This window comes from Oenanthe melanoleuca, chromosome 10, assembly GCF_029582105.1.
Source record: "Oenanthe melanoleuca isolate GR-GAL-2019-014 chromosome 10, OMel1.0, whole genome shotgun sequence".
Classification (NCBI taxonomy): Eukaryota; Metazoa; Chordata; class Aves; order Passeriformes; family Muscicapidae; genus Oenanthe; species Oenanthe melanoleuca.
Window position 1 is genome coordinate 10,222,049 of NC_079344.1, and position 68,861 is coordinate 10,290,909.

The 68,861-nt window shown below is 51.2% G+C and overlaps 3 protein-coding genes across 9 annotated transcripts; 2 read left to right on the forward strand and 1 right to left on the reverse strand.

Annotated features, from left to right (window-relative positions):
* Window positions 1–10,116: 10,116 nt before the first annotated feature.
* On the forward strand, window positions 10,117–21,251 carry MFGE8 (milk fat globule EGF and factor V/VIII domain containing). 4 transcript variants are annotated; one of them, XM_056500266.1, is made up of 10 exons: window positions 10,117–10,399; window positions 13,842–13,967; window positions 14,229–14,354; window positions 14,880–14,993; window positions 15,400–15,581; window positions 15,985–16,140; window positions 17,032–17,176; window positions 18,027–18,211; window positions 19,499–19,654; window positions 19,873–21,251. In XM_056500266.1, exons 1-10 carry the CDS (start codon window positions 10,330–10,332, stop codon window positions 20,014–20,016), a joined length of 1,404 nt encoding a protein of 467 aa, XP_056356241.1. In that variant the 5' UTR covers window positions 10,117–10,329; the 3' UTR covers window positions 20,017–21,251. The 4 variants fall into 4 exon arrangements, with proteins under 4 accessions (XP_056356241.1, XP_056356240.1, XP_056356244.1 ...); XM_056500265.1 differs by having other exon boundaries at window positions 10,123–10,399; window positions 18,009–18,211; XM_056500269.1 differs by lacking the exon at window positions 13,842–13,967 and having other exon boundaries at window positions 10,145–10,399.
* A 373-nt stretch (window positions 21,252–21,624) lies between these two features.
* On the forward strand, window positions 21,625–29,707 carry HAPLN3 (hyaluronan and proteoglycan link protein 3). Of its 4 annotated transcripts, none has more exons than XM_056500272.1 (5): window positions 21,625–23,091; window positions 26,420–26,578; window positions 26,821–27,193; window positions 28,310–28,612; window positions 28,772–29,707. In XM_056500272.1, exons 2-5 carry the CDS (start codon window positions 26,453–26,455, stop codon window positions 29,050–29,052), a joined length of 1,083 nt encoding a protein of 360 aa, XP_056356247.1. In that variant the 5' UTR covers window positions 21,625–23,091; window positions 26,420–26,452; the 3' UTR covers window positions 29,053–29,707. The 4 variants fall into 4 exon arrangements, with proteins under 4 accessions (XP_056356247.1, XP_056356245.1, XP_056356248.1 ...); XM_056500270.1 differs by lacking the exon at window positions 21,625–23,091 and adding an exon at window positions 24,764–24,909; XM_056500273.1 differs by lacking the exon at window positions 21,625–23,091 and adding an exon at window positions 24,766–24,909 and having other exon boundaries at window positions 26,420–26,579; window positions 26,825–27,193.
* Window positions 29,708–29,777: 70 nt separating this feature from the next.
* ACAN (aggrecan) lies at window positions 29,778–56,080 on the reverse strand. The gene is made up of 19 exons (XM_056500264.1): window positions 56,011–56,080; window positions 55,131–55,502; window positions 54,307–54,481; window positions 53,651–53,778; window positions 52,434–52,727; window positions 49,977–50,315; window positions 49,749–49,922; window positions 49,071–49,245; window positions 48,517–48,644; window positions 48,103–48,396; window positions 47,766–47,957; window positions 45,858–47,666; window positions 44,505–45,797; window positions 36,526–36,639; window positions 33,940–34,098; window positions 33,536–33,618; window positions 33,067–33,211; window positions 32,351–32,533; window positions 29,778–31,029 (listed from the first exon to the last, which is right to left on the reverse strand). Exons 1-19 carry the CDS (start codon window positions 56,078–56,080, stop codon window positions 30,941–30,943), a joined length of 6,216 nt encoding a protein of 2,071 aa, XP_056356239.1. The 3' UTR covers window positions 29,778–30,940.
* Window positions 56,081–68,861: the final 12,781 nt, after the last annotated feature.

Genomic DNA, 68,861 nt, shown 5'->3' on the forward strand with positions numbered 1-68,861 from the left:
GGCACTTTGCAGAGCTCTAAATAGACCAGCCTATGTCCTGAGGGGCTGGCAAAGTACAGAGGCAAGTGCCAGGGATGGGAGAATGGCTGCATCATACAAACCAGTTGGGGAGGTGGCACGTGGCCCACCTGATCAGTATTTTTCCATCACATTCAGCTGCTCCTTGCCAGCTCTGTCATGCTCCTCAAAAGCTTCTACTCTGGGTTTATTTAGCATGCTATTTATTTCCTAATTATAGAACTGAAGTGACTGACCTCAGCCCTTCTGGGTACTGCTGTCCACCTTTTTGTCCCCTCTATACCACAGGCTCTGGTCTCTAATGGCTGAAAGCTGTTGCTAGAGACTTTCTGACTCACTTTTTTTGTTTTACTCCCAAACCCGAGAGGGTTCAGACTGATTATACAGACAGCTTCACTGATCATTTCAGAGCAGATTGGCTATTGCATTCCCGAATTCTTTAGGCCAAAAGAGGAATGCCACTGAGCTGAGCACTTTACCAGGCTGTGTTCTGCTGCTTCCGTCCACAGTTTCCCAGCAGCCAGCTCACTGCTTTTATCCCACATCCAGCCACAGCTGCTGGCCAGAGGAAGAGGTTATGAAAACCATTCCCTGGCATCAGCAGTGTTGCTGGTCCTGCTTTTGGTTGCTCCATAGCACTTGAACCCTGCCTGGCTCCACAAACAGACTCAGTGGTCTGGGAGGAGGATGCATTTGTGTCTCTCTGAAAGGAATCTGTGCCACAGCACTACTGGATTTTCCAGGGAGTCTGGTGAGATGAAATTCCTACCTTCAGGATACCTTCTGCACCAAAAGCTGATAGGCTGAGCAGACCTGTTCCCTGCAGCCACCTCTAATGCCACCTCTTGTTCAGTTAGAGCTGTTTCTGCCCTTTTCACACATTTTGGTAACTTAAGGTACAGCTGCAGGAGCCAGGCAGTGCTTTGATGTGGCATCTGTCCCTAAAGCCACCTGCAGAAGCAGAGGGGTTCTGTGCAGGGCAGGTGGCATCAGAGCAGCAAGTGCCTGGTAGGCAGTGAGAGCAGGGAGAGGAGGCATCTCTGAGGGAAAGCAGGGTGGATTCAGACAAATGGATATACTAGAGCCACAAGGATGCATGAGCTTCTCCTGGAGACTTTCCAAGATGTCATACTGAATAAGGGAAACCACTGGTCTTCTGTTCAATCCCAAGTGGTCTGTCTGACATTTGCCACTACAGTGTGTTCCTGAGGTTGGAGTCTGGAAAGACTGTGATTGTCCCGCCTCAGAAAGCTGGCAAGGGAGTCTGCTAAGGCCACAGTTTTATGGTTTTTTGTTTTTGTTTTTTTTCAGTAGCTGCATGTGAAATGCTTGCTGTGGAAAAGTTTCCATAGAAGTAGAGGTGCCTGAGGATAATGCAGGGTTACAATCCTGCAAACTGAAATGCTCAGTGAACTGAAGAATGGGATTAGCAGCCCCTTGTAAAAATCCAAATTTTAGTATTGCCTGAGGAATGGGGAAGGACCTTTTCCTAGAGAGCAATATTCATGGAAATAAATTGAGTGGAGGCGGAAGATTGATTTTGTGCCAAAATAGTGGGAATTAGGATAGATCTGGGAGGAAGGGAGGGAGAACACAACAGTGTTTGGATGATGGTGAGTACAAAAGAAATTGTTACAGTTGTGATTTGGGAGAATGAGTGATGGTGTTTGGGAGCAGAGAGCCAGAGCTCTGTTTCCTGGAGGTGTAGAAGAAAGCAGGGGTGAGAGGAAACAGACTTGATGCTGGTACAGGGAAGAAGGTTGTGGGTGAGGCTGCTGGGGTCCATGGAGCATGGTTTGGTGGAGCATGGGAGCATGGGTGGGTAGGGGAGCAGGAAGCTGCAAAGAGCAGTGGGATGGCTGGGATGAAAGGCTAATCCAGAGCATCTCCATCTGCTTGATGATTTCCTGGAGATGCACTGGCAATCACAGCCAAGTAGTGAAGGTCTGCCACCATGGCCAGGGGTGAGCTGAGGGTGACCACCCTTTTACATGCATAGGCACCTGGAAGGCTGCAGATCAGTGTCTTGAGAAAACAAAGCAACTGCAGAGCTGCTGCAGTCCATTCTTCTGGCTGACCTCACCTGGCTTTGCAGAAGCAGCACTTCCCTTTGTACCCCCTCTGAGCTGAAGTATTGCATGGGCTGGAGGAAATAAACAGTGCTGATGACGCTGTGTAATGTCCCCACCTCCACGCTGAGTCCACCTTGGCTCATTGCAGCCTTCACCTTGCAAAACTGATGTCTCAACTTTTGGGAAATGACGTCTGATTTGCCACACGTCTCCTCAGAGCAGACCAGCTTTAAGATCCTGACCTCCAGAGTTCCCATGAAATCCATCCTGGGATTTGGCAGTAATGCTGCAGAAGGATTTTGTTGGAGTTAGGCAGGGTTGGACACTCAGGGAGCAGGCCTGGACATGTGGGGAGTGTGGCAGGATGGGAGGATGCGTGGCTGAGTGATGATGATGATGATGAAGGTCCTTCCTTCCTTCCAGCTCAGGAAAGAGCTACCGCCCCGGCGGAGGCTAGAGGGTGCTGTGCTGCAGGGAATGGGTGTCCTCCTCCTCCCTGCTCAGCATCCCTCAGAGCCAGGTAAAAATTTGCAGGAAATGCTGCCTCTGAGCTCAGATGAAGACTAAGGTGCTGGCTGGAGTTACAAACAACCTCCAGGGCTTTTTTTTCATACCAGAATAGTTTATTATTTAGCATCGAGAAGGTGACATACAGAAAGGAAGGGTGGCTTTTCTCAGATGGGCGTAAAAGCAAAAAGTGGGTAAAAGGAGTGAGAAAATGAGGAACAGATTAGAAGATAAGGAAGGTGAATGGAACTAAAGCAGAGAATAGAAGGGTAAAGAAAGAAAACAAAAGGATAAAGAACGAAAATAGAAGATTAAACCAATGCAGAGGATCACATCCACTGCTGTGTCCAATTAAGGGCTTCAGATCTGCTGAATGATGAAAGGGAGATTTACTTGGGAGAAAAATAAAGGAGCACTTCTTGCTTGCGGCAGCTGAGGCTGCAAAGCCCCCGGCTGATGGGGCAGGATCAGCTCCTGTTTACCCAGCTGAGGTGTGGCTAATCCTGAGCACCGCAAAGAGCAGGGCTGAGGAGTGAGAAGAGGCCGGGGGGGCAGGGGAGACAGGGCTGTGTTCGTACAGCAGCTGACAGGCAGCTGCAGGCCCAGGCAAAAACACGACACGCTCCCGAACAAGCAGCTCTGTGAGCAGAGAGCTGCTCCCTGGAAAGGCTGCCAGGAACCACAGGCAGCAGGAGCAAACGTGCCTCCTGCGTGGGGCTGCACGTGCTCTGCAAAACACAGCCCTGCCGCCCGGCCTGCGGCTGGGTCACTGTCCCCACAGCTGGCACAGCTGCTCGCCCTGCCTGCAGCAGCTGGGGCAGTGTGCAGGCGTAGCTGGAGCAGGAGGAAGCACAGGTAGACATGTTCTTAGGTTCTCAGGTCTTGCAGAAAACTACCTACCAAAAGTGAGAAGACGCAGGCAGACAACAGAGGAGGAAGACTGCAAATGAGCCCCATTCACAGCTAAAGGGACTGCACCTCCCTCTGGGCCATGGGGAGGTTCTGGGGGGGTCTTTCAGGTGAGTGGTGTGTACAGCACAGTGTAAAGAAGCCAGCCCTGCTCACAGAAATGAGCCACACCAGTTCATGATGCAGGTGACCTCCCTGCTGTTTTCTACCTCGGTCCTGCGGTGGGTTAGCAAGGACTGGAAGACAGCTTCCTAAATTGGACACATATTACCACACCAGCCCCTAATAACTGCCCTGGTCCCACCACATGTGCTGAAGGAGGTGCTGGGGCTGCACCCATAGGTCCCTGGGGGACATCTTAAATAGGTATAAAGAAACCTAGCCCAGAACATGGACCAAAGAGAATTCTGTGGCAGGCTGCAAAGCTCTGTTAGGAGCTGAGGTGCTGTTGAACCTACATGTATTCACTCTGTGTCAACTCTGGATGTCTGCAGCAAGAGTCACTGGTTTTAGTGCTGGGACTTTTAGCAGCAACCCACTGCCAGCTGGGGATGTAGAAGGACTCAGCACTGGAGCTGCAGCTGCTTAACTCTCCAAGAACACTGGATAAATGCAGAATAGCTGGGATCTACTATTAACTGATCTGTGGGGCAGGACAAGGAGGTGAAAATGCCTGGAGAGGGACTTGATGGCAGAAGGCAAATGGATTCATGCTCTAATAAAGGCTCTGTTGGAAGCTGGACAAAGTAGTTGGTGTGATGGGAGATCCCACTGAGAAGGAGGGGTGATTGCAGAGGACACATGGAGTATAACTAACTGAATGCATGCTGTAAAAACATGTTAGCATAAACCTCCTGGCAGGGAGGGAAAAACACTAGGGAGTCTTTACAAGGGTCACACAACTAAGCACTAGCAAATATCCCTTGGAGGAAATTTGTGAAGCAGGTAGGGGAGATGGGGGCAATACCCTTGCCATCAGCCCACTCTTGCTTCTTCTAGGGAGCTCTTCACCACTCCAAACAGTGTGCATGGGAGCTGCATGGAGACATCTGTGGATGTCAGAGCTATCAGCTGGCTCCTTGCCTGGAAGTTGTTGTCGCTGCTGAGAGAGGAGGTAGCACAGCCCCAGGCAGAGCGCCTGGGGAGGACACAGCTGCCTGGCCATCCCGTGGCATCCCCTGCTGCAGCCTCGTGTCCCTTTGGGTGCGTGCTGCCCCTGGGACTGGCTACGTGCGCTTCTCCATGGCGGGGCTGGACGCCCTGGCCAGGCAGCAGCCCGGTGAGACCCTGGCGATGGCTCTGACAGATGGCTTTCACTGGGGACACATGGCTGCCTTGGAGCTTGTTTTTATTTCCTTTTGAAGGGAGGAGGAGCCATGGGAGAGGAGTGACTGAGCGGCTGAGCCAGCTCTCCTGGACACAGACCGTGGTGCCAAACGAGCTCTTGCTGCGGTTTCCGCTGTGGCTCTGGAGGCTGCAGCCCAAGGGGCAGGAAGTGGTCGAGAAGGAGCTTCAGCTGGTGTGCCAGCAGTGCAGGATTGACCCAGGATGGCAGAGAGACAGAATCGTAAGGGGACAGTTCTGATGGGTCACAGGATGAGGGGGATGGATTCCTCTTTGCCAGCACAGGAGCTCCTGCAGCAGCTCCAGCAAAAGGCACCGGTCACCAGGCACTTCCTCCCGGAGCAGAGGTCCTACAGGAGCCAACATCCTGCATCAGTGGTCACCAGCTTCTCCACCCAGGGACACAAGTGGCTACAGGTGGCCTCTGAGAGCTGCTTTGGCCAGGGGAAACCAGGAGAATAAGGAACTGCTTTTGAGGTGTGGTGACCCTGGATTCCCTCACAGGGTCAGGTGTGTGTGTGAGTGAGAAGAAGGTGTGCAGGGACTGGAGCCTTCCTGCTACATCAGCCATGGTTGTGGTTACTGAACTGTTTTAGAAGACCACAAATATGCTTCTCTCCAGGAAGAAGTGAATCCTAGAGCTGTGGCAGTTCTCTCCTTTCCCGCCAGGCTCTGGGGAATCAGAGCAAGTGGGAGGTACGGAGAGGGTGGGACTGGCAGAGTTCAAACATTCTCATTATGCTTCGAGATATGGAGATCAAAAGACAACTTTACAAATTAATAAGGCCTCCACCTGGGCAGAGCCTCTCTCGGCGTGGATGGGCGGGAGGGGAGCGTGCTGTAATGAGCAAACTGCCTCTTCTCCACCAGCCGGTAGGACAGGTTCTGGGCTCTTGAAAACAAACCCTGTGGTCTAGCTCATTAGAGTTCATTAGCGTTGTTCCATATTCATACAGCATTAGCGCCATCAAGCCCCATGTTTAATCAGAATGTGAACTTGCCTTAAGCCCTGCAGGAGGACCTTCCACCAAGCATATGCCAGAAGCACAGGCAAATTGGTGGCTTGAGTAAGGAAGGATCTTGTGAGCTTGGTAACAGGGTGAGGATCAGAAACCTGCCACAGAAACCTGGGTTATCACAAGAACCTGGATAATAAAGCTATCAGGTACACAATTTAGTGCTTTGTGTCAAGGCAGGAGCTTTCAAAGAGCTTCCTGAAAAAGGACAAAAGAGCCATGGCTTATCTTCCTATGGTATCTGCTCGGTACTCAGGCATGGGCAGGCTGCTCACAGCTTCTAATCCATCAGGGGTTTCGATTAAGCACCGTGGTGTACCATGGAGTGTGGGCTCCTATTACAGGTTGGTGCTCCCAAGCAACAGGCAAGGCAAGGGCAAGGCAAGTGTGGGACATGGACTGTGCCCTTTCTGTGCTGGGCAGTGCTCTGAGGTGGGCACCACAGAGAGCCACCACCACTGCAGGGCTTTAATCCTGCCCTGAGGTCGATGCTAATCCATCACCAGTGAAGAGACAGGTATTTCCCAGGGTAATTCCTGCTGTAGCATTTACAAATGATCTTTGGAAGTGGTGCTGTTACCACTGGCTGATGAGGCTGTGTTTGTAAGAGGACAAGCCTGCATGTCTAGATTTTGGATGGAAAAATAAAGGGAGATATAAAATAAAATACAAAAATATAAGAATAAATATAAAATAAAGAGAGCTCCTTCCCTTGAGCCCCTCCAGCCCTTGGTCTCCCATCTGCAAAATGAAGATGAAGGCAACACCTTTTCTGCTGGAGATAAGCATGGATAAATCCTTAAAGACTGCAAAGGATTCAGAGAGGGGGTTATATAAAGGTGCTTATATTAAGTACCTTACACAGACACACCAGCCCTAAGCTGGGTATAATCTTGTTTATTTAGGTTAGAGCAAAGGACTTGAAGTTAAACTGGCTGGAATCTCATCTGAGCTCCAACAAGATCAGCAGCGGGCAGCAGAGCAAAACCAGGGGATGGTGCTGCCCTTTGCCTTCTTCCCTTTAAATCAGAAAGTTTTAGATATCCTGAAGGGCTCTCAGTAGCCTTATGGAGCTTTTCATGCCCCAAGGATATTCAGCATCTAGATTTTTTGATTGGTCCTGAAGTTCCCAATTCCTAAACATTAGCATCCCTAAGTGTACAGCCCGTGCACCTTTTTGTGCAAAGGGCAGAGAGCATGGAAGCCTTTTGTTCCTCAAGAAACTAAACAGAGAAGTCTGGCTACCTGCAAGGATTGTCCCAGCCAGTGGATGTCTTCGGCAGCCGCTGGAAGCCATGTGCTGGTAGGCCAGCGGGCAGTGACGCTGGCTGGGGCTGCAGGAGGTTAGAAATGCTGGCACAAGCCCTTGGTTATCCTGTTAGAGGGATTAAGAGCAGACTGGGGCTTGATCCACTGCTATGGTGCTGCAGATCGTTTCTCCTTCCTGCTCGGAGTGGCTAACACGTGTGGCAGGGTGGGAGGCTTGATCCCGCGCAGCAGAAAACTTTCCCAGGACCTGTGCTGTGGCCTGAACCACAACTTTGAACTCTAAAAAATGGTTGTGCCTGTGAAGGAAGTGGGCTACTTCTGTCAGGGATTTTTGGGGGGCTCTCAGAATTGGGGTGAGACAGAAAAACAATGTTGCAAGGAGTGTTGTGGGAGTGCTTTGGGTGGGAAATCCCTTTGGGATGTAACAGCTGACTATTGAGACAGACCTAATCCAGTGAACTCCTTTACAGAACAGATAGTTGAAACAATAGAGGCTGCTGCCTGAAAAAAAAAGATCTATTCAAGGGCTGAGCAGGATTTTGCTGGGGGTGGAGGGGCATCTTTGCTACCTGATTGTGGTGGGGAGAGGTCCTGTGAGTTTCTGAGAAGGAGTGGAGGGAAGGAACATGAAGCTGTGCTGATATCAAAGCTGTCACTGCACATTCATCAGCCGTGAGACGCACCCTGGTCAGTTTTATGGCAGATGGGCGTTTTATGCTTGGGCATATTGTGTATTGTGTATTGTTCACCTCTCTCGTTCACAGGAAAACACCTTTGTATAATCTGCAAAATAAATAAGATTGCAAAGAGAATTACATGGCCCCCATCTTCACCTATTTTCCTCTTTATCACCCAGCTACGGGAACCAGGCTATCTGCTATCAGCGCAGCTTGGAAAGGGTTACGCACAGCAGAATCTGGCAGATGTCCGTGCAGAAGAAACCAAACCCAGTGGTAAATACTGCAATAGCAAGGCCTAAGTAGTCCCTGCAGAAGGGAGTGAAATTATGCCTGACCTTCGACCTACCCAACTCTTTCAAGTAGAGCCATCCCTTGCAAAAACTTGGCGGCTGTAGGAGCCCGGGTGTGGTGTTTGCCTGTGGGAGCTGTCTCTGCTCCTCATTTCTTTCCTGTCCTTGACAGTTTGTTACTCCTTCTTCTCTGCTGCCCTTGTCCAGAGCCTCCCTCTGCCTGCTGGGACAGCAGAGACCCTTCCCAAGTGTAGTTTCCCATGAGATGCCCCTTTCCATCACAGGTCTCCATTCACAGAGCCAGTGGTACTTGCAAGACGCACTGTCCCTGTGGAGAGCATTGCTCCATCTGGCCTCCACAACTCGCTTTTTAATATCCTTTCCCATGCACGTTCCTAGGACATTGGCATTCATGCCTCTGGGGACAGAAAGAAAACATTTTGCTTTCTGTTTTTAGAGAGGCTGATGCTTTTTCTGCAGCTCCCTCTGGGTCTTGCATTCTCTCCAAGACTAATCCAGGCAGTAGCCCCTCAAAAGGCCGAACAAACACCCTTGTCCTAGTTGCTTGTGCACAGCCCTGGGAATCTTGCCCCGTGCTCTCCTCCTCCTGACCTTGTTTTCCTCGGAACACCACAGCAGTAATTACCCTGAGGTTAAAGGGTTATTCGAAAGCAAGTACTGTGTCTTGTGTGCTCCCTTCTTTCCAGCTGTTGTTTCTCCCTACACTGGAGTTAAACTTTACCTGGAGTTTTCTTTGTGTTGTTACTAATTTAGAGAAACACCAGCAGTGAGGGTGGTGGGTGTGGGTGGGGATACGTGTCCAGCTTCATGTGTTTCTCATTCTCTGGTGCCCTGAGAAGTCACCAGCGCAGCTGGACCTACCCCAGGGGTTTCTCCCTGGGGTGCTGCTCCTACTCTGGGTGCTCTCATGGGTTGACTGCATCTGACAAAAGGTTTTGCTGGACACTGGAGTGGAGGACAGAAGACTGGTCAAAGTGCATGGCATGCAGCTGGACTGCCCAGTTCATGGATGGCTGCGTGGCTGCATTGCCAAAGGCAGAAATGTAGCAACACTCAGGCAAAGTCAACACATAAATATGACCAGCCCAAGTGTCTGAGGTGGGATAGTTAGTGCTGAAATGAAGGGTTTTGCAAGAAGAGATAAAATCAGCTTCATGTTTAGGAGGAGGAGGGTTTGGAGTGGATTTCCATTACAGGGTCAAATGGTCCAGCATTCCTGTGCCGTGCAGTGCTCTTTTCCAAAGAATTTTCTGCTGAATATGGATTTAGCCTGAATATGCTTTAGCCTTCCAGGGCTAAATATGTTTCTGCCTTCCAGGGCAGAGCTCCCCACAGGGCACCAGTTCCTCTCAAGAGTATGGCTGGGCTTTTCTAGCTCTTGGTGGCCGGGCACAGCTGAAAAGGGAGCTGGTTTTTGGCCAGACCAGTGGAGCTGTGGTGCAGTGCTTTGGGCAGAAAGCTGTTATGTCACTCCCAATCCCTTTCACATACTCGCCGGACCTGGCTGCGAGCTGTTTTCTGTGATGCTAGTTAGGAGGAACTTGGGAAAACCCCATGCCACTGGCATGCTGGATGACAAGGAGGCACAGGGCGCTTGTGTTCACTGTCCATCGGAGGGGAAGCCCTCTCCAGCTTTCATCCCACCCAGGGAGAGAAAAGTGGGGTTTGTGCTGCAAAACAGCTCTTCCTTTGCCAAGTGCTGGCAGCCCCCAGCACATTCCCGTCCAACTCTGCACCCTCTGCCTGCCAGCCAGGGCCAGGAGCCACGGGAACTGCCAGGCTCAGCAAGTCCCACCCGAGGGCCGAGATGTGGCGTGGGGTGAGCCCGCGGTGCCTGTCAGGGACACAGCATCAGCGCGGCCGCGGTGACCCCCACTCGCAGAGCCACCTCTGCCGCCCTGGTGCCGTACCCCCGGTGCTGCCCGCCCCCGGGGGCGCGCAGCCTCGGCCGGGCCGCGTCCCGCCGGCGGGGCCGGTCCCGCCCCGGGGGCGGGCGGCGGAGCACGTGGGGCCGCGCCGGGCCGGGCCGGGCTGAGTCACTGCCCGCCCCGAGCCCCGGCGGAGCCCAGCAGAGCCGAGCTGAGCAGAGCTGAGGCGAGCTGAGCCCGGCGGAGCCGAGCCCAGCAGACCCGAGCCCAGCGCAGCGCAGCGGAGCCGCTCCGGGGGAGCGCACGGCGCGGCTCGGCGCGGCTCGGCACGCAACATGAGGGCGGTGAGGTTTCGGGTGCTGCTCGCCGTGCCGGTGGCGTTGTTGCTGCTGGTGGTAGTGTCCGGTGAGTGCCGGGGAGCTGGGGACCAGGAGTGCCGGGGAGCCGGGATTCCGGAGATCGGGGATGCCGGGGATCCAGAGTTCAGGGGATCCGGGGTGCAGGGAAACCTGGGTGCCAGGGAGGCTGGAATGCTGTGGATCCGGAGTGGTGGGGATTTGGAGTGCAGGGCTGTCCGGAATGCAGGGATTCCGGGGTGCAGGGCAGTCCGAGGCACAGGGCAGCCGGAGTGCAGGGAATCTGGAGTGCAGGGTTGCCTGGTGTGCAGGGGATCCGCGGCGCAGGAGAGGGTGAATTTCAGGAGATCCACGATACGGGGGAGCTCGGAATGCTGAGGATGTGCAGTGCGAGGGATCCGGGGTGCAGGGGCTGTCCGGGATGCAGGGGAACCCGAGATGCCAGGGATCCGGGACGTGTAGCGGGAGGATCTGGGGTGCAGGGTGAGTGGTCCCCGCTGCGGTGCGGGTTGCAGGCACGCCGTGCGAGCCCCAGGGCTGCTGCTGCGGGAGCCGAGGGTCTCGTGTCCACGGCCCCGGCCCTTCTCCCGAGTCTCTCAGCCGGGCTGTCCTGTGCTTTCAGGCTCAGATAACCGTGCTCCAAATGTAAACAGCGTCCCTGGGACCGCCTGGTACTGCGCCCCAGCTGGCCTGGCCAGGACAACCCCGGGGAGCTGCAGCTCCGTCATAATCCCGTGGGTCATGCCTGGGGCGCTTGGCTCCAAAAGGGATGGACAAGACCAGGGAAAAGGGGAGCAAAGCCTAAATGCAGGCTGCAGGTCAGGGGACAAAGGGCAGTAGGAAGGGGTGAGAAAGGCCCTGTTTATATTCGCTCTCCCTGGGTGTCTGAGGTGCCCTTTTTGCCCTCCCGAGACCTGACTTCCCCCAGCCCCACTGGGATGAGCTGTCCCAGTATTTGCAGGATGTTATTTTTGCCTTCCAGCCAGCCTGTGGGCTCATATAAGCAAACATTTCCAAAAGCGGTGGTTGATCTTTGTTGCCTTGGTTCCTGAGTGTTCAGCCTGTGACAGCTCTGTCCCTGACTGGAGAAAAATGTGTGTGTGGAGGATGGAGATGCTGAGCAGCTCTGAAACCAGGCCTGGAACAGCCCAGAAACAAGAGCATCCAAAACTACTTGCTACAGTGGAAAAAGTGACCTGTGTGCCTCACTGCTAGGCAGGGGGCTGGCTACTGACACCCACCATGTAAGGGATTGTTCCTGGGAGGGGATAAAAGGGAGTCCAGTTACTTGCAATAACTAAAGTATAAAACTTGGACCCCTCCTGCCCTGGGAGGAGACCTTGCTGCTTTGCTGCCATGTCACACCCCAGACTCCTGCTGTGCAGGAGGCAGCACTGATGCTGGGGAGCACCCGTTCCTTGACACTCTGTGCCTGGGGAAGCAGCCATCTCCCACTGTTGACCAGAAGTAGCTCATTCTGTGCAGCCTTGACTGGCTGCTGGGAGATCCTTGGGATAGGGTGGATGTGCACAAGAGCTGTGGAGGGATGGAGGGCTGTAGGGCAAAGGCATCCTCCCATATCAGCCGGAGCCCTCTCCTCCCGTGCTGTAGCTCATGGCAGTGCATTGATGGAGCATGAGGTCATGCAGAACAGGCTGGGCAGCACAGGCAGTGACTTGAACTGGTGCCCAAGTTTTCTGCCTCCTGAGGCTGGGCTAAGGGAGCTACAGCATCCTCATGGGAGCCTCAACCTGATGCTGGCCTGCCTGCCACCAGTGTGTACCCTACACATGTGGAGTGTCAGGAAGAGTAGGATTAACTCGAAGGAGTGCTGCTATTAAAGGACTAATGAGTAGGAGCTCACTGAGTAGTAGCTTACGCAAATGATAACTGTGTTGTTTGGTGTGGGTCTGGGCAGTGAGCCCACAGCTCATCAACTTCCACCTTCTCCAGGTCATGCAGGTAGTGAAGGTTTATTCCTAGGTCTCCACCTGGGTTCAGCACTTGTTCTGACTTCTGCAGCATGGCAGAGAAATACCTGGCATCAAGGGATGTGCTGTCCTGTTTGATGAGTTTTGTAATGCAGAGCTCTGTTTTCCACAGTTCTGTGGAAATCTGGTCTAGGTTTATGGAATGTTGCTGCCTTGCAGCTTATAGGCAGAATAAATTGAGGGTGGGAGGAATTTCAGCCCAGCTCTTGCAATTTGATTCAGCCCTGCAATGGGGCGTAGAAGGTTGGAGGGTGCAGTGGGTTGACATAATTCACTTCCCTCCTCAACAGGATAGGGTGGAGAAAAGAAGGAAAAGATGCAGAATGGGTCCTTCCCATGGGCTGCAGTTATTCATGAGCTGATCTGGTGTGGGTCCTTTCCATGAGATACAGTCCATGACGAAGAGACTGCTCCAGCCTGGGGTTGTCTGTGGGCTGCAGTGTGGATATCTGCTCCCCTGTGGTCCTCCACAGCTTCAGGGAGACAGGTCTTCTTCATGGGCTGCAGTAGAATCCCTGCTCATGCACCTGGATCACTTCCTTTCCCTCCTTATTCCCTGCTGGGGGTGTCTGCAGGGCTGTTTCTCTCACATTTTTCTCACTTCTCTTCTACAGCTGCTGCACAGTGTTTTTTACTTTATCTTGCATATATTATCACAGAAGCAACCCTAATGCTGGTGATAGGCACCAGCTTTGAGCAGCAGAGGGTCTGTTTTGGCATTGGCTGGGACTGGCTGTCTCCAGCATGGGAGCAGCTCCTGTTGTCTTCTTGCTGAGCCACCTTTGCAGCCCCCTGCCACCACCACCTTGCCACATAAACCCTACACTTGGCAGATGCTGGAGATGGATGAACAGGCAGGGAAGATGGTGCAACCCCACCAGCTCCCTGGGGGAACCTGCCTTGGGCCAGGGCTGCCTTGTGGGAGCTGCTTGGCATGTGATGGAGGTCTGGCAGGCATCCTGCAGAGATGGACCTTGTGCTTCCTTCCTGCAAGACTCCAGCATCTGGGAACTGAGGCGTGCGAGCTCCCCCTATAATGTTTTGGGGTTTTTTTGTGCTTTTACAAGTACAAACCTGTATTAGCAAAACCCAGCAACAGCACCCCATTCCCTGCAATCATCCTGTCTTTCTTGTGCCTGAGTGAGCCCCAGCCTGGTCACTCACATTTCCCAGCTAAGCGTCAAAAACATTTAAAGCACCAAAACCTGGGTTTCCCCTGTCTTCACTTTAACATATAGTGTCTGTTAAACCTCTTTTTTTAATGTGCCAGCACAGGGCAGGTCCTTGCTGCTGGTTATACTCCCAGTCTCAACCATTGCTTTTGAATGCCAGCAGCCCTGTGCAAGATCCAGCAGCCTGTCCCTGCCAGGTGCTCCCTTCCCTGTGGGATTTGCAGCAGACCAGTTCCTGCTGTTGGGCTGGGATGCCTTTGTGTGCATGGAGCTCTGGTGGATGCCTGCCTTAGGAATGGTTTACAGTGACACCTGGCTTTACTTCCAGGTGACTTCTGTGATGTGAACCACTGTCAGAATGGGGGTACCTGCCTGACTGGGATTAATGAAGCTCCCTTCTTCTGCATCTGTCCAGAGGGCTATGTTGGGATTGACTGCAATGAGACAGAGAAAGGTGAGGAGCTGACCCTTCCCAGGTGCTCCATGTCAGCCAGGAGCCTTGCTGAGAGTTAGTGTGCCTTGTCCTGGCCATGCACCACTGGCCTTAGGGTTCAGCCCTTCTGATGGCTGATGTACACACAGAGCAGAGATCACAGTAGTGATATGGTGATGGGATGCACTGTGGGGAATGCAATGTCTATGGGGAGTGGAAGCCCACTGGATGCTCTTATTTTCCACCTGTGCCTATATTACAGTTGTTTTTCCCCTTCCCCAGGGCCCTGCCACCCCAATCCTTGCCACAACAATGGTGAGTGCCAGCTGGTCCCAAACCGGGGTGACGTCTTCACTGATTACATCTGCAAGTGCCCTGCGGGGTACGATGGGGTGCACTGCCAGAACAGTGAGTACGGGGAGGGGGACAGGGGAAGCTTGTCCCATGAGAGCTTGGGGACCCCTTGGGTGACAGCTGGGGGTGTGTGCAGCTGTGACTGTGTGGGGCACCAGGCTGTGTCAGGGATCATGGGCGGTTTTGGAGCTTGCAGGGCGGAGGGAAGGACCATGGTGTGGGGACAGCTAATGTCTGAACCTTGCTCTGCATCTCTGGAGGGACTTGGTGCCTCAAGTCATAACTCAAGGGGTGCCTCAAGGCTCAGCCTGCTCCACACAAGTTCCCAGCATTGGTGTGACTGTGTGTCCTGTGTGTCCTGTGTGTCCTGTGTGTCCTGCACGGCTGCACTCAGTGGGGACATGGTGTAGATGGGTCCTTGAGTTAGAGCTTTAACCTGTGCCACGCTGTCATCAGAGACCCTGCCATGGACCCTGTTCAGGGAATGCCTCCCCCTCTTCTTGCTGCACTGAATGAGGGGTCTCCCCTCTGGGATTGGTTTTGGGATTGTCTCCTGAGCTCTTCCTCTCTCTCTCCTAGACAAGAACGAATGCTCCTCCAAACCTTGCAAAAATGGAGGCACCTGCCTGGACCTGGATGGTGACTACACCTGCAAGTGTCCTTCTCCATTCCTGGGGAAGACCTGCCACGTTCGTAAGTCTTTGGCACCAAAATTCCCTTTCCCTCCTGTTCCCTACTGTCTGTCCCTCATTGCCAGGAGGGATCTCACCAGCTGGTTTAGGGGATCTGGAGGGTAGCTGTGGCTGCCTTCGATGCCAGCAGGTCTGGTCCTAATGGAGGGAACATGCTCAGGAAGGTGCTTTCTCCTCTCGAGTGCCTCAGGAAGGCCCTTTATCCTCCAGACCTCTGTGCTGTGAGGGGGATTGATGAATGATGTGGTTTTGGCTGAGGGATGAGGAGGAGAGGACACCTTGGGGACAGCCAGCTTCTAGGGCTAGCCTCCCTCTCCTGCTCTGTTCCCAGACAAGAAACAATGACCCCCTAGTTCTGCTCCTGGGTTACTGTCTCTCTTTGATGCTGATCTCCTCTCTGCCCCCAGGCTGTGCTGTTCTCCTGGGCATGGAAGGAGGAGCCATCTCTGATGCACAGCTCTCAGCATCCTCTGTCTACTACGGCTTCCTTGGCCTCCAGCGCTGGGGACCAGAGCTCGCCCGCCTCAACAACCACGGCATCGTCAATGCCTGGACCTCCAGCAACTACGACAAGAACCCCTGGATCCAGGTACCTGCAGCAGGACTGGAATGCCAGCACAGAGAGCAGCCCCAGCAGCCATGGCTGGTCTTGCAGTGCTGCTGTCACGGGGTTTCACTGCTGCTGGTGGCAAATGTAGGGCTAAATTGCTGCATCAAGCTGCCACCCACGGGCATCTTAGGATGTGCCCAGAGGAGGCAAGTGCATTGGAGGAAGGTGGGACGTGGGTTGATGATCCCCCTTGCTCTGCCCACCTTGGGATGCAAGGGTGGAGGGATGGAAGGCTTCCTCCCCAGGGGAGTTCCACCGCCCTGGGCAGCCCCTTTCCTTGTCCCAGTGCCCACTCTCCCAGCCATACTTGGTGGTTCTGGTGGGTGTGAGGGCTGTGCACCCCATCCTCCTGCACTCACTCGTGCTGCCCTCCCTGCCACAGGTGAACCTGCTGCGGAAGATGCGGCTGAGCGGGATCATCACGCAGGGCGCGCGCCGCGTGGGGCAGCAGGAGTTTGTCCGCGCCTACAAAGTCGCCTACAGCCTGGACGGGCGGGAGTTCACCTTCTTCAAGGATGAGAAACTGAATCTAGACAAGGTGGGCTGCAGTGCTCTGCGTAGGGGATGTCCCAGCTGCCCCCATCCAGGGGTGCTGTGGGGTGCTGAGGTGGCTGTAAGCTGCATCCCTGCTGTGTGTGGGAAAGTGCTTTTGTCCTGGGGCAAAGCTGCATTGGGAACCGATGGGAACTCTCCTAGCAGTGAGATGGCACAGGCAGTCCCAGTGCCAAGCAATACTCCCTGCCTCTGTTTAATTGACCGTAATAAGCATAACCAAAGAAGCAGCACTGACTGATTTAGGTCATTCAGATAGTATCTTTATCACTGACACACTGTGGGAACTGGGCTTGGTCTGGGAGTGCTACTGAGCAGTTTGGGTAGCTCAATGTTGTATCGGTAGCAAGCACCAGCTGACAGCATGTCTCTCAAAGTGGGAATACTTGCAGATTGCAGCACTCTCCACTACCAGTTCTTTATGGCAAGTGTCTCCTGCTGGCTTTCTGAGCATCTGGGGAATGGTTGGGAATATCTGCTTTGCTTTAAAAAAAATGGAAAAATTCCTCTTGTTTCTGCAGCAATGGAAAAAGTGCATGAAACACAATTTGATTCTATTTATTATGTGAAAAAGGAAGAAGGGAGCCACCTCTGTGCTTGTCATGATTTGAGGAGCACTGTGGTGGTGGGAGTGGATGTTGCTGCCTGTGTGGCTCTGTGGGGGTGAGGATGAAGCAGGGAATGTTGCAAAGCTCTGTTGCGAGTGTTGGAGCTCCTTCAAGGCCCTGCACTGTTCCAGGGTACAAAAACAGCCCAGCTTCCCCCTCTGTGCTCTTTTGCCATTGGCAGTGCCAAGATCTCTCTGTCTGCTGTACAAGGGATTCGATGCAGCAGACTGTGGGAGAGCCGGGGCACTGAGCCCTGGTCACTGTTGCAGGTTTTTGAGGGGAACTCGGACTATGGCACCATGCAGACCAACATGTTCAACCCCCCCATCACGGCGCAGTTCCTGCGCATCTACCCCGTGATGTGCCGCCGTGCCTGCACGCTGCGCTTCGAGCTCATCGGCTGCGAGATGAACGGTAAATGCCGGTCCTGTCCCTCCCCGGGGGCTGCAGGGCAGGGGTGACACGGGGCAGGGCATCACTCCTCGGCCTGCTTCTGGTCCCTCAGGACAAGGGATTTGTCAGTGCTTGTTTTTCCTCCTGCTGATGCCTGGGAATACGCAGGGGTGTGTTTGGGGAGCACAAGCCGTTAATCCCGTCGGCTCAAGCAGCTCGAGCTGCATTCTCACGCTGCTAACACCTTCCCAAGCTGGGAGTTTTTACTGTGCCCCCTCTCTGTCTGAGCTGTGAACCCGCTGCTTTTCCTGCCAGAGAGCTTGAAAAGCAGTGGAGGATCAAAGTCCTCTGGGAAATGCAAGGGATCCTCAGCCTGAGCCCTTTCCCTGTCCCTCCTGCATTCCTGCCCTGCAGCACATTCCTGGGAGCTGAGTGGGATCAGTGTCGGTGTGGGAGTGGATGTTGTGGGGGTTTGGGTCCTGTCCTGCTGCTGCGTGGGTGTGGTGCCATCCGTGCTTCTGGCAGGGGATATCTTTGCGTTGCTCTTTCCACATCCTTCTCTGCCTCCTGCCAAAGCTTTCTGTGTTCCAGGGCTGGGCTGGGCTGGGCTGTGGGGACATCCACTCATCCCTGCAGCAGGAGGCACTGTGAGCCAGGGAATAGCTGGGAGCTAAAAATCCCAGGAAAAGGCAGCCTTGCACATCTGCTGAGCATTTCCCTGCCTGGCCCGATGCTGCTCTGGGTAGTGGGATGGGAATGTGGGGATGGCTTCTGACAGGTCTGCGGGCTTTTACTTGCGGCCGTGCTGTTGTCTCTTTCCTTTTCACTGCCTGTGTAAACTGTTGTGTTACAGTGTATTTCAACACGGCAGGTTGCTCGGAGCCTCTGGGCATGAAATCCCGCCTCATCTCCGACCAGCAGATCACAGCCTCCAGTGTCTTCAAGACCTGGGGCATCGATGCCTTTACCTGGCACCCCCATTACGCTCGCCTGGACATGACAGGCAAAACCAACGCCTGGACAGCCCAGAACAACGACCAGTCCGAGTGGCTGCAGGTGGGTCTCTGGTCTCTGTCACCTCCTGTCTCCTCACCAGCTCCTCCTGCTGTGCCTAGAGCCACCTCCTGTTTCAGGGTAGCTGGGACAGCTGGGTTGGTGTGGCCAGAGCCTTGTTGTTGGTCACAAAATCCGGCAGTGCTCTCCTTGAGCTGGGATCACAGGGGCAGGTCAGGATGGGACCACAGCCACCAGTTTTAACAGCAGTCCTGGAGCTCTGGGTCAGAATCAGTGCCCATAGGGACAAGGTGGGATGTGTGTATTCTGTGGGATGTTGTATCTGCACCTTCTTGTAGGGTGCATCAAGCCTGCAGCACAGTTCTGTCTCACTCCCTGAGGAAATGCCATCCCAGCCTGGAGTGACCGTCCCAACACCCTCTGACTACCCAGAACACCATGTTTTCTGCTTTGCAGGAAAAAATCAGGCTTGCTTTTCTCTTCCCAGTCTGGAATAGAAACAAATAGTTTTGAAATTTCCTTCTCAGTTTTCCTTTCCTCCCCTGTTTTTGTACTTTTCACATGATTCCATGACATAATAGGACAAAGCAGTTTAGATATTTGTCCCGCTTTTTATTTGGGAAATGATTAAAAGCAGCTGCCTTCCAACTCTAAATAAACCTTATCGAGACGTTGGCTGATGACGGGGTCGGGATGACACGCTGAGTTGGGCTGTTGCACCACAGACTGCCTGTTTGTGTATGTGTCTATGGATTTACACGTACACTCAGGATTTATGTGTATTATGTAGCTGGAACTGCCCTCTATGAGCATGGAAACAGAGCTAAATTAATGAGGCTTTCAGCTCCTTCAGTGGTTTACCCTGTAACGTAAACACAGTGTAGCAGAGTAAAGAGGATAGAAACCGTCTCACTTCAAGCTCAAATGTCAGATTGCATTGAACTGCATATTTTCCCAGCCAGAATTACTTTCCAGTGGAAATGCATCTCCTCTGTGAATCCTGTATTTTTTTTTAGTTGAGATTTTTTGCTGTCCTTCCCCCACTGTTTCCGGAAAAAAATGTAGAGGTGGCAGGGGTGGGCAAAGGAGGTGAGATGAGTTTGTGCCCACTTTTGGTTGCTTTCAGGAATACTGCAAGTGTTGAAGGATCAAATATTTCACAATCATGTTTTATGATTTGTCTGGCGTTGACATGGGGGTCAAGTGGTGTTTTCTCCATTCTTGACCCATGAGGGCCAGCTTTTCCTGGCTGCCTCTGGACTGTGAAAGGTGCTGTAGGGTGGGAGCACTGCTCCTGCAAGGAGCTGTGACGAGCCTTGTCTCTGCCAGATTGACCTCCGGGACCAGAAGAAGGTGACAGGCATCATCACACAAGGAGCCCGTGACTTTGGGCACATCCAGTATGTGGCAGCCTACAAGGTGGCCTACAGTGACAACGGCACGTCCTGGACCCTGTACCGGGATGCCCAGACCAACAGCACCAAGGTGGGTGTGGGGAGGACAAGGCGATTTCCCAGGGCCCAGGCCGTGGTGGGGAGGGATGAGTGGTGGGGCTAGGTCACAGAATCACAAAAATGTGCTGAGTTGGAAGGTACCCACAAGGATCATTCCAGCTCCTGGCCCTGCACAGGACACTCCAAGAATCACACCAAGTGCTGTGCCCTGGGTTCCTGGCAGCACTGATACGCACCTTTCTCCTCCAGATCTTCCTTGGCAACAGTGACAACTACTCACACAAGAAGAACGTGTTCGACGTGCCCTTCTACGCCCGCTACGTGCGCATCCTGCCGGTGTCCTGGAACAACCGCATCACCCTGCGCGTGGAGCTGCTGGGCTGCGATGAGTAGGCGCCGCAAGAAGGACGGGGCTGCTCTTCCCCGCTGCCCAGCCTGCTCCCTGCCTGCCCTGCCCGCTCCTGCTCTGCCCTCACACCCCCTCTCCATGTCCCCACACTCAGGAGGGCCGAGAGGGCTCCCCTGCCCTGAGTGCTGGGGCTGCAGCACTGTGTTTTACGGGGCCCTCACAGTGGGATGTGGGGACGGCTCCTGCCCTCTTGCTGTTCCAACCAGGGCTGAGACTCCCTCCTGCAGCTTTCTTGGGGACACCATCCTGCAAATGAGGCCTTGCTGGGGGACTCTGTCCTGCAACCAGGGCTTGGCTTTATCTTCTCTGCTAAGCCTGGGGACAAATTTTCTCCTTGCTTCTGCTTCCAGCAGAGAGGCTGCAGCCAGTGGCAGTCCTTTGCCTGAACTGTGTCTTGGAGCAGTTTTCAGGGTCTTAGGGCAGGCTCCCCTGGCTTGCAGCCTCCTATGTCCCTCCTGCTCCCTGCTTGTCTGCAAGCAGGGGCTGTGAAAATCCTCTGAAAAAACTCAGCTGTTGTCCCCTGCCCGTTTTGCCAGGCCCTGAGTCTCCTTGCCTGCGATGTCAGCACCACATAGTGTGAGTGGAGTGATGAGATGGCTCCTGTCAAGAGGCACAGATCCCCACTGGTGGTGGCTCTACCTGCTGAGCACTCTGGCAGGCATCACAGCGAGCATTTTGGCAGGCACTGCCCATTCCCCTTCCTGGGATGCCAGCTCCAGCAGCCTCCCAAGTCTCAACCTTGCCATCATCTCTAGCTTACTGCAATTTGGGGTGCTTGGGTGTCCCTTGTCCTCAGAGCCCAGTGGTGACCAGGGGGACTATGATCTGATAGTGGGGAGAGTCGGTTTGTAGCCACAAGGATGTGGAGAAAAGATGGGAAAGGTGGTAGTTAAACCACTTGAATGCAGTGGGCAGAGAGCCATGCCATCACCCTTTTTGCAGCCTGATTTTTTCCATTTACATGGGGTGGAGGGGAGCCTCTTGCAATGCTGGAGCCCTTGGGATTAGCAGTAGGAGATGAGTGAGTCCCGGGTGGGAGCACAGGCAGGCTGTCCTGGGCTGGCAGTGATGCTTCCCCTGCCTGCTGGGATGTGAAGCAGCCGTGGGGCTGGGCTGGCAGTGGGTTCGCTTTGGCAAGGGCTGAGGGAACCCGAGTGGGATGGCAGTGATGGCCCCACTCTGGGGTGTCTCTGACAGTATTAAAACCAGCTGAAACTTTGGGGGTGTTGGCTCATGTGCTCTGTGCCCCTCCAAAGGCCATCTCATCTCCTAAAGTCCGTCTGGTCTGATAATTCTCCAGGATTCCCTCTGAGCCTGTGGACTCCTCCATCCTGGGGTGTGGCCAGCTGCTGTGCTGGCCCTGCACCTCTCTTGCCTTCACAGACCCTCCTAGCTCCCTCCCCTGCCTAAAAAACAGGGTATCTCAGGCCTTTGTGCATCTTTCCCACTGTCTCCACCCTGTCGCAGCTGCTGGAGACAGCTCGCAGCTGGCCAGGCGCAGCGGGATGGGACTTGGGGAGGGGAAGCCTCTATCAGCACCCCACACCCTGTGTCTCCTCCTTTGGCTTTGATCCTGGAGTAAATCCCCAGCTTGGAGCTAGATCTGCTCTTACACCCAAGCATGCTCTCAGGGCTGGAGGGAACTGAATTTTGCAAGGGCTGCCCATGGGGATGTTCCCAGCCAAGCGCTGCTGGGGAGGGCTGGGGCATCAATGCTGCTGGAGCAGGATCTGCTTGCATTGAGGATGTGATCCCATATGGGGAATGGGGCATTGTGATGAACAGAACAGAGGAGACTTCCTTGTGTCCAGAATTTGCCACACTGGGCGGGGACCCCTGAAGTTGGCATGAATAGCCAAGTGTCATGATTGTCTTACCACAGCTCTCTGTCTCTGCCAATCTGGACAATCTTCCTGCACCTCCCTGCTGCCAGCAGTGCCCTGCTCAGCCAGGCATCTCCTCCTTGGGCCTTGCCTGAGGGAGGTGGGCTCATGCTTGCCCTGGGAGTGCCAGCCATGGGCATCAGAGGAGCTGGGGATCTGCTTGTGAAGACTGGGCTGAATTCATTGTGGCTGTGGCTGCAGCTGCTTGGTGACAAATAGCAGCCACAGCTAGAGCCGGGGACAGGGGGGACAGTCTGCCCAGTTCACCTCCAGACATGCCACCCTTATCATCGGGAAGCTGAGGCAGAGATAAGAGCAGTTCGCTTCGAGTCCAGCCAAGACAGCCGTGAGCCAGGGCAGAGGCTCCATCAGGAGGGTGACAGGAGCAGATGCTGCACATCAGAGTGGGGAATGCAACTCAGCCCCCAGCTGCTGCTTCCCCCTGCCCATTGCTACCCCCTCAAGCAAACCCCTCTGGGGGATTCTGAGCCCCTTCCCTGCCTTGTGGCATTTCCTCCATCCCCTGGCACCCCAGGATGGGGGGATTGGGAGAGCCAGAGTGCCCCTCGTGGCTTATCCCTATGCCTGGGATGCTCTTCCCGGACGTGGCTGGGTTGCTGGGACGGCAGGAAGGCTGGGATGGCCGGCACGCTGCAGCACCCTGCTGCCTGCTGACTCGGCTGCTGGGAGCTGGTTCCTCAGGAAGCAGCCGCCAGGGAGAGCATCCTCTCACTACCACCCGGAAAGCCCAGCACAGATCACGAGCTCCTCCATCCCACCAGGAATGTGAGTGTTCCTGCTGGAATCATCCTGTACAAAGATTTCATGGACAAATCTCTGGTGAGGCCACAGCAGAGCTGTCAGGCGCTGGCTTTGAGGTGGGGAAGATGAGGATGACACTTTTATGGCTCCCATTCAGCCAAATGCTCAGCCAGCCCTAGACACGTGCCCTGAACATGTGCTCCCAGGTCAGAGCTTCCCTGACCCTGAACAGCTTTGCTCAACCTGAAACCTGTGGTCACACCCAGCGTAAATCTCTGGGAATAGAAAACAAGAAGAGGGTGAGAGGAAGAAATGGAGATTCCTTCTTCCTCAAGGAATGCTGGTGGCTAGATCCTTCCTTATGCACCCCAGGAGAAATCATTGGCCACATCCAGACAAGAGTTGTGGCCTAAGGTGAGCCAGGAGCTGTTGCTGAAAAGAGGTGCCTGAAAGCATCCCTGTCCTCTTCCCTGCTGCTGCTCCCCTCCTCGGGCCGGGCAGAGGATGGCTGCTGCAGGCGCCGAGGTGCAGGCAGGGCAGGACACTGTGGGGCTTATTCTGGAACAATGGGGTAGCCATGCCAGGGAGCAGCGTGCCCCGACGGGGCTGCCTGTTTCCTGCACAGCCCGGGGGTGGAGGGAACTATCCCATTTGTTGGGTCACTAGAACAACTTGGGCAAGCAGCTGCAGTGAGGGCACTGATGGCCAGGGTGCAGCTGGGACACCATCCCACCACTCCCTCCGGCCAAATGGCAGGGCTGGGGGTAGCAGGGACCGTGGGCCAGGATGCAGGCAGTGCAGTGGCCCCATGCCGGATGATATAATTGTCCTGCATTGTGGCTGCGGGACAGGCTGCTCCGGGCGGGCGGGCGGGCGGCGTGCCCGGCCGTCACACTCCGTGCCCCTGGGCAACCCGGCTCCTCGGGGAGCGCTGGCAGGGCTGCTGGGTGTGCGGGGAAAAGGAGAGCAAGGAAGAGCACTGCCTCCAGAGCCCGGGTGCCACAGCCATCCCTGGTCGGGGCTTCCCGCGGGGAGCCGGGTGCGGTGCCGGCGCTGGCGGCAGATAACGCCGCTTCCTTGCTGGCTGCCCGCTATCAGCAGCCGCCGGCGGGCAGACAGCATCGCACCCGAGCTGAGCTCTGTCGGAAAGGGGTCCTGGCCCCCTTCGCCCCGCAGCCAGCCCTGGGCCGTTTATTTTTACACGGGTTGTTTTTTTTCCGGCTTGAAGCCATCCTGCACGGCGGCAAAAGCTGGACCGGGGCCCCCATGCCTCATTTCCTTGCCATAAAACAACAAAGTGGGGGGTGAAGCAGCGCCCTGGACTGGGACAGCGGGTCGATGGGTCAGGGCACACGCCGCATCGTGGTTCCTCTGTTTGTCCCTTCTGTCCATCCCCTGCCGGCATCCCCTGGCGGCGCCGCCGCCGCGCTGCCCTCGCTGAGGACGCTATCCTCTGGGAGCTGGGTCTGCCTGTCTGTGTGCCAGTGGGAGCTGGCATGCAGGGCATCGCCCAAGTTTGGGGATGATGCCCCCTCAGACAGGTGCAACTGGGCACCCCAGAGTTTTTGCCTGGTTTCTGTGCTTCTGCTTTGTCCCCGCAGCATCAAACAGACCCTGAAGAGGCTGAACCCCACAGCTCAGCTGTCTCTCCTGAATTCCAGAGCAGGCAGGCACTGCCTGCACATCCTGGGCACAGATCACTCTGTGCCACAGCCCAGCTGTCCTGAGCTGCTTGTGCCTGTAATGCTCCTGCCACATGTGTATGGGACACCACCTTTGTCTGGAGACTGTGGCCAGTCCCCTCCAGTGGGATGTGGGACAAGGGATGTCTCTTCTTCCCTGGCACTGTGGCTTCACCGGGGCTTTCCTTGGAACCTCACAGGATCCCACCAGCCCCAACAGGGCACGTTTTTCCCCCCTGCTGTCCTTTCCAAGTCGGGGCAGTGCAGGCAGCTGGCACACTGCAGATAAGGTGTGTGAACAGCGTGTGGGCAGCATGTGGGCAGTGTGTGGATGCACGGTGAGGCCATCACCCAGGCACGGTGGGCAGGCGGGGGGCCGGGGGCACCCACCCCAGCTCCGGGCTGTGAGCAGGGGGTTGGGAAAGGCGTGTGTTTCCCTTTAAGAGGCAGGCCCTGGAGCTGCTTCCTCTCAGCCCTGCAAGAGCCCTAAACACAGTGCATCTGCCTGCAGCCTGCCTGCACGCCTGCCTGCAGCCTGCCCGCAACCAGCGTGAGTAGGGCTTGGCCCCAGTGCCGGGACTGGGGAGGGCCGGCACCCCGGGGCCACGGGCACCCTGCTTGCCGCGAAGGGCAGGGGGGATGGCATTGCCATGGAGGGAGCCGGGCATCACTGAGATAGGTGCCAGGACCGCTGTGCCGGGTGCTGCAGCACCATGCTCACGGCTCTGCAGCCAGAGCACCGGGCGCGCTGCAGCGCTGGGTTCTGGGGGTCTCCAGCACTGGGGTGCAGGGGGAGCAGGGCTGGTGCCCTGCAGCTCGAGGTGTGAAGCTGCCGTGCCTCGAGCCCACCCTGCGGCGTGGGCAGCACGTGGCGGTGCCGCTGTCCCTGTCCCTGCGCTCCGGTGCCAGCAGTGCTGCGGGCTGTGCCAGCTCCCGAGCTGTGCACCCTGCACCCTCGGGCACGGCTCTGCTGGCCCCGGGGGTGCCAGTGTGGCTGCACCCCGTGGTGAGCAGAGGCACTGACTGCAGAGGAGAGTCTGGCATTGAGCAACCTGCGCTGAGAGCTGCTGGTTTCAGTGCCCGGACCGTGGAGAGCACCACCGCACTCCGTATTGGGCGCTGCCGGCTGGAGCATCTGCTCTCCCGCAGCCCCCTGGCCCGGGGTATATTTGCAGGCACTCGTGAGCCTTGTCTAAGCAGGGCACAGATGTCAGACCCCCACTCCCCCCGGTGTTGGAAGGGGTCTGCCGGAGGCTTGCCGTGTGCCGGGCCCCCTCTGCCGGCTCCGGGAATGCTCACAAGTAGCCAGTTCTGCTGGTGGCACTCTGGGCGAGCCCCGTGCAGGGCACCCCTGGGTGTCCTGGCCCCCGGAGCTCGGGGCAGTGCACATTTCTGGTGCCGTGGGGCAGCCAGGCTGCCCCCCCACCCATGGGACGTGCTTTGGCAGCCGAATGTGCTGCATGGGGTCGGTGACAGCCGTGTCTGTGGTGCAGAGTGGCAGCCCTGGGCTGGACTAGGGAGTCCTTGGCCAGGACGGCGAGTGCTGCCGGGCTTTGTCCGGAGCAGGGGCAGCCGAGGCAGCCCGAGCTCTCTGCCTCACTCCTTGGTCGGGTTGCACGCTCGGTTGCCTCTGTAAACCGAGCTTGCTGCTTAACAGCGGGGCTCAGCCCCTTCTCTCCCCCTGCACCCCTACGTGACGTTTTCCCAGTACTGTTCAAAGGACACCCTAGGATCCCATTTCTCCAGCTGCCCCGTTCGCAGCTTAGTCTCGGGCCAGGTACTGCCCCCAGTGGGAACCCCCAAAATGGGCAGCAGCACTGAATGTGCTGTGTGGTGTGAGCCAGGAGGGAGGATGAGGATGGAGGGGACTGGGAGCACCGGCTGGGGGGGAAACTGGGGCTGGCAAATTGCTCTGCTGGCTCTTCCCACCTCTTTCCTCTAAACCCTGGTATGAAGTCTTCATGGCACCACTTCCAGGCAGTGCTGGCTTTCTCCTGGCTGCTTGGGGGTGTCACAGGAGTCCTTTGGGAGTGTCACATTAGTCCTTTCCCCCTCTGCAGCCCGGGTTCAGGGTTCAGCCTTGCTTCCCAGCCATGCTGCTGCTCCCACTCCTCCTGAAGGCCACCCTGCTGCGCCTGGCCACTGGCTCCTATCACCCCTTCTACAACGGCTTCTACTACAACCATGTCATGAATGATGATGGCAACGGGCAGGACAAAGGTATGTCGGGGACAATGGGGGCTGGCAGGTTGTCACTGGAGGCTGAAGTACCGTTCTGCCTCTGGGTAGGGTGGAGACCATCACTTGGTGGGATGTAGGGCCCAGAGAGGCAGGTGGGAATGCTCCAGAGACACTTTGGGGGATGCTTAATGTAGAAGAGGTGGTGATTGGAGGGAAGATTTGAGGATGCTGCCCATCCCTGGATTCTGACCTGTCCATCACATCTTCCTTCTTCCCCCCCGTAGATTACTTAAATGGAGCCAGATTAGTGGTGGAAACCTCCAAGGACCCTGTCTACAGCTACAATGGTGCCAATGTCACCCTGCCCTGCCACTACCACTATGAGCCTGACCAGGGACCCAAGCGCAAAATCCGCATCAAGTGGTCCAAGCTGCGGGACGACTACACCAAGGAGCAGGATGTGTTGGTGGCCATTGGCAAGACCTACATGGCCTTTGGGGACTTCAAGGGCCGTGCTCACATCCTTCGGGCCAGCCAGCACGAGGCCTCGCTGGTCATCAGCGACGTGCGCCTGAGGGACGATGGCAAATACCGCTGCGAGGTCATCGACGGGCTGGAGGATGAGAGCGAAGTTGTGGATCTCCAGCTGCAAGGTGGGGGCATGCTGGGGACCACATGACCCTCCTGCTGAGCCTGGCCTTCCTGTGCTACCTGCTCCTGTGGGAACATAGCAAGGCAGGGGGAGTTGGGGAGCTTGATCACAGCAGAAAAGGGCTGGGATGCTTGGGGTGATGGGGCAGAGGCTTGGGGCTGTCTGGCTCTGTGGCCTCAGGAGTGAGTGAGCCCAGAGCTGTCTACTCAGCTAAGACACCAAGAGAGCTTGTTGGAGTCAGAGTTGGGAGTGACCCTATGGCCACAGCATTTCCTGTCTTTACCCACCCCTCTTCCCACTGTGCTGCATTATTTGGAGCTGTCCCTTCCCCTCCCAGCTCTGGATATCCTGGTGCATCTTGTGATGATCCTTGGTGACTGGTCCAGCCTCTTTTGCTCACTTGTCATGAGGGACGTGACTCAGCCCTGATATTGCTCTCAAGCTCAGAGCTGTGGAAATGTCCCCATTGCTTGTCCCTGCCCCACCCCCTTGGTCCCTGGACCCTGCTTCCCATAGTGACTCGTCCCTACCAGTCCTTGTGACTGTGCCTAAAGTGGTGATTGTATTGTCCATTCTGTTGTCCACGAGGGAGGTTCATTCATCCCCACGCTGGTGGTCCATGTGTCCCCTGGGATCATGGTGGATTTGTCCCCATGATGCTGACCCTCGTGTCCCTGTTCCTGAAGCCTGTGCGTCTCCGTGACTGTGAGCTCTCCATCCCTGCAGGGGTGGTCCATGCCTCCCCGGGACCACTGCCCGTATGTTCCCAGGACCGTGGTTTGCACAACCCCGTGGTGGTGGTCCCTGCGTCCCCATTATAGTCTGTGCATCCCTGTATATGCAGGTGCTGTCCCCGTGAGGGGGTCCTTGTGTCCCCAGGACCGAGCCCGTGTGTCCCTGTGCCACCAGATGTCGCTGGCAACTCGCTGCTGGCGCCTGCATGTCCGGAGCGGCCCCATCCCTGCATGCCTGAGCCTTGTCTCCGCCACACTGAGGTGGTCCCTGTCCCAGAGCCTGAATTTGACACGGGTCAGGGACCCCTACGGCTCCTGCTGGCGCTGGGCTCGGGTTGGGTGGGCTGCCCACGGAGCCAGCTGAGTGTCCCATCTGCCTCCAGGCATCGTGTTCCCCTACCAGCCTCCCCGCGGGCAGTACAGGCTCAACTTCCACGAAGCCGAGCAAGTGTGCCAGGACCAAGGCGCCATCCTCGCCAGCTTTAACCAGCTCTTCCAGGCGTGGAGCGAAGGGCTGGACTGGTGCAACGCGGGCTGGCTGGCCGACGGCACGGTGCAGTACCCCATCCGCCTGCCCCGCAAGCCCTGCGGGGGCGTGCACCTCGCCCCGGGCATCCGCAGCTACGGCCCGCGACACCGGCATCTCCACCGCTTTGATGCCTTCTGCTTCTCCTCTGCGCTCAAAGGTGGGTTCCGGGCCAGGGATGGGGGCTGGGATGCTGGGGAAGGTGCTGCGTTCCTCCCTCTTGGGGCACAGGGCTTAGTCTGGGTGGGATTGTTCCAGGAGCGATGGGGATGATGCTCAGCACTGCTGCTCCTCTCTCACGCTCCGCTCTCCCTCCTAGGAGAGGTTTTCTACCTGGACCGCCCGGCTGGGATGACTCTGGAGGAGGCCAAGCAGAGCTGCCAGGATGCAGGGGCCGAGATCGCCCGGGTGGGGCAGCTTTACTCCGCCTGGAAGTTCGCAGGGCTGGACCGCTGCAATGCCGGCTGGCTGGCAGATGGCAGTGTCCGCTACCCCATCGTCACACCCAGGGCCAACTGTGGCCCCGCGGAGCCCGGTGTCCGCAGCTTCGGCTTCCCCAGCAAGGGCAGGTTTGGAGTCTTCTGCTACAGAGAGAGATAAGGAGCCGGGAGGGATCCTTCTTGGATGAAGGATGTTTCCAACCTGCCAGTGCCCAGCGCTGGGCGTTTTCAAGGGCTTTTTTGGGGGTGACTGGGGGGAGGTGGGATGGGGGGAGCTTTCTTTTTGTTTTGTTTTGTTTCCTTCCTTTATATTTTCCACATCTTGCTCAGCAGCTGGCTCCTGCAGCTGCTCGGGGTGGCTGCCAGCTGGGCAGCGTGGGACAGTCCCTGTTGTGAGATGTGTGCAAGGATGATCCCCATGGGCTACTGCTGCCACCCCACTTGGCCGTGCCACCCTATGGGTGGTGGCCCCTTCCTGCAGTGGCAGGTTGTCACTGACACCCACCTGCCCTTCCAGGCTGGTCCTGCCTCTGAGCTCATGAGGCAAGGCCACGAGGGAGCAAGGCAAGGCTGGATTTGGCCAGAGCAGAGAGCAGGTATCTCCCTCGCATCCTGGCCCCTCTGCCCTCAGCCCCACCCATGTCCTGCTGAAGGATGCCATTGTGCCTGTCCCTGCCGGAGCACAAGTGCCTTATCTCTAAGTGCCCCTTGCCTGGACTCCATCCGAACTCTGGTGCCTTCTTCTTTGAGCATTGGCTATGAAAAGATGTGTTTTTCTGGACATCTTCTAATAAAATGGTGGAGAAAGCCCTGGAGTGACATGGCTGTGTCCCCATCTCTGTCCCAACACAAGAGAAAGGTCTGCTATGGAGAAGGGATTTGGGAATCCCTGGCTGTCTCATCCTTGGCTGAGCACGTCTCATTAGTGCTGGCTCAGCTCAGCTCCTGCAAGGGCCTTGTGCTCCCTCATTAGTGAGTGTTAATTGACCCCCTGGGTGTCGGGGCTGAAAGCTGGAAGGTGAAGCAGTTCCTGCTGGCCATGGGTTTGAGATGGGTTTTAGTCATGTGGGTTAACCCCCTCCCAAACTGAGAACTGAACAGGGAGCACATTATCCTACTCCAGGGTCCTTCTTCAGTGGGGCTTGGGACACCCCTCCCACCTCCATGGTCCCTTAGGTGCTGCCTGGGGCTGAGCCATTCCTGTGTAGCCTGGAGCACCCTCTTTGGGTTCCCCTTCCTTCCTTTTTGCCTTGCCGTGGGAGACCCCTCTCCTCCCAGCCCACCAGACATCCCTCTTCCCTAAAGAAACCAACACTGACAAAGTGCCCATTCCGATTTCGCTTTCTTTATTATTTATCATTCTTTCAAAATAGGATATGTTCCAAAATATAAATAGGTGCAGGGAACGCTGGTGCCCCGCACGGTCCCCTGGAAAGAGCACGTTGTCCCGGGACGGGCACTGCGCTGCAGAGGGGGCAGTGGGGAAGCAGAGAGGGGCCACAGCCTCCAGCACCCGGATCTCAGCATCCCTCCACCTCCCTCCTCCCGCAGCTCTTTCCACCACAGCCCCCCGGCCCTCCCCACCCGTCCTGACGTGCTGCAGCAGTAGAAGGATTCTGGAAAAAAAAAAAAAAGTAAAACCCCAAAAGGTGCTGTTCACCCTGGCGATTAAATAACAGAAATAATTACATTGTTCGTGGATAAAATCAGGAAAAAATAATCATCTTTATTATTTAACTTAACCCCCTGCCCTTTGCAAACCCACCCCCCTCCCTGTCCCCAAAGGCACGGAGATAATTGGAACCGGACGGTTAGTAAAAATACTGAGATCTAATTCGTTTTGCTTTGGTGCTTGGAAAAACAATTATTTTTTTTATATATATACACAAAGATGGGTTTGTCTTTAATATAATTTTTTTTCCTTATATGACACAAAAAAAAAAAAAAAAAAAAAAAAAAGCAACAAGAAGAAGAAATCGCCTCTGTTAATATAACTGTTCCGTTAAAAATCTCTCTTTCTCGCGTTCCCCTGGGTCTCTCGCCCCGCTCTAATGGGTGGGTCTGTGCACGGCGCTGCCGCTGGGTTTCGACCGGCTCCTGGGGCTCCTCTTGTATAGCCTGCGCTGGTAGCTGGAGGCTGCGGAGGAGAAGAAAAGGCATCTTGTTGGCCGGAGCCGGCACAGAGGAGCTGCTTGTCCCCGGTGCCTGGACAAACAGGGCAGCCGCAGCAGCGCTGCTGTGTGCGCCCGGCGCCAGCCCGCCCGCACCGCACAATCGGCCCTTCTCTCTTCTGCCGGGCTCTGCTCACCCGGGGGAGAAGGTGCCTGGGGCTCAGCATCATCTCCACGGCTGCTTGTCCCATCCCTTCTCTGCGCCCAGCTCTTCCCCATCTCACCCGCTGCCCTGTCAATCCTTAAATGCCCAGCCCCATATTCATCAGTAGAGCGATGTGCTCAGGGCACAGGAGGGGAAACAGCCCCGTCTGGATGGCAGGGACAAGGCTTCTGCCTGATCTTTGCTGCCAGTCTCCCTGGAGGCTGGCGAGCTCTGGTGGGATAATTGCAGGAGGGTTTTGGTGGAAGCAGTAAAAGCTGGTGGGGAGCAGACCAGGTCTCTTGGTCACTGGCAGTCTATGTTGGGAACAGCCTGCAGCTCCCCAGACCTACAGCAGAGCCAAAGGAATCAGCATCTTGGTCTGCACCAGGCAGCCGCCCTTGGACACCTCCCTCCCTCCCTCCTCCTTTCATCTCCTCCCTGGGGCAGAGGTTTGTCCCTTAAGCCCAGATCGGCTTTCCCTGGCTTTCCCATTGCTTAATCTGCTTTATCTGGAATTGCCCAGCTGGACTAGAACCTGGCAAGGAGGCCACTGGACAGATGTGATTTTGTATGAGGCCAACAAAATTCTTGGGAAGCTGCAGGCAATCAGGGATGGGACAGGGGTGTAGGCAGGCCTGGGAGTGGGCTGGGACACCAGTGAAAGAAGGCTGACTGCCATCAGCTGGAGGCCTGACAGAAGGAGAGTCAGGAACCCAGCCCTGTGCCTTGGCTTCTCTCTGCTGCAGGACTCTTGTCTGCTCCCAGGGCAGGGGGACACTGGGGAAGGGCTTGGGGCCCCCAGAGCTCTCCCATCCTATTCTCTCCGTTGATGCAGGTTGTGCCAAAAGTCACACTTTTATTCCCCTTTCTCTGAGTAGCCTGGGCCATAGGTAAGCTCCTTGTTGCCCTTTCCTGACTCTGGTGGGTTTCCAGGGCAATCCTGCAAGCCAGGCTCCGTGGCCCACACCTGCCCAGAAGATGTCAGCTCCCATGGCCCCATCACAGTGGGAACTTCCAAGAAGTCAAGGGAACCATGGTGTCCCTTTCTGCCTGGCTCAGAGCTACCCTGCACCGAGATGATGCCCCGCATTCCCATGTGAGAGCCACGAGCCCCAGCCCGAAGGTAAGGGACAAGGACGTACGGTTTAGGCAGGATATCCGTGGCTGCTCCCACTGGCCGTTGGGCTGGCAGCGGATGGTGGGCACGTGGCGCTGGATGTAGCCCTGCTCGCACTGGTACCGCACCAGGGAGTTTATTTCGTAGCGCTCCTTCTGCCGACCGAAGGTCCTGGCGTTCTCCACCGCAGGGGGGTCCCCGCAGGCCACTGTGGGACACGGGCAGAGACTGGAGAGTGAGTGGGAGAGCACCTGCCTGGCTGAGCAGGCAGCTCACCCCCAGGGCAGGCTGGGCGTGCAAAGCCTCATTACTCCTCCGTGAATGAAACCTTCCTCCCTTTGGGATTACCTCTGTCCACCAAACTTAGGGGCAGGGGAATATGGAAATCCTGTGATCTGAAATTAAGCAGGAGCCTGCCTCAGTGCTCCACTCCTGCCTCCTGGAGAGGCTGTGAGAACTGAGCATCACAACAGCTGCCTGTGTCTGTGGGAGGGCACAGAGCTGGTGTGTGGGAGGGTATGACTCTGCCTGGGGGTGTTGAATCTTAATGGTTTGTCCAATTTATTTTCAAGTCCTTTTGAAACTTTCTCCTAGAGCCTTGGCCAACTTCTGTTTCTAATTCCTTCTATCTCTTTGATCACCCTTTGCAGTAACAAGACCCACATTCCTGGGCACTGGGCTCCAGACCCACAGCCACCTACTGAGACCCCCATCCTTGCCAGTGTGGCACAGGGTGCTGACCTGTTCCTTTCTTGCAGGTGAAGGGGAGGTGATAGTTGCAGGGAACGTCGTTCCATTCGCCTTTCTCGTGCCAGATCATCACAACGCAGTCCTCGCCCGCCGAAAAGAAGTTATCGGGTTGGTTGGGCCTCCAATTCTCATATTGCTGCCAAGAGAGGACAGTCCTTCAGCTAAGGTTGGGCCCTGGTGTCTCCTACTCCCTCCTTCATGCTCACCCCACCTGCCCCACGCCTCTCTCCAGCAGAGCCCGTGGGTTGCCAGCACTGCCCCTACACCAGTTATTCCTGTTGTGAGTTCATGTGTTATTCCTGACCAGCTTTTCTAGAGGCTTGGAAAAACCATGAACCCTACAAAGTTTAGGGTTGCCTCCACTCAATGCCCAAATCAAGCACTGAACATGTAAGCCATGGGGCCCTTCCACAGCCCCCCAAAAGCTGGTGCCTGCTGGTGCTGTGGGCTCCAGGCTCACCAGGGAGTGCCCGTCAGACCAGCGGAAGTCGTTCTCCACAGCTCTGTCGCTGAGGCCGATCCACTGGTAGTCCTGTGCATGACCTGGAAGAGCAGGAGAGGGAGAAAAGAGTCGTGGTTGTCCTACACATTGCTGGAAGCATGTCTTTACAGTCTCAACCTGGAGTCTCTGTGTCATTCAGCTACCTCCCAGTCAATATCCCTGATGCCCTTTTTCCAGCTCCCTCCCCACTCCACCTGCCCTGAGCATGGATGCACCCATACAAGGAGGAGGCTTTGCTAGGATTCATATGAGAACTACTGGGGCAAATAGTGGTTTTCACACCACTTTGGATAAATGTGCCTGTAGAGTCAGAGCCCAGTGGTTGGAGCCATGGCCAGTCTTAGGCTGCCCTCAGCACTCACTGTTCACAAATTCTTGTTCCTCTGGGGTGATGATACTGCTCAGGTGGGCTTGATGTTGTCGGCATCTGGTCTCTGCATCCATCCAAGTCTCCCTCTCTTCAAAGTGCCTGTAGCAGTGGCCCTGGAACTTGGTCCAGCCCTCCTCACAGTTTTCCAAGTCTGAAACACACAGAGGAGGGATGAAAAGGAGTTGGTGCATGTGTCTGATAGCTTTCAACTCACCTCTTAGCAGCTCATGCTCCCATGGCATGGGACAATGCACTTTCACTAAAAAGCACACCCTGACTACTACTGACACTACTGCCTGTAGGAATTCCCTGGAAAATTGTCAGAAGGCATCCATAACATGCAGAGAGGGCAGCCTGTGTGGATGGCCTTGTGTCTGCAGTGACACAACCAGTGCTGCTAGAAGGCTTGAATGATACAGACTTATTCCTGAGAAACGCAATCACTGTGTAATGTTCCTGAAGTATCCTTTTGAGGAACTGACCAAGCAAGAACACCTCTCTTCCCACTTGTGCTGGCCTGCAGAGTTTTCTTGCTTTGGAAAAAACCCTCCAAACCCCATGTCCAGATGTCCAGAATCAATGCATATGTGTTCAAAATGAAAGAGGGGACCACCAGGATTGGGTGGTTCCATGACTTGGTGTGATTCTGGAGCTCTGGAGGAGAAACAAACTGACCAAGATGGGTGAAAAGAAATGGAGACAGAAACTTACCATAGTGGAGAGAGAGAACTAAATCTCAATGAAAAAGCTTGGAAGTTGCTAAAGAATCACAAACATTCCTCATATTTTCAGAAGACCTTTTACCATCTGAGAAATACTGAGGAACTTAACACATTCATTAAGAAAAATAAAACCACAGATGGGGGAAAGTAGAGACAAATGGAGAAACCACCAGAAAAGACCTTCAACAGCTCCCATGCAATGCAACACCACACATCTGACTGAAGAAAACAGAAAATGAAATGTGTTTAATCTCAGCCTTTCAGATGCCTGATCTACCATCTCAGGCTGCTCTGAGAGTGATGAGCTTCCATGAGCCCTCATGCCTCTCTCCCTTTTCAGTAAGGTTTTCTGTACTCAGTTTCTTTCTTCTTTGTTAAACTTGATAGGTCAAAGCACTTGTCACTTTCAGTAGCACCAATTCCTCCTAATCCACCTTTCTGATGTTCTTCCAGCTGGAGATTGCAGGCACTTCATAGATGTTGAAAGGCCAAGCTTTCCTACATAATTTTTTCTTACAGGTAAATATGACAGCAATTTTCTTGGAAAAGAATGATGAAAACCTTGTTCCTTGGTAAGGACACTTTCATGGTGACAAAAGGGACTGTCTGTGTGCACTGTTCATCTACAGTATCCTGTTGTTCTTGGAGACTAACAGCAAAGATGGTCTGTCTCATAGGAATATGAAGATTTACATTCCCCATGAGTTTTGGGGCACTGGCTTCCTCTTGCATATCCCAGGCATCAGAGTTCATAATTCAGAGAAAAGAGAAAATTAATTCTGGCTTGGATGAATCAAGACCATAGGCAGTCACAGAGTGGAAAATCTCTGGTTGCATTACAAGGATCTTCAACAATAGGTATCATGGGTGGGTAAATCGAGAACTGATGAGGTTGCATTGGAAAATTGATGTTAGGACAGCACAGTTCCTGCCCAAAAGGTCCAGTGATCCTGAGCCTCCTCTTTATGGTCTACTCCATATGTTTATATTGGAAGCAATAAGAGATGCAGAGAAAGGGAAGGAGAAAATCCAACATATATCATCATTATTCATGCCAAGGTGAAGAAGATACTGCAACCTTATTTGTCTTTTGTTTGAGCAATGCAGGAGAGCTTCCCCTCACCTAAGCTGATAAAAATTTGGACTTTCATCAGCTTTAAGGAAAAAAACTCTTTTTCTTTCCTTGTAGAAACAAAAAAGAAGTGTTAGTGCAGGTCAGAATGCCTAATTTTGATGGAAATGTAGGTTGCTTCCTGTTTACTCAAAGATACATTCCCTGCTGATTTTGCCACAGGAAGCCATGTTGTGGAGATGACAAAAATGTCATGCTGTGTCAAATCAGTGGAGATTCCTGGAGTGAATGATGCTTCTCTCAGCTGCATCTTCCTGAGAGAAACACACTCATTTTTCATGGCTCAGTTGAAGCATCCTTCCACGAAATTCCAGCCTGGCAGAGAAAGTTTGCCTGGGGTGAAGATGTACTCAGAAAGTTCCCTACTGCTACAGATGAACAGAAAGACCCTTGACCCAACAAGACAGCAGCTTCCATGATCAACATTGTTATGATCTGTGTGGAGCTTCACCAGAGACACTTCAAAAAGACAAAGCTGAAGAACACACCAGGAGCTCCTGCTTAGGAATCTTAGAGGACGTGGTGCTGAGAGGAGCAAACTTATCAAATTAGATATGGAAAAGCCTCAAAGCTTTTCCCTCGTGTGTTTTAAGCTGCTGTTAGAGGTTAGCTCACTGAGATGAGGCAGCACTGACGGGACTGGGGGTCAGCTTTTTTGGGGGGTAGTGTGGGAAGAAGGTGGTGCAGCAGTTAGTAGGATTAGCTGGAGCCAGGGAGGCCGTACCGATCTCACACAGGTCCCCTCCGTAGCTGGGAAGGCAAAAGCATTTGAAAGAGTCGATGCCATCAGCGCAGGTGGCTCCATTCACACAGGGGCTTGCGTGGCACACATCGGTGTCTGCAAGAAAGCAAGGGCTTCCATTAGGGCTCTGGGCAGGCAGCTCCACCAGCAGGAGAACCTCTTTCCTTGCTTGGTTAGGAGGGAGGGTCAGTTGTTTTGGGGGGACTTGGGAGGGTTGTATTTCATAACATGCTGCCACTGCAGCTGCTGGAAGAATGAAGGCAAGAGACCCAACCCACCCTACAAAGAAGACATCGGTTTTCTGATGGTTGAACACCACTCTGAAGATATCAGAACAAAGCTCAGCAGGATTTGTCCAACACACAGCACTGGCTGTGGTAATTCTTCCTTGTCCTCTGCCTGATGCATCAAAAATGCAAACTTGTGTCTGTGCCTCCACCAGCTAAAGGTCTATGAGAATGCATGTGGAATTCTCCCACAAATGATGGAAACATCCTCAAAGAGATCTCTGTCTCCTAACCATCATTCCTGGTTGTCCATCCTCACTAATAGTTTCTTCCTAACTGTAATGTAGATGAAGCTCCATGTCAAGAAATCTCTTCTCAGTGAAGATGAAGAAAGTGCAGAGAAGAAAAAAAGTGGCTTCAAAGGTGGTTCAGAACCCCTTGACCTTTTTTTCTAGGATCTTAGACCTAGTTATGGATGCTAATTCCTTGGTGAGGGACACTGGAATGCAGTGACATTTTCTCCAGACCTGTCCCCACTACGTGCTCTTCTGCTTGTGATGAGGATGGAAGAAGTTGGTACATCTTCTCCAGATGTGGGTTCCATCTTGGTGGAGAGAGCTTTGGAATCAGAAGGGCCATCCAGAACAGAAAGATTTCAGATACATTCAACTCAGAAACAAGGAAGACTAAGGAAGAAAATGGGAACACATCCACACAGATTGGGTTAAATGATGGTTGGTTAGATCCTCATGTGAGACAACATTTCTTTCACACTTGGGAGAAATGTAAGGCTTTAAAAGTAATGACTAACACTCCATGCTCTTCTTGTGGATGACATTGCTAGTGAGGAAACATTCAAAGATGATAAACATGCTGGCTATGGAAACAGCAGAGCAGAGCAGCGACTCCCCAAGATCTGTCTTCATCTTCTGACTGGGGTGTTTTTGGTTGGATATTGTTTTCCTTGAGCTGAGGCCCAGCTGCTCAGTGTCCCCAGCACAAGAGAACAGATGGGCGTTATATCCCCTGTGGCTGTCCAGTGACTCAGTGGCCAAGGTTTGATACATCATCTAAAAGCTGACATGTTCTGTAACGTGCCTAAGTGATGGAAAAAATCCTTTCTGACCTTGGATGGTAAATCTGTGTGTGCTTTGGAGCAAGGAGATTGTCATCTTTACTCTAGGCTGTATCTCTGTGAGCAATGAAATCATTTCTCAGATGGCTGATGAGCCTCTTACTCCAGTTTTGCAGTTCTTCTTTGAGAGAAGGAATTTTTCACTCTGGATTGCCCTTCTAAATCTCACAAAACCTTTTTGGATTTCTTTGTTTGCTGCAAAATGAAGATAATTCCTGTTTCCATGATACTAGTAAATACTTTGAGACTTCCCAGAACAAAACAGGAGTCACAAGCCTAGAGGAAGAATAGAGGAGCTGAACTTGGCTGAGTATTGCTTATTAGTCACACTTGGAGTTCCTAGAAGATAGAGAGCATAAAGAAAAACGAGGTATCCTGAGGGGTGATTGCAACTCAAGAGGCTCTTTGGGCTTCCCATCAGCAGCAGAAGTTCATGCTGATTCTGGTGGGCTCCAGCTGGACACGTGAGGAAAGGCTTTCCTTCATCCGCCAGGCTCCGTGAAGTGGAAAGAACACTGCAGAGGTGGGGGTGCAGCACTCACAAGAGCTGGAGCTGGATGTTTAGCTGGGGATAATGAGCCTTCAGCTGTCTTCAGCCATGTGGAATGAAACTTGGCGTGCCCAAGATCTCTTCTGAGATGCAGGAGACCTGCTGTGTGCTGCCATCCCCAGCCTTGGAGGAGGGGGAGCAGGCACACATCTGAAAAGTCATTGCCACGAATTTCCAGCTGGGAAGTAAATCTGGAACAGAGCTTCCTTTTACAGATATCACATATAATATGGTTGCACATATATGCAGTAAAAATGAATCTCTGATTATAATATATATGTTACATATTTCTACATATATATTTTTATATATAACATGTACAGAAAGGGTGTGTAGGCAATGTTGGAGAAACAAACAACAAATACAAGTGAGACACAGGTTTTTTCCCCATAAGTGTGCTTCAAATGACTGGAGAGAAGCTGTTTTAAACGTGAGATGATCATAAACACCAACTCCCCTTCAGCCTGTTGAGCTGCTGAGGCAGTGACCCTCTCTCCACATAGATGTAGAATCACCTCACCAAGCTGATATTGGAAAACTCAAATATATCTCTCAGGCTGGAGAATGGAGAAAGTGTTGCTGATTCTGGTCTTCCCAGAAAATCAAGAAACGTCTAAATGGTAAAATTGGCAATGATGTTGCCTCTGGAAATCCTGGCAAATTGGTTTGTGGGTGTTTCTAGGATCTAAGCCACAAACACGATTTACAGGAGGTGAGAACTCCATTTATAAAAAAATCCCATCTATCACAGAACACTTAGCTTTTTTTTTTTTTTTTTTTTTTTTAATAGCCTTTTATATAGTATGAATGTGTCTGCTTCCACGCTGTTTGGAGCTGGATGAGGCTAGCGCACCTCTTCAGCAGCTGCATGGCGCGGGGTGTGCACCGAGCCCCCACCTCCACAGCTGCCAGGTACCTTGACACTCAAGGGTTTAGACACGAGCTATTTATTTGCTTGGCTGAGCAGTCATCCCAAAACTCAGCCCTGCTTTGCGATGCAACTCAAGCGCTTATCAGCTGACAAGGAGACAGGACCACTGCTATTATTACCCCGAGCTAACAAAGGACAGCGATAGGCGAGGAATGCAGAGGGGAGGCAGCCCTCGCTTTCAAGAGCTGCAGCTGTAAAACAAAGACGGGGAGAAAATGCCTCGCGGTGCCAAGAATAGGAAACCCGGTTAGAACATGTTATTAACTCACTTCTTGAGGATAATGCAGAATTAGCAATTCTTCTAAAGAGGATTCATGCTGCACTTAATATTGCCCAGAAGTTGCAAAAATTCCTCAATTCTACTGTCACAACAGTTTCTATTTTTTGCAACTAAGTTAGACCCAAGGTCTAACTTTTAGATGCTTTTCTTTTTCTAATAAACCAATTAAAACAAAATGGCCAATGTAAACCAGGTCTTGCATCTGGAAGATGTAAACTGTTGGCTGGAGAAAGCAAGGGGAGTTACACAGCTGCAACGCAAAGTTTGAATTTGTTCCACCATTTTCTTCCTAAGACTTCTTCTCCATTGCCAGATAAACACTATATTTAGTCAGAATAATTTTATTTTGGTGCAACTAAAAACAAGAGAAGTATTCTTGTCACTGCTGCCCATCATAGGGGGAGGTTCAAGCTAGATAATTTTTAAGGTCCTTTCCAATCCTAACCATTTTATGATTCTATGATTCTCCCAATGCATTTGAAAAAAGTTTTTGTACTAGATCATGGAAATTGGAAAGAGAAACCTGGAAGAAATGAAAGAAAAATGGATTGGCCCTGGTTTTGCTCAGAAGGCAAATGGCATGCAAAAGTGAACATGCAGTGTCAGTGGTGAGAAGGAAATGCTTTTAAAATTCTTGTCTCAAGCTGAGACAACAATACCAGAAACAATGCTACCATTTCCTAGAACAGTGCAGTCTGTGCATTTCTCTCCATGGCTGCCTGTATGGAAGATGAGCAAGAACATCCCTAAAACAAGGTCAGCTTTGTGCTTAAAACATCTACTAAGGAGAAGCAGCTGGTGAACAGAGAGGATGTTACCACCCAAACCCTGAACAAACTGTAGTTTCCCTGAAGTGTGAGTAACAGTTTTAGTTATATATATTCTATGATATTTCTATATCCTCCTGTTTTTGTTCTACAGAGCAGAAAAGGTCAGAGAGAAGGGCAAGGCATTTTCAGGATGCCCAACAGTGCCTGTTGTGCCCCTCACCCTTTCTTTACAGGCCTCCTTGTAAGTGCAATTATCCAAATGGGGAACCAGAGACCAACTAGATAATTATCTCCTAGAGACTGAGCAGAAAAAAATCCAGGTACAAATTAAATTTGCTTTTCAGAGTCTACTGGGAAGTTTGAACTACTGATCTGATAGCTCAAACATCAAAGAAAAACATTGGAGCAATTGTAGGGTGACTCCTAAAAGAAAAGAATAGGAGGAGTTGGGGAAACCAGTTCTCTTACATTGTAAGTTAAATGCTACTATTGAACATCACATAGCCAGCTACTGACTTACAATGAGCAATTAAGTCATTAAAATAATTAACTACAATAATTGAACCAAAGCCTCCATGTAGCAGAAGGGGCAGGCTTTGCTGCAGCCTTAAAAAAACTCTATTTTACTAGAGACCAAGTCTTCAGGAGGACCTGTTGATCTGCTGGAACCTTCAATTTGTCCAATGCTCTCATGGAAGAAGAACTCAGGAAATTTGGATATCTCTGTCTCCAAAACACTTTGTGTAAAAGCAAATGGACATATAAATAACACTAGTCCAAGACTGTAGGTTGCTTCTGCAGAGGAAGGTTTTGTTTAAGCAAATTAACTTCTGGTGCAAAGCAGACAGGAGACATCAAATCATCTGCTCAGCCACAAAGGGTTTGTCAGCCAGGACTGGGACCTCCATCTCCTTCTTGAGACCATAGATTGCATTTCACATTGGGTGAAACATTCTGAATCAGAAGAATATTTTCTTGACTTTTTAATGGATGATTTTCTCTGGTCCAAAAAAACTCAATCCCTTGGACTTCCAGGTTGGGAAGTATGGGAAGCCCGTTAAGACCTTTCCTCATTTGTATTCTAACCTTCTGCTGTGTGGGGCTATAGGCAACAGACTCCATGGACTTGATTCACCAGAGACAAGCAAAACCTAACATAAAGAGATGCCATTTCAGCACATTTCTCTTTCCCCCACAATTGGAGTGAAGTTTTTAGTCATTGACTGGCCTGAGAGCTCCAAACCGCAGCCTTTCACTGAAGTGCCAGCGTGTATTTTCAGCTAATAATTATTTGTCTTCAAATGCTACCAGAAGCAAAAAGACCTGCTGAGTTGGCAAAACCCTGGGTGAGGAAGCCAAGCCTATGGACAATCCTTTCAGCCTGTGGGGTTCCTGTCCTCATGAAGGAATCAAATGCTGACTAAAGCCATGTACATGCACAGCCTTCAATTTGGTTAAACACTAAAACATACTGGCACTCCAAGTGTTAATCTTTGGTCTTCTGGCTCTGGCTTTTAGACATACTTTGAGGCTCCAGCAGAGCAGAATAATATCATTCTTCTTAAATCATCCCACTAAATAGACTGCTAGATTTAACTGGAACCCTCCAGCAGCAGGGCCAGAGGGCAAAATCCACATTTCTTCCTGTTCCTCACTCTAAGCTCCTGTAAAGCTGAACCAGCTTCACCCGTGCTTTAAGGTCAGTCAAAATCTGCTGCTGCATGGGCACCACTGCACCCTACAAACCCTGAGCACAGCACAAGGCATGCATATGGGAGCTGATTTTATCTGCAAGAGCTAAATTTCAAGACTGGGAAGCTTCAAGTGAAAAGGCAGCCACAACTGGGAAACAGCAGTTTGGGATGCAGCCTACGGTTCTTCCTTGTAGAATTTCCATGTTCACAATCCCCAGAGCTCTGTAAAAAGTAACAACCCAAAAAAGGAAACCTAGGATTCCTTTTCTTTCTTTTTTGTATTTTTTTTCCCTTTTGTAATTTCTGCTGTAATTCTCTAGAAGAGGTTTGCCTTGTTGTAGGGGTGTTTTGAGTTCATGGTCAACAAACTTAATTTTTTTTTTGCCACCTGGATGAGCTTTCTTCATACCCTGACCAGGACTCCATTTATCTCTGTAGGGACATTGTAGTAAAGTTTACCAATAAAAAGAGAAATTTTACCCTAGAATATCTTCCCTGGTAGGAGTATGAGCCACACACATGTACTCAAGCCCATTTCTAATTTATAAAGTGTGCAATTAAACTCCATGCAGTGATTGCTTACCTCTTGCTGTCTCCTGCTAAGAAACCCCAGCTGTTACATTGTCCTCTCTGTGACTTACAAATACACATATTCCAATTTCAGAACATTTTTCAAGATTCTTCACACATGAGCTGCTGAACACATGGTTTTCTTTCAAAATACTTCACAAAAATGTTGGCTAACAAATGATCTGAGGAATCTGGCAATCGCCTTGTGGTTAATTTTTAAAAAGAAAAAGCAGTGGAATAAAATCCATATTTTGGGGCCAATATCTTTTATAATTTTTTTTTTATTTTTACTGAGCTTCACTGGCTTCCTTCCTTCCCCTCAATGCTGCCTTTGCTGGCTTATTTTTGTCTCTGGGCTTGGACGTGGCAGTGGGCATGGCCCAGAGCAGAGCCTACTTTTGCAGGAAGGATTTTTGGGGCCATAACTCCTGTACCACCCTGCCAAGCCCTGGGTGCTGTGCCAGGCTGCACCTGGCTGTGGGGATGACATGATCTGCTGCAGCACCCAGACAGAGGGGACACAGATGTGCTGTGAGCAGGACTGAACAAAGGTTTGTCATTACCTAAGCTCCCACAGAGGGAAATGGCAGTGACTCATTGGAAACACTTTGGGATGGAAATGACGTTAGAAACCAGGCTGAGCATCACAAAGCCCTGCACTTACAGACCCTTACTGAGTCCAGAGCTAGCTATGCTGAACGGTGTGAATTGACCCAAAAGGAGCAGTTTGTGGGAAGGGGTAGCATTGATGACGTTTTTGCCAGAAGGAAGTGAGCAAATCTCTTTGCACACACATTTTGTACCATCCTTAAGTGAAGTGTGGCTCCACATGAACATGTGGCCCTTTCAGAATGAGCACATGCAGGACATTCATACAACAGCACAAACACTGATGTGTGCTCTTATTTCCTACAAGGCTTGTCCCCGGGTGCCAGCTCCTGATGGCAGTAAAGGGAAACCAAGCTGTGTCCAGGGATGCTGCAGGTCATCCTGTGTTACCAGGACTGAGCATCTCCCTGGCCAAGACGCACAATGTCTTGCATCTTGTTTTTTTTTCTCACTGCAGTGCTTTCACAGCATGTGAACTCTTCTCAGGAGAGTTTTTTCACCATAAATGGTTAATAAGGATTAAATAGTGTGTCTGTTTGTACTTGGCAACAAGGGGGCCCAGCCAAAGACACAGCACTAAAACGCTAAAAAGGTAGGATGGAGGGAAGGGCATTTATCAACAGAGCTGACAAAACCTAGTGATGCCCTGAGCATTATCTCACACATTTATCCCATTGTAGCTGCAGAGAGCAGCATAAGACACAGACCAGAGGGTGGCCACATACTGAGCTGTAGGCAGCAAGTCAGCTCACCATGGAAAGAGAAACAGAACAGGACTGAGACTAGCAGCCCATCTTCTCCAACTTCTCAGCTGCTTGCAGGGTGGAAAAGTCTGGCAAGTGAAGCCATTCTGTGGAACATTGGAACAGGCTGCCCAGGGAAAAGATTGAGTCACCATCCATGGAGGGTTTAAAGGACATGTAGAGGTGTCACCAAGGGACATGGGTTACTGTTGGACTCAGCAGTGCTGGGCTAATGATTGGACTCAAGGATCATAAAGGTTTTTTTCAACTTAAACAATTCTGTGTTCATGACCTGTGGAAAACCCCATGTTTATGGCTTTCCATCAGAGCAATGTTCTGCTCAAGTCTGCTTCCTTGTTAATGTTCTCTGCTGTCTAAAAAACAAAAAAAGTGACAGCTATGCCCCCTCCTTCCCTCCCACAAAGCTTTCCCTTCCATATGAGACACATTACCTTCTGTAGTGGGTCCTAATGCGTCAATTGCTTCTTGTGAGACTTGGGGCAGGGCAGCAGTGGTGGTGGCCAGCAGATGGGGATTGTCTGGAGCAACAGCTGTCTCTGTCTCTTGTTCTGACACCACAGGAGGGGAAGGCTCCATTTCAAGCTGAGCCTCTTCAGGGTTCCTGAGTCCCTGTGTTGGTTCAACATCTGGAGTCCTGGTACTAATTACAACGTCTGGGACAGAGGTTTCCCCTGAAATGCCTGTGATAGAGTGTGTCACAGCTCCAGATGTTGTGTCAGGAATCTCCTTCTCCTCAGGAGCACCAAAGGGCTCCCCACTGGCTAAAGATGTGGCAGCTGTTTTGATGTTGGCAGCAGGCAATGCAGATGCTTCCCCACTGGTTTCATGGACTGTGGATGCTTCTATGCTGATCTCAGGAAAGGTCTCGCCTCGGGCTTCTTGACTTGTGGGTGTTCCTATTCTAATTTCAGGAAATGCAGAAGTTTCCCCACTGACTTCTTGAACTGTGGATGTTTCTATGAAAATTTCAGGATAGGCAGATGTTTCACTCCTGGCTTCTTGACTTGTTGGTGTTTCTATGCTAAACTCAGGGAATGCAGATGTCTCCCCACTGATATCATGGACTGTAGAAGTTTCTATGCTAATCTCAGGGAATGCAGATGTTTCACCTCGTGCTTCTTCACCTGTGGATGTTTCTATTCTGATTTCAGGAAACACAGATACTTCACCACTGGTTTCATGGATTGTTGAAGTCTGTATGCTAATTTCAGGAAAGGAGGACATTTCCCCACTGATTTCATGGACTGTGGAAGTTTCTATGCTGATTTCAGGAAATGCAGAAGTTTCCCCACTGGTTTCATGAACTGTTGAAGTTTCTATGCTAATTTCGGGGTAGGCAGATATTTCACCCCTGGCTTCTTGATTTGTGTATGTTTCTATTCTAATTTCAGGAAATGCAGAACTTTCTCCACTAATTTCATGCACTGTTGAAGTTTCTATGCTGATTTCAGGGAAGGCAGATGTTTCTCCACTGGTTTCGTGGACTGTCGAAGTTTCTATGCTGATTTCAGGATAGCCAGATATTTCACCCCTGGCCTCTTGGCTTGTGAATGTTTCTATTCTAATTTCAGGAAACGCAGACGTTTCCCCACTGATGTCTTGACTTGTGGATGTTTCTATTCTAATATCAGGAAATCCAGATGTTTCCCCACTGATTTCTTGTATTGTGGATGTTTCTGTGCTACTTTCAGGAAATGCAGAGGTTTCCCCACTTACTTCTTGACCTGTGGATGCTTCTATGACAATTTCAGGATACCCAGATGTTTCACCCCTGGCTTCCTGACTTGTGGATGTTTCTGTGAAGATTTCAGGAAATGCAGAGGTTTCCCCACTGATTTCTTGAATTGTTGATGTTTCTGTGCTAAATTCAGGAAATGCAGATGTCTCCCCACTGATTTCATGCATCGTGGATGTTTCTATACCAGTTTCAGGAAATGCAGATGTTTCACCACTGATTTCATAAGCTGTTGATGTTTCTAGACCACTTTCTGGCAGTGCAGATGTTTCCCCACTTAGTTCACCAGATGCAGAGAATTCACCACCTGAGCCCAAACTGTAGGGGAATGTGACAGTTTCCCCACCGAGTTCCTGTGATACTGTTGGTCTTGTCACCACTTCTACTGAATCAGAAGTGACTAAAGTGATTCCTGGAAGCCCTGAGGCCTCCCCACTGATATCAGTTGCTGTTGAAGACAGTCCACTTATATCTGTGGCTCCAGAAAAGTCTCCACTGATGTATGGGATTCCAGATGGCTCTTCACTCAAGTCTCCTGCCCCTGAAGGAAACCCACTAGTCTCCACAGCTCCAGACCCTTCTCCAGATAGTCCTCTGTCTCCAGAAGTAAATCCACTGATTTCTATCACCCCAGATGGTCCTTCTCCCACTTCTTGTGCCACTGATATCTGTGTTACAACTTCCACCAAAGTGGTATCCACAAGAGACACTGTGGGAAAGCCAGAGGTGAGTCCACTTTCCTCTCCAGACAGCAGCCCACTGGTGACATCAGTTCCAGAGAGGTCTCCACTGCTGTCTGTCACTCCACTCGGGTATCCGCTCATCTCCAGCACTCCAGAAACACTCCCACCAAAGTCTACATGCCCAGAGGGCTCACCACTGAAGTCTAAACTCCCAGACACCATGCCTGACCCATCTGCATCTCCTGAAGGCAATCCACTGGTTTCCAAAGTCTCTTTTGCTTCTGCTCCTGTGATCGGCAGGCTTGTCGTCACTTCCTCCAAGGTGGAGTCTACAAAGGTAACGCCAGAGGCCTCACTGCTTCCATCAATTCCAGAGGTAAGGCCACTCAGGTCCACCAGGCCACTGATCTCGTGTGTTCCAGATGTTTCTCCACTGGCATCCAGCCCTGAGGGCAGCCCACTGAGTGCAGGCTCTCCCGAGGGCTCCCCGCTGGGCTCAGCTCCCGAGGGCAAGCCTTGCTCTGCACCGCTGCTGTCCCACCCAGAGGAGGGGAGCCCTGACAGATCTCCTTCCCCGCTGACCCCGATGGACCCTTTCCCCTCCTCTCGCCGTTCTGTCACGGCTGTTACAACTTCCACCAGCGTGGTATCCACAAGAGACACGGTGGGAAACGCAGAGGCGAGCCCACTTTCCTCTCCGGATGACGCGCCGCTGACGAGCTCGGCGCCAGAGATTTCTCCGCTCGCCCCAAAAGGCAGCCCGCTGCTTTCCCCTTCAGGTGGCATCCCACTGATTTCTGGTATCCTTGAAACAGACACCGATACCTCCCCCTCTGCAGAAGGCAGGCCACTGATGCCAACAGTGCCAGAAGACACACCACTCAGGTCTCCAGAGGGCAGCCCACTTTCTCCAGGTGGGAAGCCACTGGCATGCAGGTCTACTGACGGTAATCCACTCTCTCCAGTCCCTGAGTGGTCTCCACTGAGTTCAAAAACTCCAGAAGTTGGTTCTCCACTTGTATCTGGAACTCCAGGTACCCACCCGGATGCTGAAGATTCACCACTGACTGGCTGCTCTCCAGATGCAGTCACCTCCCCTGACACTTCGCTGACAGAAGCATTGGTACTTGTTTCCTCTGGTACTATGGTAACTGGGAGAAAAGCAGATGGGCTCACTGGAAAAGAAAGAGCAAAGAGAAGGAGTTGGGAAAGTTATTCATACTTTGTGAAGGTCCCAACCCAGCCCAGCGTGACACAGGCTGCTCTGAGCCCACCTGAGAGCAGCGACACATCGGTTGGAAAGACCTCTGTACCCCAGGCTGTCTGATTCTCAGGCTGAGTGGCAGACTCTGTCTCCATGGTCACCTCCTCCCCAGAGGGCACCCCCTCCACTCCAGGGATCACTTGTGTTGCCAGCACATCTTCCAAAAACGGGGTCACCCCCTCCTCCTCCACAGGAGTCAGAGCTGGAACAAAAAAAACATTGGAGGGAGTTGCCAAAAATCCACAATCCAAGACACCGCTGAAGCGCCTCACTCAAACCAGCATCCCAACACGCCCAGGCTCCCTTTGTAAACCCCTTCCCCACGCAGACGGGTTTTTGGGCGGTACCTCTGAAGCAGAAGGCGTGGTGCCGGGACAGCGGGTCGGGGAAGCCGGTCTGGTTGTGGTGCTGGTACACGGTCCTGACGCCGGGCGCGTCCCCGCCGCAGGCGGCGCGGGGGCTGACGATGGGGTACCGCAGGCTGCCGTCCGCCAGCCAGCCCGCGTAGCACCGGTCCAGGCCCTGCTTCCAGGCGGCGTGCAGCTGCCCGACAGAGGCCAGCGTGGCGTTCTGGCTCTCGCAGTACCGCTGCGCCTCCGCCAAGGTGAACTGCTCCGGCTGCGTTGCGAAGAACACGTCCCCTGAGGGATGGGAGGGAAAGCACTGGTGAGTCCCCGCATCCCAGCCATCGACAGACAGGGGTGGAGGTGTGGAGCACATTTTGGCTCCACAGCAATGCCCAGGGGATGGGGGGGAGGTACCCTTGAGCCTGTCGATGTAGCAGTACACGTCGTAGGTCTCCGAGGCCGGGCGCATGCCGTATGACCGCACGCCTGGAGTGTTCTCTTTGTCTCCTATGCAGTTATTTCGGGGATTCACGATGGGGTACCTAGCAAAAAATGGAAGAGAGGAGGTAATCCAAGGTCAGCCTTATGTAGCCAGGACTGAAGAGCCTCAATGTGCCTGGGAGCACGACATGAACTCTTCACTGTTCAAGGTGCTCAGAGCCCTCAGTGTGATTTCAAGCCAAGTTTACCTACAGCTCGAGGCAATAAATACAAATTTCCTGCTACACTTGCTACATACCGGGAGGGCTCACTGGTGCAAGATGTACACACAGGTTAGGAAATGAGGAAAAGAAGTGGACAAGAACATGTCTATTGGCCACTGAACATCATGGCCTGGAGAAAATTTTGTGTCAGCAAAGCTTTTGATGTAGATGAGGAGAGCAGCAGGACAAAACAGAGAAACGCCTCAATTTCATGGCTGGAGAGACATTTTGAAGGGTGTCTTCCTGATGTCAGTGTCACTTTACCTGACTGTCTGGTCCCGCAGCCAGCCAGCATCACACTGGTCGAAGCCAGCCTCGTAGGCAGCCTGGAGCTGCTGCGGGGTGGCGATGACGGCGCTGTTCTCCAGGCAGGCCTGCTGGGCTTGCACGAAGGAGAAGGCGTATCTGCTGGAGGCTGCACGGTAGTGAAACACCACACCTGGGGGAAGAGAAGCTGTGTGAGACAGCAGGTACAGGAGCCCCCTGCACTGAGATGTGTGATCTTCCAAAAACCAGTGCAAAGACCAGCCCCTCTTGAACCCCTTTTGATGGAAATGCCTCACTCACTGAGCTCTCCTGCCATTGAGGATGATGTTCTGGGGGGTCTCTTTAGCCCTCCTCTAAGGTCTTTTTGCCTTGACTTCCCCCTTCCCTGGCGTCAGATGGACACGGGAGAGCAGAGTGTGATTACTGCAACCCAAGCATGAGCCAGCATGGGCATGAGCCCTGGTCAGCATGTGATGGGGTGGCCCACAGCCTTCTCCTCTCCCCTCTTGCCCTACTGTGCTGGAGGCACTCAGCCTGTCCCTGACCCCAGGCACCTGTGCACCTCCAGGGACCTGGATGCCCTCTGGGATGGCAGAAACAGGCTATTTTCAGCTGAATGACGATTATCTCTAGAATGAACAGACCTTTGGGCTTCTCAGGGTCCTGGTGACTTACCTGTGGGGGAGATGGGCTGCTCAGGAAGGTGACCAGCACCGGGGGCAGCTGTCACTCGCACGAGCTGATCTTCCACTGTGAATGCTGAGGCAGACTCCAGTCCTGGCGTGGCAGTCACGCCCATGACCTCCTCCACCGAGCTCACCTCTGCTGCATCGGTGGTACTGGCAGTGCCTAAAGCTATGGTGGTGATGGCAGTGCCTAAATCTATGGTGGATATGGCAGTGCCTAAATCTATGGTGGTGGCCTCTTCAGGTGCAGTCCACGCGGCTGTGACATCCTCCCTGGTGACGTTCTCCTCCTCTGTGGCAGCTGTCTGTGCTGTGGCAGCGCTGGTGAAGAGGTCTGGCGGGGCGGTGACGCCCTCGTCCAGCCCGGTGGCCGTGGGGGTGACCTCGACGGGCTCCAGGGTGGCGATGCTGCCGCGCGCCTCCTCCTCCGTGGCATTGCGCGACAGAGGCAGCTCCACCTCGGTCTGGGTGACAGTCTGCACGGTGAAAGCGCTGCCCAGCTCGCTCCCTGTCTCGTCGATGAACTGCCCTGGGACCAGGCTCTCCATGTCGTCCCCTGCATCAGGACACAAAGCAGCAATCACAGAGGGTAGTGTCAGTCTGGTGAGGTGAGCTGCGCTGGGTATCTCTGGCTCTGAGAGGATTAGGGAAATCGTGATAGTTTGGTAAAAGAAATGTCTTTCCTTCCTCCACTGTGGCTCTGTGCAACACCTCAGCACGGAGGGCATGGTCATGAGCCACCTCACGCTCCAAATCTGGCTAGCCAGCGGGGACACTGCCCGCACTCCTGCCACTTCTTCCCGGGAACACCCTGCCCATATCCGAGTCTGTACTGACCTCTAGTGCCTGCTGCAAAGAAGTTAAGGTGGACGGAGGGAAGTCGGGGAGCTTGGATAATCCCCATGGCACATCTGCCTGAGCCGTGGGAGGATAACTGGATCCTCACACTCGGTGTGTGACACCTCAGCAGGATCACGACCTCCTTCTGCTCTGCCCAAGCGATGGCTTGAGAGCTCATCCCATATAACCTAACCCATTGCCAGGACAGCCAAGGCCACTTGCTGTACCAAACATTCAAATAGCTCCCACCTTTCCCCTTCCAAATCACTTCCCTGCTCGTCACACCCCTTGGGTCAAGGAGAATGTGCTTAACATGGCACTGAGCAGCTCAGCTGACAAGGACAGTGGTTTGCAGAGCAGCATGAAGCAGAACTGTGAGGACAGCAAAGGGAGGGATGGATTATATCTTGGATGTGCAGCAAGGCAGGTCTGGGCTGGGGAGGGAAAATGTGTGAGCCAATGGCTGCATTTTCTTCTAATAATGCTCTCCCTGCTCTATTTGCTATTCCATTTTACTGCTAGTTCATTTTAGCCAGTACCTTTCAGATGTCAAGGGATTCAAAGATTTCTATAAAGATGCTCAGACAAAGACTGATCATGTGCAGCAGTTTCAGAGGCAAACCCTGAGATAACCAGCATGGCTGTGGCTTGGTGGACCAGTCTTTAGCTTGGCCATATAACTGGGTACTTAAACGGGTCTGGGAGATGTATCTGGGCAGAACAGATCTGATCAGAAGGATTTCAACACATATTTTAAAATTTTTTTAACCATCACAATCCTATTTGACAGTTGGCCCCTGGTTGCCCTGAATAGACCATATATCAGTGTTTCCCCCTCTTCTTGCTGCAGGGAAAAATGTGCAATTGAACAAAGGGGGGAGCAGCTGGGATGCTGTTCTCTTCCTGGGTGCAATTTTAATCCACAATTCCCAGAGACTGCGTCAGTCTCAGATTTATCCCAGCACTCAGTCACGCATCTGTACCACATCACATCTTATCACTACACACATCTTCAGGCTCAGACCTGTTCTCTTTCTCCTTCACTTCCTTCTCCAGCATTCAAAATCTTGTATAAGAAGCACCTGAACTCTGCTTTGTGTCTCCAGGAGAGCTTTAAAAGCAGAGGGGTGTGGGAGGACTGGAGAGACATGGACTGTGTTACACCCACCTGTGCAGAGCCCCCCATGTACAGGTCAAGCAGCCTTTCTAGATCTGATTTCTACCTCAACACCAGCAGAGGACTGAGTCCTTTGCCAAACTGGCTTTCTCTCCTCTCTTCATTTTTTTTTAAACCTAATGTCCTAGTTACAATGTAAAGATGTGCCCAAAAGTGTGTATTATATCACCATCTGTAAAAACCAGGTTGGGCAGTGTTCTTTATCTTTTCCATGACCCCTCCTTCCTCTGGAAAGATCTCTTCTGTTAATGGGCCATTGAGTCCCACAGCATGACTGATAAAATTACATCATCCCATAGTGCGATGCTCCACCCAGGGGGAGGAGCCAAACATTTCCTACCTAGATAAAAACTGACATTTGGAGCACAAAAACAGCCTTTTCCCACTAGTTTCCAGAGGACAAGAGCTACCAGACCTTTCTACAGGACCACTACTTCCCCAAGACCACTTCACCTGGACTGCTACCATTCTAACTAGCGGGCTGTCATGTTGTATTCCGACTCTGCCAGTGGGTTTCCTTTGGTACTATTGCACGCATTTTACTTTTTCTCTTTTTTTCCTATTAGATTAAATTCCTAACTTGAATCCTGTCACTGGTTTTGCAAGCACAGCCGCAGGAGCAGGCAGCGGGGCGGCGTGCGGGCAGGGGCTGCTCACCGCTGTAGCAGATGGCGTCGTAGCGCGAGTCGGGGTGCGGGTATCCCGTCTGGTTGGGGTGCAGGTACACCGTCCTCACGCCCACCAGGTTGCCCCCGCAGTTGGGCCGTGCCCTGGAGATGGGGTAGCGCACGCTGCGGTCGCCCAGCCAGCCGGCGCTGCACACGTCCATGCCGTCCTTCCAGGCCAGGTACAGCTCTCCCGTGGTGGCCAGGCGCGCCCCCAGACTGCGGCACTTGTCCAGAGCTTCTTGGAACGTGAACTTCTCCGGGGCCGTGGCGTAGAAGACTTTGCCTGCAATCACACCATCCATTAGCACAGGAATTACCTCTGGCCATTACAGAATCTTGAAGGATTTTTCCAGTCTAGCTTTCTCAGGCTCAGCTAGGGTTTTTCCCAAGCTAGAGACCTTTCTCTACTGTAAACATAAGAGAAAGAATTATAACAAAAGATAAACACCTGCTGGATCTGTGAGAAAGCCTGGGACAAGAGGTGTCTCCTTCTCTAACCAATGAACTGTCTGTATTTTGTTTTTCACGAACTGTCTTATTTAAAGCAATGCCTTTCTTCAATAAATTGCTCTCTCTTTCTTGCTTTCCCTTGCTACAAGCAAGAGGGAGTCATGTTACTGTGTCTTTTTGCCGCTCTGTAACCCCTTATACAGTAACGATCACCTGTAGATTTTAACCCCAATTCCCTTTCTGTCTCCTCCCCACTCCTAAGAGTTTGGATGAGATGAAGACTCCTGTGTATTAGAGCTGAAATGCAAGCCCATGTAGCTGACTTCGTAAAGACCAGAAGAAAGTGAGTCTTACAGACCAAATGCAAATTTGAACAAAACACACAACACAAGCTGGATCCACAGGGCAAGGGGGAAATGAAGGACAATTGCAGTTTTGTTGTGCTGAATATTTCAAAGGATCCCTGTCATAAGCATGAATGATTGACACATCTGAATGTCACACACTCAAATGGCTGACCAGGCAGGATGGCGTGGACTCTGGTGGAGGTTAGACGGACTCCACCCTCTGTACTGCATTAGTCATTTGACATTAAAATTGTCCAAGGTCTAATAAAAAGACTGTAGACAACATCTGGCCAGGATATGTGCTTTTCCAGCTTTAACCTGTCTTTCCTCTCTTTGCTGCTGTCCAGTCTAGGCATGATCAGAGCTTTGTCTGCTTCAGTGTCCAGTAATGATAAAAGCCCCAAATCACCTTGCATTTGCTCTGCATAGCAGTAAACATCATAGGTTTCATCTGGCTCACGGACACCGTAGGTCCTCACTCCTGGAAATTCATCCTTGTCGCCATAGCAGCGCTCCCGGGGCCAGTGGATGGGGTACCTGAGGGAGAGAGTGTGGAAAAGGAGTGAGGGGCAGGGTGCTGGCAGCCACAGAAGGCTGGGAGGGAGCTGCAGAGCACTGCCCACTGTGGTGATTTATGGCTCTACCCAGGTTATGGGGAAGGGAAAGGATGATCTGCTGCCCTGCCCTCACTCTGATGATCCTTGGAACACTGACCAAAGACATCAGCACAAGGTGCCTCCCCAGCGAGGGATGCACAGCTCAGTCTGGCTGAGCCAAATTCGTGCATCTTGGCACAGCACTGCTTTTGTTCAGGGAAGAAGGAGGATCAGGATAAAGCCATTGTTGACTCAGTTGTCACCAGCTGAGGAGGACAGTGGTCACTCTGCTTTCCTACTAGAGATTCCCCTCCAGCAGAGAATGACTTACAATCCACCACCCCTCCTCTGCACACCAGCAGTTACAACAGTTGCAGTTTAGCAAACCTTTTCAGTTGGTGCCTTCATTACAGGAGTCCTTCCCTGACAAAGCTGCTGTGGCTTTCCCTTCCCCTGCGTGGCTTCTCACCTGACAGTCTGATCAGCCAGCCAGCCAGCGTCACACTGCTCGTACCCATCCTCGTAGGCAGCCTGCAGCTGCTCGGGGGTAGCAATGACAGCACTGTTCTGGATGCAGGCCTGCTTTGCCTTCTCAAAGTTCAGGGTGTACCTTGTGGAGATTGCTCTGTAGTGGAACACGATGCCTGGAAAAGACAAGGGACATCACTCACAATCACCAGCCCCTTACCTTCCAGAGAAGGCACAAGAAAAAGGCAAAATTAAACCTCGTCCTGTACAGTCCTGCAGTGGAAGCTGTCTCCCTGTCATACAGAAAGCAAAAACCACAAAAAGAGAAGGATTGTACAAAACTTTCATTATTTTATCCACCTATTACTAAGACAAGCTTTGCAAGACAGCAATGGAAGTTTTTCCAGAACAGCCCAGTTCTCCAGATGAGGGCATCCCATCTCCTAAAATGTTTGGAAAAAATTAAAAGTCTCATAAGGGCCCTGTTCCAGCTTTACCCACCTGAGTAATAGCCCAGTGTGTCCAGTACCACCTCCTGCCAAGGATGTTGTATTGCTGTCTCTATAACTCACCTTCTGCCAGAAGAGCCATTTTCTTGCCATATTCTGCCATGAGTCATTTTACTGGTTTGTTTAGTCTGCTCCTAGCCTGCTAAAATAAATGCTTGGCTCATGGCTTCTCCACCCATCACCTTATCTGTGACCTGAGAGAAAGGGCTTATCCCTGTGAGGAGAGCACTGCATCCCCTGCCTGCGTGCCTCTTCCTCCCTTCTGCCCAGGCCAAGCAGCAGGACCTGAGAGCCAGGAGCGAGGGCAGGAGCCCACCTTTCACGAGGACCTCGATTGTGTCCTGCCTGTCCTCGATGCCGTACATCACTTCGCAGCGGTAAATGCCGGTGTGGTTGGATCTCAGCGCCCTGATCTCCAGCGTGGCGTCCGTGGGGATGGCGGGGTAGTTGGGCAGGGAGATCACCTCCCTGTACTGGCTGTTGAGCCGGATCTTGCCACCCGTGGCCACCAGCAGGACGACCTCGGTGCCGTTGGAGAGCTTGCTCCATTTGATCCGTGGGGTCAGCACGACGCTGCTGTCCTGCTCCTCTGGGATGTTGAAGTAGCACGGGATGTTCAGGGAGCTTCCCAGGATAACACGCAGGGGAGACTGCTCAGGTATCTTGACCTCCAGGCCATCACTGCTGTCTGCCAGTTCCCAAACAGAGCAATGGTTACATCAATCACACATCTAGTGCAAAATATTCCGTGTTTCCATGTGATCCAGTGCCTATATCTGCTGTGCAGATCTGTGCCCGCAGATTCAGACATGACCCCTTTGGTCTAGTCTAGAGAGGGAAGTTATGGCAATGACCACTGCACCATGGCTGCTTTTGGGATTTGGACCAGTGCTGGATGTGGGAATGAAGGGAACAAAGGGCTCTGCTGCAGCCTAGCTGCTGCCCACACTAGGAGATCACACCTGATAACGTTTCAAATGGGAAATGCTGGAATTCTCTTAGCTTCTCCCTGGCTTCCCAAGCACCAGAGCAGTGAGAGGCTGTGAGAGCAGCCATCCAAACAGAGGAGCCTTGTGCGTGCACAGCACAGACCATGGGCTGTGCATCATCTATTTCTAGGGGCTGCCTGTCCTTGGGGGTGGGAGCAGAGGGCAGCACACGGCTCAGTCCTGCCTTGCCATGCCCTGGACACGTACCTGAGAGCTCCACAGAGTCGGCTGCCGTGATGACTTGCAAACACACAAACACTAATAGTAAAGTGGTCATAATTTACCTGCAAGAAACAACACAGGGAGAAAGGATTTGTGTATATTCACAGGGATGTGGATGATGCTGAAGAGCAGAGCAATGTTTTCAGCTGCCCCTAAAGCCTTCTACACTCCTCATACCAGCAGGGAAAACCTGTCCTTGGGGAAGGATTCTCCCTCAAAGTGCTGCTTGCTTCGGGAAATCAGTCCACGAGACAAATAAAGGAGATGCTCTGCTATGTACAACAGTCTGAAGTGTTATTATACATCACTTAATGTATTGCTTTCCCACTCTCTCTTGTGATTCAGTCTTACCTATGGAGCAGAAGTACAATTTTACAACAGGTCTCCACACTTTACATTTACATTTACTTTACTTTTGCACAAGAGAGACCATCACATCCACCAAGCCTTTGTCTCAGAGCAGGAGCTGTCCCTCAATGGGCATCCCAAATCCAGCCAACATTGACTTTCAGGACAGAGGGTTGGAAGAATTTTATATTCCTTAAAATGCTCTGATGGGAAATTTGCCCTCTGCACAGTGGAAAAGTCAAATGCTACAACTCTTTTTTCCAACACTCCTGCACTGAGAGCTAGCATATCCTCAAGAGCAAATTGATCCAGAACTAATACAAGAAATGCACAGGATACAGTTCTGGACATCTTAAATCCACTCTAAAAATATCTTCTTGGGATCCCTCAATCAGTCAGAGCAACCTGCTTCTTCTGAAGGCCTCAGGAAAAGAAAGGATCATGCTGCTGACATTGAGTGACAGAAGCAATATAGAGAGGCCAGCTAATTCAATCCTAACTGGATTACCATCCAGTATAATATCATACCAATTTAAATCACCACAAAGACTCAAGTTGGTTTCAATATTTCAAATAAAAACCTGGTTCTCTGGAAACTCAGCACACTTTGGCATCACTTTTCAGCCCTGACTCAGAAGGAAGGACCACACCTACTGAATCACTGGTGTTTCCTTTGAGGAAATTGAATATTGGCTGTTTCATTCCTATGATCTAGAAAGATTCCAGATGACTTCAGCTGACAGGTAACATTCCAGGTATATGCCTACTGGACTTGTAGAAAACTCCATTACATATCCTCACTGGCACAAGAAAAGGTCAAAAATAAACCCCATCCTGTACAGTTCAGCATTAACCTTTCACTTATGAAAAAACTGCACTCATTCATTTGAATCTGACACCCCACAAAACCTTATCTTTAGTGAACAGAGACAGCTCTACTGGCAGAAAAAAGGAGAGAACAGGGATGGAACATATCGGCAAAGTGGAGGCTTCAGTTTGCAGCTGTGGGGCTGAACAAGATCAAATGGAGATACCCCATTTTCTGCTGTGCATGGGAATAAAATTTCAGATAAGTGCTAACCTCAGGGAGAGCTCTGGGAGTTTACCTGTGTTTGGGTGTGTCTCTGGTGAGGGGTGATGTCTGCACAAACAATTACAAATCTCCTGCAGATGACTGCCCTGCTGCAGAGGAGGTCAGAGTCTGGCAGCCAGCGCTGGGTCAGTGGGAGGGGGCTGTGCCCACAGGATGGGCTGTGAGGGGCAGTGAAGTGCCTTCTGCTCCTCAGTAAAGCAGGGAGAGCTGGAAACACCGTGAGTTACTGACAAACAGCCTGAAATCAGCCTGGCCAAGCAGCTGTGCCAGGGAGTCCTTGAAGAGCTGGCTCAGTGAGCTGCTGGCCCAGTGAAGCTCGTTCATAATCTCTGCTGGAGCGCTGGGGCAGGGCCCAAGGACTGGAGCACTGAGTGCACAGTCAGCCAAGATACACAGTGATGAGCCTCATAAGTACATGCTTGATTGACATAAAATCCAGGCAAAATAATGGAAAATCTGATACAGTGTTCAGTTCATTAAGCACTGAAGAATAGATGTAATACTAATCTTAGTTAAGGCACTTGTGTATAAAACAGGTGCTTCCAACCTTGTATTATTTGGCATGATACTAAGCTTGTTTGATAAAGCTGCCTGCATGGCTGCAACACAATGTAATTAGATTTTGATAAGGTTTGAATTTTTCAGGGTTCTATGATATGAAGATGTGTAATGTCAGTAGTACATCCATTAAAAAGGCTTAGCAGAAGCCAGGCTGGTGGGTCCCTAGTGGGATCCATCTGAGGGGCCTTGAGGGAAATATTTCTAATGGGCATCTACTGGGGTTGGTATTAGATCCAATGGGTTTCCATATAGACTGTATTTTAATAGAATCAAATATAAAATTGTACAAGAGATCCATGCCTGACAGTGGGATGTTGAGTCCTAGAAAGAAGTCACTCAGGAGAGCTACTGCTATTATCCAGCAGTAAATCAAACAGAATTCCTCTCTGTGCATTAGAGGTGAACAATAGGAATACTTTGCACACCTCTGGGCTGTCATGAAGATACCAGAAAAAGAAATATCCCCTAGCAAGGATCTGAGGGCTGGACAGAATGCTGTATGGGAGAAGACTAGAAAGTGGGGAATTTGAACCTAATTATTGTAACAAATAAAAAAAGAAAAACTGAGAAGTTGACAATCGTGCACAAATGCTGTTTAAAGCAGTGCTAAAGGGCTCTTTAATCTAGCAAAACTTCATGACCAGAACTAATATCTGGGAGACATATGCTGAGTAAATTCAAGTGGGAAACAAAGGCCACATTCTGCACAGTGGGTGATGGATCACTGAAACTGGCACCAAAGGAAGTGATGGAGTTTCTGTCAGGATGGATCCTGCAGGGCAGATGGGTTTTGGGTAGAGGATGCTCCTAATCACTAGTTAAATACCTGTTTGAGTATTAAATAAAAACTCTTCCTTCTCCAGACTGCTCAGATGAGGTGCCTTTCACTGACTTGCATTTGGCAGAATCCATGTAAGCTGAATATCCCTGAGTATCATGAGATAAACTCAGACAAGAGGAGCAGGCAGCTTTAGACCTGGGTTACCTACTAAAGAACAGAAACATCCTAGAGCAAGGAGTCAGAGGGGTTTAAATACAACAGCAGTTGGCATAGGGTCTGTGGCTACAGCAAACTGGTATTGTACATTGACAGTGGATAGGAGGAGAGCAGGTTCATCTGCTCATCAGGTAGACACCACAGAACAGAATGCCCTAAACAGAAGAAATTTTCTTTGTCCCAAAAGCTAAGATAAGCTCATGTACTCTTAGTCTTATTCAATGTTTACGCTGATCAGGGAAAAACAGCCTCATCTGACAACAGCTGGGACCAGTGGTATCTTTGCAGTTTGGTTTAGCTATGGAGGAAAAAACCAACCTCCTCCTGTCCCACAGAATCCCAGAGGAAATGGGTTTTCCTTGTAAGCAGTGGTTAACAAATCAGAACAACAATGTTTGGGTGTATTCCACGAAAGCGTTGAGTCCCTGCCAGTGAGAGACCCAGCCTACTCCTCAGGGTGCTGTTTGCAATGTTGATCTTCATTTTTCATTCCCCTGAAGCATGCCAAGGAGATCCAACCCCGAGTCTGCACTGCTCTGGTTGGGATTCACAGTGCTGGGAATGCCTTTGATTAATGTCCCCTTGTCACACAGTGGCTCCATGCTGCAGCACTTCCACTCTGTGCTGTCTCCAGTGGGATGCCCAGGCCCATGCTGAGGAGCAAACAGCTGCCTGAAGGAGCAGTTCTGGAAGCAGGTGAGTAAATTTAGAGGGAGGTCTGTGGGCAGATGTGGATAGCATGGATAATGGAGACCTGCTCTGCCTTGAGAAGGGAGCTGGGGAGGTTGTTCCTGTCATTCTAAAGCAAAAAACACACTGACAGTGGGGGCAGAGCAGGGTGACCAGCTCAGGTGTGGATACTGTCTCTTGCAGTGGGCTGCAGGTGCAGTTCAGTGTGTGGGAGTATCAGTGTGTACTCACTGAGGTGGGATCTGGCACAGAGGAAAAATCCACAAGGATAAGTGGCTGAGCTGCCAGACTGAGTGAAGGCAAGGTACAGTCTGGAGCAGGCTGAGCAGTGGCAGGAACATCCCCTGCTCAGAATCTTACTGGTTGGCCCCCAGCTGAATGGCTAAGGAGAGAAGTGGACCTTGGAGACACTCTGGGAATGCAGTCAATGCCCCTACCATAAGTGTCATAAATAACACAGGCCTCTGGACATAACCTCCTCTGATTACTTCTTTGGAAATCATTGAATATTCTGGCTACTAGAAAAGGTGAGCTCCTACACCCACAGGAACAACCAGATGACTGCTGGCAAACTCCAGTTCAGTTCCAGGTCCTTCTCTTCTGGCAGAAGTCACCCTGAAGAGAAGTTGTTCTGCACACACTTTGGTGGAGCTGAAAAGAGCAGTTTGTCTAGGCTGTAGTGGGGAGCACTGTGAGGGGTAATTCCTGCAGCACAGAGCCTTGCAGACAGACAGCAATGATCACACTATGCTTTCTGCCAGCTCCATGCTACAAAAACACCTCCCATGCCTGCAGATTGCTCTCCTGCAAAACTCCATTTGCACTTTCTGAGAGAGCAGCTGGAGCAGGCAGATTCTGTGGTGAGAAGAGAGGAGGAGGCAGGATGAGTTACACAAGGTCAGGGCTGTGCCCTGCACAGGATGACTGTCCCTGTGTGGGGTACCCAGCAGTCTGGAGCAGCAAGAATCCAACCAGACTGCCACAAAAATCCTGGCCATCCTACCATCTCCAACCAGTGCCCAAGGCAGAAACAAGGCCCTCTCCAATTCAGCCTGGGCCAGGAAGAATTCAGGAAAAAAACTCTGAAAAAGACAGGTTGGGAATTGCTGGTATGCTCAGGAGCTCCCCACCCCAGAGAACAACTGTCCCTTTCACTGAAGTTTACTGCCACTCTATTTTACTCCTAAGACTGTGCTTCTGTATCAGGCTGTGTGCAGTGTCCTAAACTGGCTGCATATAAATGTGTTTATTTGTGTGGAGGGAAGTGTGCACCTATGTGCAGACAGGTTTAATCCCTTACTCTTCCAACCACATCCCCAGCTTTTCACAGTGCTGAAGACTGTAGAGGGAGTAAGAAAATGAAAAGTCACTACAGTGAAAGTTCAACAAAGTACCTACACAGTCATTCTGTAGAATGGAAAACAGCCAGATGGCCTGTTTGCAGCACAGCCAAAGATGTTTGCTTGACAGAAAGTATTTTCTGTCCTTGTCTATTTTAAATGAGTCCCATCTGCAGTTTTTCCTGTGGCCTTTGCTTGCTCCAGACCATGCTAACCACCCTTGTTGCAACTGTCTTTTTAAAATTTTATTTTATTTTATTTTATTTTATTTTATTTTATTTTATTTTATTTTATTTTATTTTATTTTATTTTATTTTATTTTATTTTATTTTATTTTATTTTATTTTATTTTATTTTATTTTTATAAGTAAGGGCTTATTAAGCATTTTAAGCTTCCTTATTTCTCAGTTTTGGAAAGCCTTTAGTACACTTACATTTTGCTTCTGGCAGCTAATAAAATGTCACTCATTACCTAGAAGATATGCCTGGACGTAAGGGAATGTCCAAAGACAATATTTCCTCTAAAATTATGGATATGAAGAGGCTCCTGAGCAAGAGACAAGTTCAGCTTTGTTTCTTTAGCCTTGGATCCTCTTTTCTGGTTTTCCACCCCCAGTTTATTCCCCATCAGGGAATGGACCTCAGTTTCTCTAGGACATGTGGTCACCTCCATCCAGCCTTATCTCAGCATTATTATTTTCAGGCACCAGCACTTGAGACCAGGGGTTTGATGAGGTCTGAGGAGCCTCCATCACCCATCAGGGACATCAGGAGAGCACATCCTCTGCCCTTTGGAATCAAACAGTGGCTTCTCCTCTCCTCTGCAAACCTACAGACTGTTCCTCTGTGATCTCTACAAAGAAACACTTTATTGTCCCTCTGTGTGTTCTCAGCCTCTGTGCTGGACTCAGGGTTTTTCACTTAAAAACCTCAGCCAGGTCCAGGAAATGGGAGGGAAGGAAGGGGGGAGTGGGTGAAGTAAATGAGGTGGGCAAAACCCGTTTTATTTCTTCTTCTTCTTCTCTTTTTAAATAAGGCAAAGCTTTGGAACAGAAATACGGCAATAAATGCACTCCTGTGATTTTTCATGTTTTTTCAGCTGTAAAGAAAATAGGAGAAATATTCCATTCTGTCTGGCTTCCTAACCATTCTGTAAGTTCTTTATGTGCAGAGTAGCTTGGATGCTGCTCCTGCCTGCTCAGTTTCTGAAACCATCCCTGCAAAAATAAAGTATTTTTTTTCCCCAGTCAGAAAGACACATGGCAGCAACTGCTCAGAAGTTTTGTCACTGAGGGATGTGGTCCTGACAGCCCTGCAGCACTGGCTGCCTGGATTGCTCCAGGGGCATGAGCTCCTCTCTGCCCTCTGACACAGACACCCAAAGCTGGTGCTATGCTCTGTGCCCTTTTCAGTGTCTTTATGACTTCTCTTCCAATAAAACAGCTGCAGTCTGTTATAGTTTGACTGTTTATCTGATTGTGGTGCTCACACACTACAGGGAAAGCCAAAATGCTCAAAGCTGTAGGCTCATGCTTTCAATGAGCAAGGTGCCAGAAGAAATCTTAACAAAACCTAAATAGTCCTGTGCTAGGCTCAGCTAATAATCCAAGCTCAGACAGATGGGCTGGAACAAACTCTTACTGAACACAAAAATTTTCCCAAGCATTAATCTCTTTTCTGATATCTGCCACAGAACAGCTCTCATCTTCCCCTGATTTACACTGGTTTTACATAATATCTCCATTGATTTCAGCGACAAGTTAAACACCAGGACAGCAGAAGCCCATACCACCAGCCATTCCCAAACTATCCCTCTTGCAGGAAAACCAGAACTGTCTGCCACCAGCAACACCCACCACAGTCATTCTTCTATCCTTCAAGGACAGAGAAGTTGCAAAACACCCACTATGGCAAGCAGATGACAGCTGGAGCCTTTCAGGCAAGGTGTGGGATCAGCACCAAGCCCTAGGCTGCCACGGCTCCAAGTGTCTGCTTGATATGGAAAGCCAGAGCTACACTCCAACAGGCCCTGGAGCCTCTGAATTCAAGGGAACAATGAGCCTTTGAGACTGGTTGAAGCTCACACTCAAAATCCTCTCTCGTCCAAGAGGAGGAACTGAAACTTCTGAAGAGCAGTTAATCTCCTTATAAAATAGGTGTCTCAGCTGAGAACCTTTAAAGAGGGGTTCAGACTTTTCTGTCAGCTAGCAAGGGAGCCTGAAGCACTGCTAGACATCTAATTTTTAGAAATTGGTGGGTGATTATGCACTTCATAAAGTCTCCTTATATTCTATACACTTTTTTCTGGAGCTGCTGTCAGCCTTAAGTGAAACTCCCCCAGATATGGGAAGCAAAACCAGCAAAACACAAAAGAAGAGAAACCAGATCCTCCCCAGATGTGAGCTGTGAAGATGGCAGCTTGGGCCATTATCCAAGGAAGTCAATAGCAAGTCCTTCAACTGACAACTTTTTCCATCCAAATGCACTGGCTCACTGTAAATCCCATGAAAACCACAAAAGAAAAGATTGAGGGACCTGGAAAATCCTCTGAGTAGGAGGACAGATAAAGCTCATTTGAGTGGCAGCATCCACTTGCCCCCACCACAGGATATCCTGTTGCTCTGCTGGAGCATGTGGATGATGCACAGGTTGCACTGGAGATTTTACCTCGTGCAGAACTTGACTTCTTTTGTTTCAGGAGGAGGCTGAAACCTCATTTGTGCAAAGATGTAGCTCTAATAATGAGAAATCATCCTTCTCTAGCTGCAGAACAAGATGTGAATATGACTGCAGAACAGCAGATTTCTTCAGTGCTTCTAGCTGGCAGAAGATTCCAAAGAACCATGGAATAGTTTGGGTTGGAACAGACCTTAGAGAGTTCATGGACAACCCTTCTGCTCTGACCCAGCTCAGCCCTTCAGAAGGATGGCTTTCCAGAAAGTAATAAAGTGTTTGCAACCCTGTTTTATTAGAGCATCTGTAGGCATGGAGACCTGAATCTCCACAGACTCTGCTTGTTACTGCCCAGATCTGGTAGCTGTGAATACTCTGCTACCCAAAATCACCTTGAATGCTCCTAACCAGTACCATGTGGAAATTCACCTAACAGGGCACTGGGTGGCACTGGAAGAGACCAGCAAAGCTGGTTCCTGCCAACTTCACAATGATTATTCCAGGTAGACAGAAAACATCACGCTAGCTTGGAATAACAAAAATCTCAGGATATAACAGGATATAACAAAAATCTCACTCAAGGTGAGAGCCACAGGAGCATGAGTGTGGCTTGAGGTGTCTCTCTACACACTGGGTCACACTAATGACATGTTGTGACATGGCCCCGTTGCATTAATGTCCCTTCATGGGAATGGGCACCTCTCACAAGATACAAAACTGCAGCAGCCTCTTGCTAAGGACACTTTCTGCTGATGTGCTACACACATCAGACTCCACCATGATCTTTGGTTGTTGCATTTGAGCTGTAGGAGAGCGGTGAAAAGGATAATGCAACATAGTTCTTCATGTAATGGAGAAGTAAAAGAGAGCTTTATTTAAAGAAACACTACACTTATATATAGGGTAGTTCGTGCAATAGAGAATAGAAAAAGCTCATTGGTCCAAGAAGGCAACACCTCTTTGAAAACCTGCTTTATGAAAACATCACGTCTCTCACATCTCCAGCAGGTGTTTAATCATTGCTATAATTTCTTGTCCTCAAGCAGCCTGAGAAAAACCAAGGCTTCAGGGCTGCTTTTTCCCTGGCTCCCAGCAGTATCCAAAGACATTTGGTGAGGCTGTCCATGCTGGGAATACACACAGCTGGTGATATTAAACCTCCTCCTAGTGTCACATCTTGGACACAAGAGATGGGTGAGCAATCATATCCTATCTGGGCCTTTTCTTACTGAGTACAGCATGCTGCTGCTGCCTAACAGCAGTAAAAGCAACCTTTCATCCAGCTTGGAGGAAGAGCTTCCAGCTTCATCACAGTCTCAGTATCTGCCTCTTTTTGCTCCCCATTTTCTCTTTCCAAAGTTGGCACCTGAAAGTTTTCTCTGCATTAATTCCAGACATTGTGTAAACACTGTGCTTAGATTTACTTAAATGAGGCTGTTTCAGCCCCAGTTTTCCTCCCAAGTAGATTTCCTGCCGCATAAATTCAAGACATGAACAGTTTAGTTTTGCTAGGAAGGTGGAATCTCAAATTGATCCTCCCTTTGGGATGACCTGGAAGACAAAAGGGCAAATGGCATGGGAGAGAGCCTGGGGTTTTCTGGTTACTGGCTGAAAGAGGGGAGCCATCCTGCCAGGAGCTGCTCAGGATGTAGTGCCAGTGCTCCAACAGACTGTTACTATTTGCCATAAATAATCTGCAACTTTTGAAATCTGACAATTTCTTGGCATATTTTTTTTTCCTTCATAACTCCAAAAGATGGAGAACATTGTTTTCTTACTGAGCAGATCACTGGCATTTTCATTAGAGAAGCAAGGGATGACTGCTTTCTCCTGTATCCAGAGCCTCAAAGTATTTGTGACTCCTTAGAAAGGCACATTCATATCAAATGTTCAAACAAACTCTTTGTGCAAGGCAAGAAGAGGAATTCTAGGAGCAAAAGAGCTTTTCCTTCAGCCTCTACTCACTGGGACTTCAAATAATTTCTCTGGCAGCAATGTGAACCCCCAACCACAATGCAAGTGTGAGCTTTGCTACTGCTGCTGAAGGATCTCACACACTGGTGTCAAAAGAAGAATTTCCCAGAGCATTGGGGTGGGTTTTCACCAAAGTGGTCTGGGAGTGATATGATCACCCTCAGTTCTGAAGGTACTGGGCTCACTTTGCCTTCCAGCTTATGGAGAGGGCACACAGTATAAAGAGACCACAAGCTTCACATTCAGACTATAAATGAGGGTTTTGCTGCCTTGGCTGTGTTGAACAAGACTCTCCTACTTCTCCATTTCCTCTGCCAGCAAACCTCTGACAACTAAATTGAGCACAAAACAGCCATGCCAGCTTGTATTTCTCTAGGAGGTTGAATGGTACAGGAAGGATTAAGGAAGAGAAGTAGCTTTTCACTCCCATCTCTGGTTCTAGGAAAACTTAATCAATGGCTGGGCACTGCACCCCCTGAAACTGCCTCATGCATGACAGCAGGAGAATGGTTCACTGTCTCCTCTCATTTCCTCCTTGACCAGCTCTCCCAGACCACTTTGTCCCCCTCTTGACAGCTTTAGCAGTGGTGAAGGGTTTTGTGGAGCGTGGACAAAGCGCTGCCGCTTGGTCCTGTCCAGGGATGGAGCCAAGCAGCCCCTGGGTGCTGAGCAGGGGCAGTGCCTGGGGCTGTGTCTGGCTGTACAAACCAGGGGCTTTCCTCTGAGTGTGTGGATGGCTCAAGGCCCTGTTGAAATCTCACCAGATAATCTCTTCTTTCATGTTTTCCCTTTATATTCATCCCCAGTCACTCCCCCAGCCATTGCCAGCTCATGGTACCTGGTAGTTATAGAATCATAGAATGGTTTGGGTTTGATGGGATGTTAAAGCTCATCCAGTGTTCTGTTGTGGACAGGGACACTTTTCACCAGACCACTTTGTCCAAGGCCCTGCCCACTCTGGCCTTGAACACTTCCAGCAATGGGACATCCACAACTTCTCTGGGCAACCTGTACTGCCATCTCACCACCTTCACAGGAAAGAATTTCTTCTTAATATCTAATCTAAACTGTCCTCTGTCACTTTGAATCCATTCCTCTTTGTTCTGTCACTACATGTTCTTGTCCCAAGTCTCTCTCCAGCTCTTCTGTAGTCCCTTTAGGTACTGGAAGGGGCTCTAAGGTCTGCCTTGAGCCTTCTCTTCTCCAGGCTGAGCAATCCCAGCTCTCCCAGCCAGCCTCTAAAGAAGAAGTGTTCCAAACCACTGAGCATCTTCATAGCATTACATCCCTGTACAGTTCCTTCCTTTTTTTGTGTGCTCAAACTGTTCCTGTACCAGGAGATCGTTCTGGTGTGCAGTGCTCTCTTCACTCTTAACTAAGACACACAGTGTTTAACTTAATTTAACTGGCTCAGCCAGTAAGTTCTCTGTTTAGTTTAGTGCTGCTCCGTTCCTTTTGGGGAACAGAGTGCAGTCAGCTGCTGTCCTGCAGCAGTCATTCCAAGGGGATTTACTGTGCAGGGAACACCGAGGGATGCTCAGCTCTCCGTGCTAGGGGCGCTTCCCTCGGGCACGGACACTCATCCACTGCTCCTATTCACTTGTCAGGTCACTTTGTCCAAACAGTAATTCCTGCCTTTGGTTCAGACTGTCCTTTTCTTCCTGGGAAGAAACCAACAGGGATTCCAGGCAGAAAATAAATCTCTCTCTTGTGTTTTTCCACCGTAGTGATGCTTTAGAACGAAGCCAAATTGTACAGCGGAGAACAAGCCACGACAAGAAAGAAGATAATGACAAAATGATTCACAGCTAAACAAGCTGGTTTTGGGGCTGCCACAGAGAAGGACCATCCATCAGAGACCTCAAAAGCTTTAAGTCCTATTTTATGAGGCTAGCAAGGGAGCTAGAAAGAAAGGAGCAAGGAAAAAGATGCCTAAGAAATTGTCCTTTCTCAGCCTCTGACCCCTCCCTGCAGTGGATGCTGTTCTCTGGGTGATGCATTCACCCACCCAAGAGGAAAGGTAATGGGACTCCTCATCATAAGAGAGAGAATAAGTGGCAGAAGAGTTTTAGTTCCTTGTCTTGAGATTCCCATCTTGAAATTTCCCTCAGACCAAAGCTTCACCAAGAAAACCCTTCAAACAAACACTTCCTGAAAAAAGCAACAAAGATAAAAGGATAAAAATTTAAGGACCCATTGCTCAGTCCAAAACTCAATCACAGTCTTTTCCCTTTTTTTCCAAAGGAGATCTTTATGTCTTGAAACTCTGCCCACACTGAAAAGTCTGTTCCTTTCAAACACATGGTAAAACTACCCTAAAGAACAGAGACACTGCACTGGAAATACAGCCAAACTCTGTGACCTGAATGAATATTTTGTATGTAGTGATCCTTTAATCTTATAAATCTTAAAAATGGGTTTAGGTATGGTATAACTTAGGAGAAAACTGTGTGGATGTGACATTGAAAGAGAGAGCATGAGGAAGACAATTACCCTCTCCAAAATGGGTTTCAGTCTAGGGTCAGTGAATGAACAGCAATAATCTTTTCATTATAGCTCACATCTCTGGGCTCCACTGAATAACCCCAGCACAGACAGATGACAATGTCTGCCTTAGAGATCTTGGAATCTAGAAAGGAGCTGCTGGCCAAGCCTAGAGAGCCCAAATGTGAATTTGGGGAGACCACGGGAATCCTGAATCAAAGCAAGGCTCTTACATGAAATATAAAATTATTCTGTAAGGTGTAGACTGTGAAGGGAAAGAAATGTAACCTTAACACAAGCCACAGACATTTGGAGAGCTGCTGCTGCTAAGCCCAAATTTGCAGTTTGCTAAGCAAAGTCCATGTGTCATACCTTCAAAAAGAGAAAGTGAGGTATGGAGGAAACCCAAACAGCAATTAGATGGGGAAAACAAGTTTTCTGAGAGGTAAATAAATTTCTATGTACAAGATGTGGCTGAGGGAGAGCTCCAAAATGTTGTCCAGTGTTTGGTGAGTGTTCTGTAAGGGCAGCAGAAAATGTTGTTTTTACAGAGATATGTGAAACACCTTAAAACCAACAATGCCCACATTTTGAGGAACAGAAAGGCACCAACACAGATCCCCTTGTAGGCAGAATAACTGACTAGCAAAGTGTTTAAAATCTGCAAATATGGTCC

Coding starts and splice junctions, on each gene's coding strand:
- MFGE8 (XM_056500265.1), top strand. CDS start 10,330: ATGAGGGCGGTGAGGTTTCGGGTGCTGCTCGCCGTGCCGGTGGCGTTG. Junction 14,994..15,399: donor GGGGAAGACCTGCCACGTTC/GTAAGTCTTTGG, acceptor CTCTGCCCCCAG/GCTGTGCTGTTCTCCTGGGC. Junction 16,141..17,031: donor AGAAACTGAATCTAGACAAG/GTGGGCTGCAGT, acceptor TCACTGTTGCAG/GTTTTTGAGGGGAACTCGGA.
- HAPLN3 (XM_056500272.1), top strand. CDS start 26,453: ATGCTGCTGCTCCCACTCCTCCTGAAGGCCACCCTGCTGCGCCTGGCC. Junction 26,579..26,820: donor ATGGCAACGGGCAGGACAAA/GGTATGTCGGGG, acceptor TTCTTCCCCCCC/GTAGATTACTTAAATGGAGC. Junction 28,613..28,771: donor CTTCTCCTCTGCGCTCAAAG/GTGGGTTCCGGG, acceptor TCTCCCTCCTAG/GAGAGGTTTTCTACCTGGAC.
- ACAN (XM_056500264.1), bottom strand. CDS start 56,080: ATGACCACTTTACTATTAGTGTTTGTGTGTTTGCAAGTCATCACGGCA. Junction 52,728..53,650: donor CTATGCAGAGCAAATGCAAG/GTGATTTGGGGC, acceptor GTGTGATTGCAG/GCAAAGTCTTCTACGCCACG. Junction 45,798..45,857: donor CTTCACAGAAACATCCACAA/GTCAGGAAGCCA, acceptor AAGCATCCACAG/GTCAAGAAGTAAGTGGGGAA.